The sequence below is a fragment of the Fundulus heteroclitus genome, chromosome 1 (assembly GCF_011125445.2).
Source record: "Fundulus heteroclitus isolate FHET01 chromosome 1, MU-UCD_Fhet_4.1, whole genome shotgun sequence".
Classification (NCBI taxonomy): domain Eukaryota; kingdom Metazoa; phylum Chordata; class Actinopteri; order Cyprinodontiformes; family Fundulidae; genus Fundulus; species Fundulus heteroclitus.
Window position 1 is genome coordinate 36,640,469 of NC_046361.1, and position 60,948 is coordinate 36,701,416.

The 60,948-nt window shown below is 40.0% G+C and overlaps 1 protein-coding gene across 1 annotated transcript; it reads left to right on the plus strand.

The window, feature by feature from the left end:
* The first annotated feature begins 6,781 nt into the window (after positions 1-6,781).
* Positions 6,782-59,252, plus strand: cables2b (Cdk5 and Abl enzyme substrate 2b). The gene is made up of 10 exons (XM_036142089.1): positions 6,782-7,407; positions 30,899-30,994; positions 36,425-36,502; positions 38,724-38,832; positions 38,937-39,105; positions 44,382-44,479; positions 52,478-52,584; positions 52,677-52,796; positions 54,365-54,449; positions 58,358-59,252. The coding sequence occupies exons 1-10, from the start codon at positions 6,815-6,817 to the stop codon at positions 58,502-58,504; spliced, it is 1,602 nt and encodes a 533-aa protein (XP_035997982.1). The 5' UTR covers positions 6,782-6,814; the 3' UTR covers positions 58,505-59,252.
* Positions 59,253-60,948: the final 1,696 nt, after the last annotated feature.

A 60,948-nucleotide genomic window follows, 5' to 3' on the forward strand; every position in this document is an offset into this window, starting at 1 on the left:
AAGATGTTTTCTGTTGGTCATGAGGTTTGCACAGTTTTAAGAAGGGATTTGGTCCACTCAGCTGCTTGGACAAAGCTTTGGCTCACTCCACACTTTCTGGATTGAGGTCTGAAGACCAAATTAGCCACTCTGTGACCTTTAGCCAGTCCTTTGTTGCCTTGGTGGTGCGTTTTTATGTTATTTTCATGCTGGAGGACCAACCTCTGCCCATAATCCAGAGTTCTGGATGAGAGAACGTGGTTCTCCTGATAGACTTTAAAGTTTTATGGCTGCGTCTGTTGGCACCTCTGTGTGGTGAGTACATACCGTATCCTGAGCACTAGAACGGCCCCAAATCATGAAGCTTCCATCTCTGTGTCTGACTCTGGGGATGATGATCTTTGCTTCAGAATGAACATTTTTCCTCCTGAAAAAGAAGAAACATCAAAGAGTCTTGTTTGAGTGTATCACATTCATCATTATTCCATGAGGCAAGACCTTGATTGAAGCTCCACCCTGATGCTAACTTATGTTAACTTAGTTTCAAGATAAAATTGCACCTCATTATCTAATGAAAGAAAAGTACGAGGAGCTGGTAGAGTTGCTGGGATGGAGAGTTTAGGACTCATTATGGGCCATTAGAGGCAGGGTGTAGATGTTGTGCAGGACGCTCAAAGCCCTCAATCATCTGGACCAAAACAGGAGTGGCTAAGAAGAGGGTCATCTGATCCGTATGTGAAGCTGCAGAGAAGGCCACAAGGTGGCTGTATATAAGGAGGTTGCTGATGGGAGGTTGCTTCTGGGCTCTGGTCATCCTCACTGCACAACCTTCAGAGGAAGTCTGGACCGCATGGCTGTGGTTTAGGCTTCCCTGGTGATGGAAAAGGGGCTTAAAGGGAAGAAATAAATTGCGAAATTCACAAGCTGACATCAAGAGTATGTTTAATCACTTGACTAACTAATATTCCATTATTGTTTAGCTGAATATTTGTATGCTCCACCGGGCAAAACCAGTCAGTGGGATCCAGAATCCTGAACCTTTTGTGGGAGGAATAAAGACTTATTTCACTCATAAATCAGTTTAAACCTTTAATATAATATGTTTATGGACATATGAAAAATATTCTCTCTTTATATACTAAAAGGAAACTGCAACAAAACAGAGGAGATACTGTTGATTTTGTTGTTACAAAATTGCTAAGTTGCCTAATTTGGTCCACCACTGTATGTAAATGATAAATTCATTATCACACCATTGTCAGTTATATTATATGATAACTAACTAACTAACTAAAAGTGTTTTGGGGTATTTTTCTACCAGTTTTGCGCTACTGGAGACTAAACTTCTTTGCCTGTTCTTTTCTAAATAGCTTCGACTCTGTCAGATTGGACAGAAAACGTCTGTGAAAATCTATTTTTACGTCTTGCCACAGAGTTTTGATGTCTGGGTTTGACTGAGCCAGTCTAACACGTAAACAGGTGCTTATCTCAACCATCCCATTTATACTCCAGTTCAGTTTCAAGTCTTCTGTAGCTCCTAACATGCTTGCCCTGTATTTAGCTTTATCCATCTTTTCTCCAGCTTGCATGTCCTTGTTGAAGAGAGGCATTCCCACGACATGATGCTGCTAGTATCATATTTTATCCTGGTGATGTTTGTTACCACCCAGAACTTAATCTTGATTTTATCTGACCCGAGGACCTTCTCCCATATATATGTGGTGTTCTCTAAATGGCTCGTGGAAAATTGCAAATGGAACTTCTGGTTTTCTTTCCACTGAAGTTTTCTGGTTGCCCCTTTCTCAAAAAGGTCAGATTTGTGGACTGCATGACTAATAGTTGTCTAGTCAACACACTCCCCCGCCTAAACTGTGGTTCTTGTGTTAAGTGATGCTGGTACTTTGCACAGGTAATTTTCGTTAATGTATTTTATCTCTAATAAAGGTATGAAAGGGTTTTTGCTTTTTTTTTTTTTTTTAAATCTGAGCAGATTATCCAGGGCATCACAGAGCAGCTGGATTTGTACTGATATTAAATTACATCAAGGATTAACTGATAAATTGAGTTGTGAAAGCATTATGTTACATGGATATTTATTCAGGAGTATAAGAATAAAAAGGTGGTTCAAAGCAAATGCACGACATTCCTTTCATAAAATTTGCATAAAGATTTCAAACTATGTGTTATTTTCCTTCTGTTCCCCAGGAATGCAGTATTTTGTGACGTTTCAGTCAGATGTAGCTGTTACTTGACAAAATGTAAAGAAACAAAAGTACTTTTGCATTGCACTATAAATAAATAAATAAATAGACAAACCATGATTGACTTGAATGAGCCTGTGACACAAATTTGAATTAGGTGCCATCCGTCCGTCCGTCCGTTGTCTTCCGTTTATCCGGGGTAGCAGTCGCGGGGGCAGCAGCTTCAGTAGGGAGGCCCAGACGTCCCTCTCCCCGGCCACTTGGGCCAGCTCCTCAGGAGGAATCCCAAGGCGTTCCCAGGCCAGCAGAGAGACATAGTCCCTCCAGCGTGTCCTGGGTCTCCCTCTGGGTCTCCTCCCGGTGGGACGTGCCCGGAACACCTCTCCAGGGAGGCGTCCAGGAGGCATCCTGACCAGATGCCCGAGCCACCTCAACTGGCTCCTCTCGACGTGGAGGAGCAGAGGCTCTACTCTGAGTCCTCCCCGGATGACTGAGCTCCTCACCCTATCTCTAAGGGAGAGCCCAGACACACTACGGAGAAAACTCATTTCAGCCGCTTGTATCCGGGATCTCGCTCTTTCGGTCACGACCCAAAGTTTGTGACCATAGATGAGGGTAGGAACGTAGATCGACCGGTAAATCGAGAGCTTCGCCTTTTGGCTCAGCTCTCTCTTCACCACAACGGACCGGTACAGCGCCCGCTTCACAGCAGACGCTGCACCAATCCGCCTGTCGATCTCCCGCTCCATCTTCCCCTCATTCGTGAACAAGACCCCAAGATACTTGAACTCCTCCACTAGGGGCAGGACATCCTCCCCAACCCGGAGAAGGCACTCTACCCTTTTCCGGTTCAAGACCATAGTCTCGGATTTGGAGGCACTGATTTTCATCCCGGTCGCTTCGCACTCGGCTGCGAACTGCTCTAGTGAGAGCTGTAGATCACGCCCTGATGAAGCCAATAGGACTTCATCAGGACTGTGACACAAATTTGAATTAGGTGGCTTTCTATATTTACTTTCAGTATCCATTTTCTCATGTTTCATCTTTTTTCTACATTTTATTCCAACTTGCTTTCATTCTGTTTTTATTTTCCTATATTTTAATCATCACTTTGCATTGTCTTTGTACTAAAATGTGCTATACAAATAAATTTGCCTTGCCTTGCCTTTCTACCCTTCAGTTGCTTCAGCTTAACTGGGAGGTACAGTAAGTGTGGAGTCGCTGACACAGAAGTAGGGGATCAATGGGTGACCACACACACACACACACACACACACACACACACACACACACACACGCACACACACACACACACACACACACACACACAGTCCAAGTCTGCAGAGCGTACAGCGTGCAGTATCCCGCCTAACATATTGAGTAGTAGTCTACTAGTAAATTATAGCTAGACTGTGTGTCTATCCTACCTCACCAGTCAGAGTCACCCAGGTCAGCGCTGTGTCACTGCAGGGGATCAACACAGAGAAAATCCACTTTGGTTTCTCAACAAAGGGGCAATGACCAGCCAATCAGAGCTGCTCTCATGCAGAACTGCACCAACCGCTGTGGGAAAGCCTCTGCAGTGCTGAAACTTCAGCCAGGAGCCCTGGGAACGCACAAACACTCCAAGAATGTGCAACGTTGCCCGAGTGTTTCTGGTCATTTTGGTATTAATAGGGGGGAAAAAAGAACAAAAATATGATTCATGATTCATGTTGAATTAAGCTTTCTGGACCCCAACGTCAGAACCAGTGTTAGCTGAAACACAGCCGGTCCAAGGTGCAAGCGAATTATGCTGATTCTTAGGGCTCCAGACTAGCAGAGGGCCCCAGAGAGCAGCTGACTTCTCACACACAGAATATGGATCTGAGGTTTGTAGTAATGTTTATCAAAATGAATTGCCATAGCTACAACTTTTTTGTCAAAACCTTTTATAAATAAAAGGATACATCCACAGAATGCCTAGAGTTGTACAGAAAATATATAGATAGATAGATAGATATTTATATATATATATATATATATATATATATATATATATATATATATATATATATATATATATATATATATATATATAACTAATTGTTTTATCACTTTTGATGAGTCCAAAATATATTAACTATTTACTTTTGGTTTTGATGCCAACTTCGACACAAAAGAATTCTGCACAAATAGGAATCGTAGGTTCAAGTCACATGAGACAGATTGTAGTAGCTTTGTGAAACGTCTTCCTCTCGGCGTCACATTTTTTTTTTTTAGAATCAAGAAACAAAACGAAGGTGAACATCAATCAAGCTTTTGAGCGTTGCTGCCAACGTCAGGAATCAAAGGAGCTCAGAAGCCACACAGAAGTTGCTGCTTTCCTTCTGGACACTAAAGTTTCTAATGATACATTCAATGCTTTACATATCTAAACGGTTTTAAGAGTCATTAGTTGTCAGAATATATTGCTGACCTCATTATGAAAATGCAGTAAAGTGTGGTTTTCATTGTATTTCCTGCAATCAATGTGATAAATTAACAAATTAATAAATTAACAACAGTTTCAGGACATATATCACAAAAGCCACAGTTGAGATAAATTTCTTTTTTACATACAGAAAACCTGAATAGGAAATGTATTTAATTTTTAATCAGATTTGCTAGAAGCCAGATGCTTTTCCATGATATTGCATCCACAAACATGTTCCAATGTGGAACAACCGGTCGTGTTGTGATGTTGCTCTGATAGGCGGCTCTAAAAAAAGTGTTTTTACTTACAAATTTTTCCCACAGGTGTGTCTGCTGGGGATGGGCAGGTAAGGTTGTGAGGATCCAGCCTCTGAGGAACCACAGTGTCTCCTCCTCCCCTATCACCCTCATCACACTGGCTCCCTCCAGGGCCGTGTGCTGAGGCCCCTCCTGCTCACTTATGGCTGCTCAGCGAAACATCTCAGCTGTCTGATTCTAAAGCTTGCAGATGACACTGCAAGTCTGATTACGGGCAGCAGGTTAGTGCAGAGAAAACCACCTTGGCATTAACGCGACAAAGACCAAGGAGATGATTGTGGACTTTAGGGGGCAGACGCCTCCCCCTCCCCTGCACATTGGAGGGACTGCAGTGGAAGTGGTCTGCAGGTACCTGTGCGTACACATCTCTAGTAACCTCAACTGGAGCAGCAACACTCTATCCACCACTATGGAAATTTGTACCTCCAGATGCAGGAAATGGGCCTCCTGCATCGTGAAGGACCCCACTCACCCAGCGCACTTGTCCCCCTCCACTCAGGCGGAAGGCTGCGTACCACAAAGGGCAGGAAGCTGTGAGGCTGTTGTGAAAGCTGGAGGACCCGTGTAGCCCCAGCTGCTACCCCCGCCTTGCCCCCTGGCCCCCTTATCTGACAACCACAACTTTTGCAGAATGCAGCTGTTTTGCTCAACTCAGAACATTGCACAATCGCACAATGCGTCACTTTAAGCTTTCCACTTGCTCACTACCTCTAATCGTAGAGGTTGTTTGCTGTTGTCGTATCATTGCAGTAATCTTCCTCTGGAGCTACATTCAATTTCAGTTTTTCAATTTTATTTATACAACGCCAATTCATGATACATGTCATCTCAAGGCACCTTCCAAAGTCAAATTCAATCAGATTATACAGATTAGATCAACTCATACTGGTTGGTCTAAAAGTTTCCTCTCTAAGGAAACCCAGCAGGTTGCATCAAGTCTCTCCAAGCAGCATTCACTCCTCCTGAAAGAGCGTAGAGCCACAGTGGACAGTCGTCTGCATTGTTGATGGCTTTGCAGCAATCCCTCATACTGAGCATGCATGAAGCGACAGTGGAGAGGAAAACTCCCCTTTAACAGGGAGGAAAACCTCCAGCAGAACCAGAACCAGGCTCAGTGTGAACAGTCATCTGCTTGGACCCACTGGGGGTTATAGAAGACAGAGCAGAGACACAGAAAGCACAGAAGCACACACTGATCCAGGAATCAGGAAACATTCCTACTGTTAGTCATTCTATATTTAGCCTATTTCTGGCATTTATGTTATTTGTACTCATTCTTAGACAGCTATTCTTATTCTATTTTACACATTGTTTACTTGATTCTGTCATTGCATTTTGTATCTGGACCAGAGCAACACATTTCACTCTAGCTAATTTGTGAAATATAAAAACTCCTTTAATCCTTGACTCCATATGGCCCTTAAAAAAGCATAGATACACCAAAAACCCTTAGAACAGTCTATAGATGTTGTATATGTAAGAAATGCTTCATAAATTAGTAGACAACATCCACTATTATGATAAACCAATAACTGCTCCACCCGTTTATGCTGTTTTAAAACAAGTATTCCAGAAAAAATATATATTTTTATTGAATAAAATTTCATCCCAAACTGGATGTCATAATTTACAAATGAGAAAATGATCGATGGGACAAAGCGATCAGAGGAACAGCATTCCCAGTCATTTCTGCAATGTTTACAGCGTGCTCCTTGTTCCGTGCGTCATTACGTAACTCCTCCTTGGCCAATCAGCGCGCGGGACGGCACAAAGCAGCCCGGCGCCGGGTAAAAGGGATTTGACAGTTGCGACTTGAGCAGCCGAGCGCCGCGCTTCGCTTCCTCGGTGGTGCCGGAGGAGCCATGGCGGCTGCTGCCTTCGGACTGCACGGCGCCGTGACGGTGGCCGCGGTCGGCGGCAAGAAGACGCTCACCTACCGGGAGTACAACAAGAGGAACCGGGAGAACTCCCGCCGGAGACAAGCCGCTCTTTTGTTCCTGACCAACATCTCCCTCGACGGTCGGCCGGTCCGGAGCATCTCGGCGGAGGATGGAAGGAGCCACGACAAAGACGCCGAGTTTGATGGAGCAAGCTCCGGCTCCGCAGCAGCGGCGGCGGCGGACCTCGGTGCGGACGCCGCTCACACAAACAGCCGCGGGACGTTTCCCAGCCTGTCGGCGAGCTGCGGGGTCGTTGGTCCCGGTGCGAAGGCGGGGTTCCCCGTGCCCCCGATCCTGGTCCTTCCGTCCGACACCGGGTTCAACGACGTGGGGAGCGCCGAGGTGCTGCTGGGATGCCGCCGGGGCTCGTCTCCGGTTTCAACGGGGGACGGCAACCTGCTCTCCCCGTCCCTCTCCAACGCCAGCCTGCTGCCGTCTCCGCTGGGACCGCGGAAGTCCTCCACGCTGCTGTCCGTGCAGAGCTGCAACTCGGTGTCTTCCGAGCCTCGGCACAGGTGAGAGGAGCGGTGTTAAATGGTCGGTGCCGATTTATAAAACCGACCCGTAAAGCTGATGGTTCTGTTGGGTTCTGCAAGCCAGACCCCCCCCGCATGAAGCTGCAGGACCTCCACAGAAAGCAAAGATCCAGTGTTTGGGAATGTCTCCTGTTGTAACCTGCCTCTAATCCCCCTCCTCCTCCTCAGTCTCTCCGGGAAATGCAGGAAAAAAAATGTGCAGACATTTATCACTACTCATCTGTAGTAAACGCTTTGTCAGCAAATAATTGGGCCTTTAAACGATTTTATAGTTTTAAAATAATAAAAAGAACCCAAAATCAAGCAGCTAATCCGCTTATTGATTCATCCCCTGGTGTTTTTAATGTTTTTTTTTTAAATTAATATTCTAACATTCGTTCATATCAGCCTTATCTAAAACAAACACCATGCACATTTATTCGTACCCTTTGACATGATAAATTTGCTTTGCTCAGATCCTTTCTTTTTTTTTTTTACGCATATCTCTTGTACAGCCCAGGTCCATATTTTGTTTTTAAACAAATCATCTGAGAATGATTTATTCATCCCTTGGTGGTTTTAGATTTGTTTGTTTTTTATCACTTAGGGAAAGCAATTAAGATGAAATTAAATGACTGCATGAATCAGAGGTAAACACTTTCATAAAGGATATTAGCTCATATGCTGTTATCTTTTCCACTGTATTGCCAAACAAAAAAGTGACATATATATGATATATGTCTCTAAACGAGGGCTGAATTGGCCCTTCCTTACCCTAATTACCCTAATTAGGAAAGTCAAAAGTTTTGTCTAATCGTAATTGATCAAATTTTTTGCTCTTAACCAGAAATAGCCGTCAAAAAATGTTAAAGTATTTTTCTTTGTATTGGTGTCTAGTTTGACATTTTCAAATAATGACTACTCCACCATCTATTGTGATGTCTCATGCGTTTTCCTCTCTGGACGCAGATATATGTCAATATGTCAATTCATGATACACGTCATCTAAAGACTCTTTCCAAAGTCAGCTTAGTCAGAAAGTTTCCTCTCTAAGGAAACCCAGCAGGTTGCATAAAGTCTCTCCAAGCAGCATTCACTCCTCCTGAAAGAGCGTAGAGCCACAGTGGACAGTCGTCTGCATTGCTGATGGCTTTGCAGCAATCCCTCATACTGAGCATGCATGAAGCGACAGTGGAGAGGAAAACTCCCCTTTAACAGGGAGGAGAACCTCCAGCAGAACCAGAACCAGGCTCAGTGTGTCATCTGCCTCGACCCACTGGGGCTTAGAGAAGACAGAGCAGAGACACAGAAAGCACAGAAGCTCACATTGACCCAGGAGTACTTTCTATGTTAGATGGTAATAGAGGATGATCTACCTCCCCTGATGATGTCACAACTAACAGTACACCAGACCAGGTGTACCTTCTATGAAGAGGGGGAAGAAAAGACACAGAGAACAAAAAGTTAAAAGTTGAAATGACAACAAACAAGGCAGAATTTAGAGCAGTAGAATAATCTCTATATGGGGCCACTTTGGCCCCAACCATTGCACATAGATGATACTTTTCATTTCCGTTCACAAATGTTTAAAAAATCCACGGTAACATTAAAGTCGCACCGTTAGGTGCAGTTTATACAGTTTATCTCCAAAAATAAAGTTGATATTGGGGTGAGCTACACTTTAAACTCTCATCATTCTGCATCAATTTTACCCTTTTTGGACATTTCTGGGTTGTTTTAATGCAGGAGTCACCAACATGGGGCCGGGGGGCACCGGGTAGCCTCAAAGGACCATATGTAGGGCCCTCAGGCTTGTTAAAAAATAGCACAACCCTCCAGGGAGCTGCATCTAAAAAGTTATTTTATTTAGTTGCTCTTGCTTCTTAATCAAACTTGTATTTACATAGATTTAAAATAATAAATGCATTAAAAACATGTTTATATTACATAAAGCTGAGGTGAGCTGTGACTCTTCTAGTTCCAGGTCAGTACAGGTCGCCCTTTATATAAAATGAATATACAATGAAGTAGTTCTCTACTTCTAAAAGGTCAATGACCCCTATTTTAATGTGTTGTGGGAAAACTGACCTCTAGAGGCAGGATGCTGTTACTACACAGTTAACAAAAATTCAACATTCGCTACAGGAGGCAAAGTTTTAACCACTTTATACACTTTAAAAAGGATATATGACTCTACTTTATTTCATGGTATGCCTTATTTGGCTCCTGATGGGCGGATAAATTGCCTTGACGGACCAGATTCGGCCCGCGGGCCTTGTGTTTGACACCTGTGCTTTAAAACATCTCACCGTGGATAAAGCTTTGTCCCCTCAGGCGTTACAACTCTCAGTGCCATCAGCAGACATTGATAACGATGTCTAGCACAGTAACTACCAACCTATCAGTGTTTTGTTCACATCCTTCCCTTTAACTGTCCTCTTACGTTTTTGTAAATGGTGGAACAGCCTGTGCAGGTAAACCTCCTGGAGGACGATAAAAGTATTAATCTAAAAAAGTACTACTTTCTAGATCGGCCTTCTACTGCGGTTCCAGCTGGAAGTCTTTCTTTTTTTGCCCAGGTGTGCTTTGCAAAGCAGCCCCGGTTCAGTCTTGCCACAGATTCCCAGGTGGATTCAGGTCCATTGGACCTCGGCCTCTTACGTTCAGAGCTTGTTTTCCTGAAAGGTGAAGGTCCGCCCCGGTTTCAAATGCTTTTCAGCCTCCTAAAGGTAGCCCTGTATTCAGCTACGTCCATCCTCCCAATAACCGACTGCTTTACCTGTCTCTGTGAAGAGTAGCATCCTCCTCCTCCTCCTCATCGTGTTCTTTCCATTTCTTTTATGAGACGCTGAAAGCCTGGGATGTCGTTTTTAGGACCTAACCCTGCTTTAAGCTTCTTCTGACCTGTCTGCATTGCTCCTTGGTCTTCATGATGTTGTTTGCTCTCTAATGGCCTCTATCGAGGCTCCGAAGCCAGATACGGGACAGCTGGATTTATTCTGAGGGTAAATTCCACCAAGCGTGCTCTCTTTGCTCATGAGGAGTGATCTGAAGGCAATTGGTCGGTCTAGGTTTTATTTAAGCGTAACAGCTGCGTAAATGATGATAGATTTAAAAAAACAAAAAAAAAAAAAAACATTGATTATTTTGATTCAACTTTGTGTTGGGCTAGCAGAGAAGATTCCTACATAGTAGATTAAAGTTCACGGTAAGCAGGGGCAGCTCTAGAAGCGCGCAGGTTGTTTGGTTTAGACAGGAAGCGTCCCCAGAAACGGTTAAAAGCCACAAACAGATGGCACCAAGTCGAGCCGCTTGTTGTGGTGAAAGACTTCACCGTTGGTGATGATCAGGTGTTTTTCTTGTAGTTCAGCTTTATGCACCCTGTGCCTCTGGGCAGGTTTGGGGTTTCCTGAAAACGGCGCCATGGAAATGTGCAAAACGAAAAGAAATGAATTTAATCAGAAGCTGAGAAGTAATTATTGACGTTGAAACTCTCCATATAATCGCACAGCGGCACTTCCTGCTGACGCCGCCGTGGAAAGTCTGGTCTTTTTTGCATGGACTTCTGACTTCATTGTTTTTTTTTTTTAAATATGTGATTTATTTCTTGAAAAAGTAGAGACAAAATAATTACTAAAAAATGTCTTGCAATTTAGTTGAAAATGAATGGGAGGGTCTAACCATTAACGTAATCTAAACAATTCCAAATTAATTACAAATTTTGGTTATAAACTAACCTAAATATATTCTAACTACCCAAAGAAGAAAACTAAATTGGTAGAAATTACAATCCACAAAATTGATTATAAATGGCCACAACAAAAGGACCAATAAAAAGTTCAATAGAAAAACAGTTTTCCTTCCTTTTGCATTCTAGCCTATCATGTAGATTAATATTACAGTCGTTACATCCTCCCAACCAATCACAACGCAGACCCAGGAAACGTGCCGTCACCAAGCTCCGTCCCCTTCAAAGAATTCAGAGAGTACACATTGATTTTTATAAATACTTGTAGTTTTGGTAAAAAGTTGGTTGAATAAAGGGTTGAGTTTGAATTCAGTGTTTGTGTCTGTATCTAAAAATAAGTTGCTAAACTACAGCATAAAATGGCCAGGGCTGCACTTAAAATATATGTTTTGAATTTGTTGATAATTATCGATTTAATATGATTTCTATTTTATCGTCCAGCCCTAGCTGGGAGCCACGTTTAAAAGCCCTTATCCCCTCCCCTGCATAATTTCCCCCACATGTTTCCCCGGATGCATCCAGAGTAAACGTTCGCCCTCAGATTGGAAGGATGCTGTTTTGCATCGGTCTGCACGGTGAAGCTGTGTGTGAAGGCCTGCCATCGACTCTTCCCAGCCGGCTCAGCGCTTTATTAGCCCGCTGACTGAACACACACTCCCAGACACGTGTAGCTGGTGAGCGCGCGCTCCTGCATGCGGCCAGCCTAAAGCTGGCGATGGTCGCTTTAGGCCGCGAGGCGCCGTTTGGATTCAGAGCTGGATAATCTGCATCTGCTGGTTTCTACTCGCATCATGGGTTAGCAGGTGGCTGACGTTAAAGTTCAGCTTACGGTTTGATTCACTAACACAAAGGTTAGAATTGAGATCGCATCATTTCCTGCTCGGTTTAGTGGATTACTGCAAGGCTTGTTAAAGTATTAGGCGTACATACTCGTCTATGTAAAGGGCATTTATTTGTATTTATCGTCTTTGTGCTGTGAGCGTATGAAACTAAGTCAAGTTCTTTGTTTGTTTGCACAAACCTGGCCAACACTGCAAAAATGGAACTAAAAATAAGAAAAATCTGCTTGAAATCAGTGTATTTGACCTTTTATTTTGAGCAGGTAAATAAGATTATCTCCCAATGGAATAAGATTTTTGCACTTAAAATAGGAACAATTCATCTCCATGATCTTATTTCAAGTGCAGTCTATCTAATTATCTTATTTTAAGGGTAAAAATACTAATTCCATTGGCAAATAGTCTTATTTACCAGCTCAAATCAAGGTCAAATACACTAATTTCAAGAAGATTTCACTTATTTTTAGTTCTGCTTGTGCAGTGAATAAAGCTGATTCTAATAACGGTTTAGTATATATCGAGTGTCTTGTTAAATCGGGAGATACATCAAACCAAGCCAAATAAATCTTTAGACATGAGTTTGAGGCAAATGCTGAATGTAAAGATGCACCGATCACGGTTTTAGGGCCGATCCCTAAAAAAAGGTATTTGTGAAAATGTTTTCCAATTATGATTTTTATTTTATTTTTTATTTTGTTGCTTTTCTGGCTGCATTTACTCAGCGGAGCGTTGCGTTGTGCAGCTTGAAGGCGGCTGTTCGCCAAGCTAATAACAGCTAGCGTTAGCTTATGTGGCGCGGGAGGTTTATAACGTCGCTGAGACGTTATATCGAGAGCTTCACTGACCTTTCAGCGTAATTTTGACAATTTTCTTTTTTTTTTAAATTCGCTGGGGAGAACCCAGCGATGCATCAAATCTCACCTCTCATTGCAGTACCATTGTGTACTAAATTGCATTAAAAAACACTTGAGTGAGTGCAATATTTGTTTGGCTAATCTGTTGCAAGTGCTTTGCAGTAATCTTCTGCATGCAAGCAAAATATGAATGGTGGCCAAACCTGATCATGTGTCTTACTGACTGGGATGATAAGAGGAGGGATGGAGACATTATCCTGAGGGAAAACAAAGGGAATACTGAAGGAAATATGCCTTTTTAACCAATATCTTTAGCGCAGTAATAGTAATATCACAATTGCACGTCTTCCTAATTTAAGCATTAATTTAGCATTAAGTTCTCTTCAAAACAGGGTTTAGAAATTAAACTGGAGATGAGACCATCACAAATGAGATCGCATTTCTGCAGACGTCTCTGTAAACGTCATTTATCACAAATCCTGATTTAGCTGCACTGCTGTTTGACATTCAGGCGCCGATGGTTCCAAAATCTGTATAACAGATAAAATTCACGGGAAGATGAGGTGAGGATCAAAGATTCCTGCCAGTTTGATCTTTAGCTCTCTCTCGAAACCTCAGGGGTTTTGCTGTAATTGGCTCCCTTTGAAAAGTCTGTCCTCCAGCGTTGTAAAGTTTTTCCTCCCTTCTGATTCAGAGGCCTTTCCAGATAAGACTCTGCTTAGGATGTCCGGTCATGTTCTCAATAACAACACAGCGCGCTTTTCTCTTTTGCAGCATTATTCCAACTCGCGGTCTGCAGCGTTTAGCTGCAACGTGAACATCGACTCCGTGTTCCCATCATGCACTGTTGCTTTTTTCTTTCCCTGTGAACCGTTTGCATATTATCTGAACTGACTTTAAAATCAGTTATTACATAATCTTGCAGCTGAATCATGCCCTGCGGGACAGGCTGTGTGCCTTCTGTAGCTGCATGTAGGCAAATGTCATAGAATACATGGAGACATCAGGCGCAGAGTTTTAAAGGTTATAGTTACGTCCTTTAGAACTGAAACATTTAATATCAAATAGACAAATACAGTACATCCCGTCAACTCACTGAACAAAAAGTGACAATCCTAGCAGGTGCATTGCAAAAAATGTATATAGCATAAAACGTTAAATACTATTTCTCACTCATTTCAGAGAATAAAACTTGTTTATTATATAAATTCATTACACGTTGAGGGGTATATTTTAAGCCTTTATTTCTTGTAATTTTGATGATTATTAGTTAGAAATAATAAAATGAACCTAAAATGTAGTGTCTTAGAAAATACATTATTTCATAACATCCATCAAAGAAGAAATTTTAAATAGAACTGTCAGGCTTCTTAAAACTGTTCATTTCTATGCACTGATTGGTTGCAAAATATTTTATTATATGTAATAAATCTATGTAATATATGAGTTTCACTTATATATTACACTTTCCAAGTGAGGAAAACATCCGAGCCCACATCCACAAAGAATCCTAAGACCAAAAGTAGCTCTTAGTGACGTTGTTTCAGGAAAAATCTTAGAATCTATACCTTGGTAAGATAAAAGTTGTTCACAAAGCATCTTAGGCTTTTAGAAAGCTCCTAAAGTGAAAAAATGTTAGGAGTAGAGAGGAGGACTTATAGTGAGCCTAAAAGCGTCTTAAGCAGAGAAGATGGAGCAAACGGAGAGAGCTGATTGGCTAATCCACCCCCAAAACAGTGGAGGAAATGAGCACATCAACTTTTATAACAATCGTGCAATTATTAATATGTATATAAGATAAACTTTATCATCCCCAAAGGTGGAAATTAATTATTAGGTTAAAGGTGCAACTCTAATAATGTAATTTTATTGGGAGTGGGGGAGTGGTTGTGGGGGTGGTTGACGTGCAGCAAACTTTGTTAAATGTGTTTAAACTAAATACTGTGCTTTATGTTAACTTTTGTTCAGAAAATGTTCGGTAAAAAGTTCAACAGAATAACAGTTTCCCAGCCTTCTGAAACGCCATTCCTATGGATCGGTCCCAGATGGATGAGTGGAGCTAGGTGGAGTGAAATACATTTGGCTAGGGTCAGGTTATTATTTTTATGCCTGAATTTGTGAATTTAGTAAAGAAAAATTTTTGTTAAAAAAAAAAGAGGAAAATCACCCTGAGTAAGAAAATAAAGCAACTAAAACCTGCTGAATGGTGATAACGAAATGAACAGATCATCACAAACTTGGCTTTTGAAGCAGAAGAAAAAGGTACCAAAGTCTCCACCTCAACTGTGAGTTCACAAGGTGAAGATTGGACTATTTAACCAGAGAGGAGGAGGGAATGAGGACTTGCGCTGCAGCCAAGGGATCTGAAAGCGCTCTGTGGAGAAGAGCTCTCCACCTGGTTCCCTTCTCTGTGGTAAATTTCTGCTTGTGAAGATGAAAAAGAAACCGAAAGTCTTACAGCATTTTAGTAGATGACATAGTTTCTGCTCAGAATTATTATTCTTATGAATTACCACACCATTTTATCAAAACTGTCACCTCAATACTTTTTAAATATAATTTATTTGCAGACTGTGCGGTGGTTGTGTAAAACAGTGACAGGAAATTACCAAAAGTCTCACCCTCCCACCTATAATCAGTCCATGTTTTACATCTGAGGGTTTTAACTACACCACAGCAAAGTGACAGTTCGTCACGCCCCACAAACCGTAGAAGTCCATCTATGGTTAGCTTCTCCTGAACATGTGGATTGACCCTAAAAAGTCACACCAGGTTAACGCTTGGCAGATTGGGTTTTGAAGGGAAGTCATAAACCGGTGAACAGTCTGTCATTTATTTGGCTCTGACACTAGAGAGGAAAAAAAAATGACACCTTTTCAGCTCATTGAATCATCAGGCGAGCATTTTATGATGCAATATAACCCACTTCAACACAATGCAGTTTTTAACTGAGATAATTTTATGCTCGGAAACAACAACCGCAGTCACTTCATTGGTGTAGCTGCTGTTGTCACTGTTTCCTGAACTCTGCTGCGTCCTCATCTCTCAGCCTTGGGTTGTTCCTTCCCTTCAAGCCAAATTTCCAGTTGTTTCATAATCCTGGGCTGAGAAATGTTTTACAACATATGGACTGCTTTTGGTGGATGAGGAGAAATATGATTTCTCCACCTTTGTGCTTTCATCATGCCCGCCCAGTTTGGAGAAAGCTCACACTATCCTATTCGGTTTTGTCCACACATGCTCCTCATTCCTGTGAGAAAATTGTGAAGATGTAGTTGTTTATTTTTTTAAATCAAGAAAACAATATTTTTTTTTCTGTTTTCACCAGGCACTCATGGTCTGCTGTTCCAGACAGAACATTGTCAGATGCTCATTTTGTGCCAAAAAGGGACTTTCATTAATCTATAAGTTCAATGGATGAATTGCTGTTTATTTTGCGGGTCATACTTTTAAAAAAAAAAAAATCCCTTTAGGTTCTCTACCTCTCAAACATGATGGGAATTGGCCTTCAAATGACTTGTGAACTGGTTGCTGGGGACCAAAATAAAAAAGGCCGTGTGAAACTCAGATGATGAAATGTAGTGAGACCTGAATGGCTCAGTGACATCACTGAGTCTGTGCGGAAAACCTGATTCTGCACTGATGAAACGGACTAGTTCCTCCATGAAACCGATGATTTGGTGTTTCCTCTGATGACTTCACACTGTGAGGACTCTCTGACCCAATTTGGTCATATGTTGCGTTATGAGGAGGCTGTACTGTAGTAAATATAGAAGGAGAAATAAAAAGAGGAAGTACCGTGAGAGGTCAGAACAACGAAGTCCAACCACCTGAACCCGAGGCACAGCATTTCATTTCCTACGTCTCTGCGGGCTTAATTAGATCATTTTTAATCTGAAAAATACAAATAATCAGATGGTTTATTCTAATAGCTTTTGCGTCATGTGTATTATGACCATTAGTGGAAACAAATAGTGGGACTCGGATTTGTAATAACTTGGAAGCATTGAGTAATGGAGATGTTGTAATAAATATGAAATCAATTTTCCTAGCGCCGTCATCTCATTTTTATTTCTTTGGTAAATTGGTAATGTTGAGTTTTTGCTTAGGTTCACATTTTTAATGTTGAATTGAACATGGATTATCTGACGTGTAAGTAGATTTTTCAGATATCAAAGTATCCTAATTTAGGAACAACTTTTTGGTTACTCAAGAAAAAGTAAAAACTGTGACAAACGACCAATAAGAAAACAATATTATTGAGAAAAAATTGCCACTGGTAGTGATCGTAATGTTTGGTGTCAGTTTGTTGTAATATTATTTGTAGTTCATAATCTAGAGTGTTAATATATGAACTAAGTTTATACATCAACTGTAAAAAAAACTGTAGTTTTTTATTAAAACACAACAAATATGTATATTTTTTTTGTTTGAGAAATTTAGACTAAGCCACTACATAGACAGAGCCAATCGTATTTTATTCTTTGCAGAGATTAATTAAAATTTGCCTAAGGTTAGATACAGTGTTGAGCCATAACATCATCTCTAGGTCATCTCTAGGCACTTTATTAGGAGAGAGACAAGCGTAAAGACTGAAAGACACAGCCAAGCATCATCTATGTTGGTAGCAGTAACTAGGCTGATTGCATCCCCCCCCCCCCCCCCCCCCCCCCACACACACACACCTCCAGCACTGTCAGAGCTAAATAGCATGGCAGGTTAGATGTAACTACTATAATAAGAAAAAACAGAGAGAACATGAACCCAAAGTTGAAATAATACAAGGTAATGCACAACTGGAGAGTAGTAGGAGAAAGTAGCAGAGTGACAGAAATACACCCTGATGTCCTCCAGAAGCCTAAGCCTATAGCAGCATAACTATAGAGGTAGCTCAGGGTAACATGAGCCACTCTAACTAGAAGCTTTGTTAAAAAGGAAAGTTTTAAGCCTAGTCTTAGTAGACAGGGTGGCTGCCTCACGGACCAAAACTGGGAGTTGGTTCCACAGGAGAGGCAGATACCGGTATGGTATCGGTATCGGTATCGGCCTATACTGCACAGTCAGGTATCGGTATCGGGGCCAAAAAATGGCATCGGCGCAAGACTAATTATTTTAAACCTTGATTCTATTTATGAAAACTCAAACAAGTGGGAATTTTAACTATAGTTTGTGGATAAAGAATTACTTGAAATCTGCAGTCAAACCAGGATTGAGTTATTCTGCTGTCTTTACTGATTCTTTAAATTTATATTGGTGAAACATTTACTCATTTTTGTAAAATAAAATAAAAAATAAACACTGATTCTTAGATTTCTTAAAATACTATTCTAAAATCTTGTAAAGCTCATGAGCTGGAGGTGTAGTTATATTCCCACCTCTTACTTACTAATAGTTTTGCCAGTATTTTATCAAATATTTTGCCTTTTTTAAACTCGTTTCATTTATATTTAAATCCATAAAATATAAATTTTAATCAAATAGTCCCAAAATGAGTGTCTTCCTTGCTGAAGTATAGAGCATGGGTCTTCAACGTTTTCCAGGGCAAGGACCCCCAAACTGATGGCGAGATGGAGCGGGGACCCGCTAATTATATATATTGTATAAAATTGTGTTATATCAAACTGGACCTATAGTGCCATGTGTAAATATACCTTGTTATTGTGCATTCAATACTAAGATACTCAAATAATACACAGGTTCATATATTCATGTTTTTATTTTAAACATGTGCGAGGCACAGTGAGTAGGGTGGCCATGCCACTGCTATTTTTAAACATAACATAACACAATAAACTGCCAAGATCAACAATGTCTGTCAATTCCATGTAATCATGCATAAAAGCTATTTAAAAGGACATTTTTAAACATAAATGTGAAAAGGAAAATAAGTGTCTATCAACCAAAACTTTCGCGACCCCCATGCAGTACCTCCGCGGACCCCCTAGGGGTCGCGGACCCCCTTTTGAAGACCCCTGGTATAGAGCATTGCACAATCCCCTGAGGCAGGGGAATGAAATGTCTCTGTAAATGTTTTCCTGAATTCAGACAGTTTACTACTAATCATTCTCCCTGATTTGTTGTCTGAAAAACAGGAATATAAAGATGAGTTTTAAAGTGCTGACTGGTTACAAGCAAGATATTTTGTTTTCTAACATATCAGTTGCTGCATCCGTCATCGCGTACCCGAGATGACATACTGCCTGAGTGAAAGCTGTGAACCTATCAGGTTAAACTGCTCAGACACACCTTCACAGGAAACAAGACACATTTACTCTGTTAATACTATAAACGTAGATCATCTAGAAATGCACTGACGCCATCTGTTTGTCTTGGTATGTGTTTCTCTTTGAAAACTGACAGGCCTCTTTCCCCTTTACACACACATACACACAAGCACAGGCATGCTTTCTTTCTGCAAAATTCACTGGTTTCCCGCTCAGCCTTCACCCACTGATGACGGCAGTGAAGGTCCTGGTTACACCAGCACAAGGAAGGCACAAAAATGAAAATTTGGACCTATATCGATATTACTATTACTAATACGGCTGTTTATGATATTTACCGATAATGCATACACATTTCCCCACCCTGTTGACACCAGGAAGAACTATCACAACTGTAACATTACTTCCCTGCCTTAGTTAATCACTGTCATTGTTACATGGCCAACCCTCTTCCTCCTCCAGAAAAACGTACACAAACAGCTACAAACATTGGTTGTTAATGTCAGGCCAGTTTTATTTAATGAACTATCACTGACGGTAACGCTGACATGTCGTACATCACTAAGCTATATTCTGTCAGTAAATTGTCAATACTGCTTTCTTTTTCTTGGAAACTGCTTATGTAAAAAGTAAGCATCACAAGGCAAGGCAAATTTATTTATATAGCACAATTCAGTACAAAGACAATGCAAAGTGCTTTACATGATTAAAATATAGCAAAACTAAAAAAATAAAAGCAAGTAGGAATAAAATGTAAATAGAAAATAGAACATAAAAAAACACTAGTGGTGTTTCAGTTAGAACAGACGAAGGCAATCCTAAACAAATGTGTTTTTAATCTTGATTTAAAGGAACTCAGGCTTTCAGCACTTTTACAGTTTTCTGGGAGTTTGTTCCAGATCAGTGGAGCATAGGAACTAAATGCTGCTTCTCCATGTCTGGTTCTGGTTCTGCAGAGCAGGCTGGAGCCAGAAGACCTGAGTGGTCTGGAGGGTTGATGCACTGATAACAAGTCTGTGATGTATTTAGATGCTAAGCCATTCAGAGATTTATAGACTAACAGAAGGATTTTAAAGTCTATTCTCTGAGATACAGGGAGCCAGTGGAAGGACTTTAGAACTGGGGTTATGTGCTCTACTTTCTTAGTCTTAGTGAGGACGCGGGCAGCAGCGTTCTGGATCAGCTGCAGCTGTCTGATCCACTTTTTAGGCAGACCTGTGAAAACACCGTTGCAGTGATCTATTTGACTAAAAATAAAGGCATGGATTAGTTTTTCCAGATCCTGCAGAGACATTAGTCCTTTAATCCTAGAAATGTTCTTCAGGTGATAGACTAGACAAGACTGCTTGGCTTGCATAAAGATTCATTGTGACTGTTTATCATCACTGACTGGCACACGTCCTTCTATACTTGTCGTTATCATGCTGGGTTCCAGACTTGTTTCCAGTTAATATTAAAATATTCTTACGTTTTGATTGTCAAATAGCTCCATGTGGCTGTTGGAGACTGTGGAGATTGAGCCAAAAACTCAAAGTGTGGGTGGAAAAGTTCTCTCTCTGCAAGGTTGATTTTCTGCGATGACGCAATCCCATTTAGAGGTGATGGGAGACCATAGCTATGTTTCCCTCCAATTGTCATGTGAATGTTTAGCAAAGTTTTAAAATGTCACCAAAAAGAAAAAGAGAAACAAAAACGCGAATAAGGCGTGTTTCCATCCACTGGTTTTGGAGCAAATTAACCCGGCTACTGAAAGCATAACTTTAACTGAGGACTCTGAGGAAAATGGAGAGAGGGCTTCAGGAATGTGTTGCTGTCGGGCAAGTTGTAATTGTTCTGTCATGTCAACTGGTATTGCCGATGTTACTTGCAGTCCAGAGACAAAAAGAATTGCAATTCTGTGCACATTATGGGAATATCTGGGAAGACAGCATAAACAGTTTATCAGTCATGTGATGGAAATGCTCGCTACATTAGAACTTATTCCGCAAATGTGTTTTGCGCACAAACTCTTGTTGGATGACGTCGTCTTCTAAATTGCATATTTGTTCATACATTTGTGATCCAGGCTGTATGAGAGCTTTTGCTGAGACAAAAAGTTAGTAAGTAGTGATTAAGTGGAACTAAATATTACCTTTACAAAAAGATTTATGAATTTTAATACATTGCCTGAATCCACACTACGTAAACAAACCCAAAAAGACAGACGGCAGAGGCACACAAAGTGAATGAGCTGAATGAGTGATTGAAGCTGTGTATGAATCAAATTCAGGGAATTATTTTAGTGCAACATCTTCAGGGACAAAAAGACTACTATAAAAAAACATTTGCGTCACAAGGCAGCAGCTGTATTGTGCCTGTGAGACAGCGCTGAGGGAAGCAGGACACTCATAGCAGCTCTCGCTGCTGCCTCAATACAGTCACTCCAGACTGACTGGTGCTGTTGGTAAAGTCGCATTAAAACAAATAAAGTTGCTAAAAGTTGCTTGTTGCTACTTGCTTTAGGAAAGAAAATTTCTATAGGGGTCTGAAAAGTCGCTAAATATAACAACAACGACACTAAATGGGCAACAATCGTCTCTAGTTTTCCTTCCTTCCTGAAAGCAGTGCAGCAGCCAGACTGGACGGAGCAGGCGGTGTTGGGTTTTCAAAATAAAGTAAATTTTAACATTTCGTGATATTTGAATTCAAACTCGGATTAGGGGTTAGTACAAGTGCGCAAATATGGACTATACATAATATGCCGTCAATATATCTCATAAACTCAACATTGTTTTAACATTAAAGATTCTGAAAGTGTGGCGGCTTTTACTTTGCAGTGGCGGTGCTCTACGATCAATTACAGGTAGCTGAAACCCTGACATGGAAATTTATTTATTCTTTCTGGTGCAGCCTGGTAGCAAATTGGAACCACTGCTCTAACAGTTTTAAATCAAAGTAACTTCTGTCATGATGACGTGCAAGACCCAGACATAAAAATCCCAGACTGAGTTAAGATACGCTTTAATCATGCAGTCCAGGTGATTTTCCCTTTTTAGATGATTTTGCCAACAGAACTTAACACCAAGTCAAACATGGTTACGGTGAAAACAGCTCATTAACCAGCAGTCTGTGTTGTTGTGTTGATTGTGCTTAGATGTAAATTAGCTCTGGGAATACTAACTCTAGTGGGGGAAAAACTGATCTTCTGTAGGTCACACACCAGACTTTAGGGAAAATTGAGGCCCATGGCACTTGGAAATGGAAAGTGACCAGTTTGTCCAGAATGTGCGGTTGCAAGTGTAACTCAGCTTGCAGCTGACAGACACAGAAGCGAAATATGACGGCACATTTAGGCACATTAGTGTAGCTTTGCTGGAGAAAACCTGATTTTTATGCACCCCATTTGAAACCAACATGTTAAGAAGGTAATATAGCTCCAAGCCTTAGACGGGCTTTAACATAATGGCTAATCTGTGCTGGCAGAGACAGATTAAGATACCCATGTCTGTGCGTGCGTGTGTTGATTTAAGACAGTGTGCAGGATTGGTTGTGGCTCTCAGTGGATTCTGTTCAGTATGCACTGCAAAAATGGAACTAAAATTAAGTAAATTATTCTTGAAATGAGTGCATTTTATCTTGATTTGAGCAGCTAAATAAGATTATTTGCCAGTGGAATAAGATTTTTGCACTTAAAGTAGGAACAATTCATCTCCATCATCTTATTTCAAGTGCAGAATATGAAAATAGACTAATTTCTAGAAAATCTTACTTACTTTTAGTTCACTGTTTGCAGTGTGTGAGTAAGGAATGGCTACCAGCTCATCAGGACACAGCAATACACTGCAAAAACAGAACTGAACTGGTAAATAATATTTTCTGCCAACGGAAAGAGTAATTTTAACCCTAAAATAAGATATTTAGATATAATGCACTTGAAATAAGTTGATAGAGATGAGTTGTTCCCATTTTAAGTGCAAAAATCTTATTCCATTGGCAGATTATCTTATTTACCTACTCAAATAAAGTACCAATACACTAATTTCAAGAAAATGTTAACTTCTTTTAGTTCTGTTTTTGCAGTGTAGTTGTAATTTTTTCATCCTCGTGAAAACAAGTTTGGGCAAAGTTGGAGTGATCAGCAGAAGATTGTATTTGAGGGATTTGTCTCTATCTGGAGAGGGTTTGGATGAGTGTGGCATCATCTTTGGGGCTCAGTTTTCATTTGGACTTTATTTCTTATCTCTACTCAATGATGGCTCTGTGTTCTTGTTGCCAGCGAAGAATGTCCGTTTCATGCCGTTTTTAGATGGCAGCTATAAAAACTTGAGCTCTATAAATAGCTTAGGGCTGTCACAATTGAGAAGTATAATTGCGGCATCAAAGCAGATATTTTTTACAATAAAAACAAAAAGGAGACAAAGGTAACGGAAAGCATTGAAGGAGCTGGAAATGATTTAGCCTCTGATAAGACATCTACAAGTTTTTTTTACAGGCTTCCTGGATGATTCAATGTTTCCTTTCTGGTGCAGTGACAGACAGTTTAATGCTCACAATACATACAATACATCTGCATTCAAGTACTTTGGTTGGAAATAAAGCTATAATTAAAGTTCTTGCAACAATTTTAGTAAAGAGACGTCATAATTTTCCTCCAAACTGTTGCCTTTAATACGGATAATATGAGAAAACGCAAATATGTTGTTCTTGTGCTGATGCAAACTGGATAAAAATATCCAAAATATTTTTACATCACTTCAAAGAACCCCTTTCTTCACACAGTCGAAGAAGCTGCTTAATTTAGAGTTATAAAAAAAACAAACAGCTGTTATTAATGACTGTGGCTCAGACCAATTCATTATCGCAGACCCAAAAACATGACCCCACCATGTTATCATAGGGTTTATACTTAGCTAAACCCATAATTATTCATAACCCTGGCAGATTCAGATTAGCATGATTAAAATGAAAATGTCTTGTTTAAAAACTGCCAGGGGAAGGAATTATTTTGGTCAAAAATAACTATTTAGTGTCCTTTTTTTTTATTTTTTTTATTAAGGTAATGAAATGTTAAATGAAAAACAACCAAAAAATAAAAGTATGTAAAATATTAAATGTTTTAGGTTGTTCAAACAGTTGACCCCCCTCTCCTATTGTATGTTTCAGGGTTTCCACTACATGTAATTGATTTTGGCACACTGCCATGGCAAACTGTTTTTTTTTATGTTAAAACAATGTAAAGCATATGAGATATTTATATATATCCTATATGATATATAGCTTATGATTGCTTTTAAAGTCATAAATCACCTTGCTCCAGCATATTTGAACTTTGAGCTGTTCGCCACAACGTCAGGGCTCTGCGCTCATCGGAGCTTGTAACACTGCATGTTCCCAGGACTAGGTGTAGAAGATGGGATGATCAATCTACTTCTGATTTTGCTCCTAAGTGGTGGAACTCTTTACCACCAGAGCTACTATCCATCACTGATCTAAAAGTCTTTTAAATCACAGCTAAAAACACATCTGTTCAGACAGGCCTTTCACTCCTAGCTGTTAAAAACAGAAACAGAATAATAAAGAGCTCACCTCCATGTCATAGTGCAGCAAATGTAGAGACCCCCATTTGCGCTTTAACCAACACCTTTTTGTAATGTTTTTTCTTTATTAAAATTAGTCCACAAACTATCGCCATTGTTCTTCCTCGTCGTCCATGTTTATTTATGTAAACACACGTTTGATCTTAAGAGGTTTCACAAGATTTCCCGTCTGAGACCCGAATGTTCCTGAGTAATCTGTTCATGTGTGGTTCTTGCCCTCTTACCACACACCATTCACTGTATTTAATTTTTTAACTGTATTTTATTTTTTAACCTTTTTTGGATCACACACTGTATGAGCAAACCCACTACATCTACGATTTTTTTATCTTCACGTGTGGTGTCTCTCAGGCTTTGACAATCAGCCGACTGTTTTAAAGTCTTGCCGTGTCAAGCAGCCTTAACCTGGCCAGCCAGATTAATAATGTGTATCACTCCCCATTTTGCACATTATCAGTCTGGGTCTGCTCCAATCGAATCCAATCAGGGAAAGGCGGGACATTCGGCTCAACTCTCTGAGCTGATTGGGCGAAGCGACACCTAGTGCCCGCCTAACAAAGGTTGGTTTTAGCCAATCACGGTATCAGATTAAAATTTATAACAGCCGCCATTAGAAACCACAACAAGTTACGCTTTTTGATGTTCTTCTTTCAAGGAAGAAATCATAGATTCTGAAAACACAGAATTGATTGCAGCAGCTCCTCCTGCGCTGCCATGTTTATTTTGGTTCGGCTGTGGATTCGGCAGCTCGTGATTGTCCGAACTGTTTCTGGCTTCCACTGGAGCGTGTGTTTGTGAACGCACAAATACCACGAGAATTCAGCTTGCAAAAAAGGTTATGTTTTTCCAGAAAAGAAATCCATTTAGATTATTAATCTGTTTTACAAGGATGTCCTGGCTAAGATGAGAAAAAGACAATAAGCCGTTTTTACTTATTTAGAAAGCAACTGATATTGATTTGAATTCATGTTTTCTACAGTTCTCAGTTTGTTTCAGTTTTATTTCTTATTGTTCATCATGAACATCTATTCATTATATATCAATATATATTGATATTTATATTTTACCATATGGCATGTTTAGTTTTGTTTCTGATGCTACAAGAAACAAAAATTCCCTGGCTTGCCTCCTTGCTTGCTTGCACTGAGATGAAGTCAACCGGGTGTGGGTTGATCCTAGAGAAACATGTTTAGACCTCTTCATAAATATTTTATTTTGCTTCAGATGTCTTAAATTTTGTGGTATCTAGTCTGTTCCACACAGGGCTGCCTGACTGAATGAGAGCTCAGCCTCCTAGATTCTTGTTTTACACAACTAAGCAAAATATAGCGGACCTGAATTTGGACTATTTTTATAAATACTAGTTGTTTTTTTTTCAGTGACATTATTTTTGTGATCTTTTTGAAAGATAAAACACAAATTTGATTAAATGCTCATCCCTTATTTTAGAAATATGCTAATAGTTTGTCTCTAAACGTTCAATCATCAAGTACGTTTTCAGCTCCTAGCAATAGAAGATGCAGAGATTATGCTCCTATTTGTACAGTAGAGGTCACTTCCTGTGCCGACGTCGGTCAACATAGAGTCCCAAAGTCCTTCATGTGAACCACCGTCACCATTATTATCATGTTGAGCATCAGGGGACTTATCCGCTGGATTTTTCCATTCCCACAGAGGGGGAAGTTTCCACAGCGTCCCAGAGACGCGAAGCCGGCTGGTTCTCATGAAGGCGCGGCGCTGCTCAGACTGTTGTGATAATGAGCCCGGAGAACCACGGCTCCGATCCTGGGACCGGTTCAGAGGGACCGGGAGAGCCCTGGTGTCTGTGATCTCACTGTCTGCAGACTTTTCTGATGTTGGAGAACACTTGCTGTGACGAACCCAACGCTCTAAGTGTTGCTCACTGATGATGACAGTTGTGTTTGCAGGGTGGTTTGTGCTTCATCCAAGCTGCCTCTTACCTCCTGATTGTTATTTGTGGCTGCAGGCAGCGAGCTGAACGCTGCCATTACTCTGGCTTTAAATAACACCGGACATTATTCAGCAATTTTGTGAAAGTGTTGGGTGTTTTCTTTTTTTTCTTTTTTATTTTGTTGGTGCAGGCTGAAATATGATGACTGGATAAACTGGTTTAAGGTAAAATGAACGCAGACTTGGACTGCCTGTGAGATGATTACTGTGATAACGAGCATGATTATGATGATGATCAGAATCAGCGATTTGGAGCAGAGGCCAGACATCTCCTAACGTTCCCACACAACGGAGACATCCAGCGACCTTCCAGGGTTTCTGCTTCCTGATGGTTCCCATGGACGAGGAAAGCTGAGAATAATCCACCACTTGAATGTGGTCACAGCGCTAAAGTTAGAAGTTCTTCAAATGGGCTGTTCTTGGTCGAATAATGCTAAAAATATGCATATTTTTTACTTGGGATGTTTCTATTTATACCCGCATGGAGACCTCTTTATCTACATTTCAGTCTGATCCATAGAAATGTTATTAATTTTCTGCCTGCTTCACTGTAGCCCTAAAAATGTTTATAGTCCATTTTTAGAACATAATTAGGATGGTTCTGCTGAATAGCAACAAATACTGTCTGTAAACACCGGGCGGTTCATAAAAATAATTCTGGTCTTGTTTAAGGCTCTGTAAGCAAAAACACAACCAGACATGATAAATTGGAGGCTGAGGGTGCTGCACAGCTCAATGGGTAGCGGTCCCGGGTTTGATTCCCTTCTGGAGCCATTTACTGGACATCTTCCCTTTTAGTAAGACCCATTTAATGCACATTCCTTAAATGATAAAGTTTAACGCGGTGGTATGTTAAATGTTCGGGTACATTGTGTGAGAGAAGCATTGTGATGAGGTAATATCTATTCTGCTGCCAGCGCTGTTTGATAAGGCCGCTGAAAATCTGTTTCTGTTCCATCGACCTTGGATCCAGTCTGCGTTCAGCCTGGCTGTGGCGGCCAGACCCGCGTCGCCTGATTCCTTTTCCTGTTCCTTTTTTATTAAATCCTCCAGATTAACAGCTGTTTCTGCCCCGTTTAATGAGGATCTGCCTTCATACTCTCTGTTGTTTCTTTGGGAAATAAAAACCACCATTGCAACAAAACCTGCAAACTAAGTTTTGATGAAAATACTTTCATCCATCCATCCGTCCGTCCATCCATCCATCCATCCATCCATCCATCCATCCATCCATCCATCCATCCATCCATCCATCCATCCATCCATCCATCAAACCAACACATCTGTCCGTACATCCATCCATCTGTCTGTACATCCATCCATCCATCCATCCATCCATCCATCAAACCAACACATCCATCCATCCGTCCATCCATCCATCCATCCATCCATCTATCCATCCATCCATCCATCAAACCAACACATCCATCCGTCCATCCATCCATGCATCCATCAAACCAACACATCCATCTGTCTGTACATCCATCCATCCATCCATCCATCAAAACCAACACATCTGTCCGTACATCCATCCATCTGTCTGTACATCCATCTATCCATCCATCCATCCATCCATCAAACCAACACATCTGTCCGTACATCCATCCATCTGTCTGTACATCCATCCATCCATCCATCAAACCAACACATCCATCCGTCCGTCCATCCATCCATCCATCCATCCATCAAACCAACACATCCATCCGTCCATCCATCCATCCATCCATCCATCAAACCATCAAACCAACACATCCATCTGTCTGTACATCCATCCATCCATCTGTCTGTACATCCATCCATCCATCCATCCATCAAACCAACACATCCGTCCGTCCATCCATCCATCCATCCATCCATCCATCCATCAAACCAACAAATCCATCCGTACATCCATCCATCCATCCATACATCCATCCACCCATCCACCCACCACAGTCATAGGGTCAGAGGCGAACAGGTCGCCTGTAAATCGCAGGGTAACACAACCAAAACTCAAAAATACTCATATGTTCAGTGTTTAATAATAATAATAATAATAATAATAATAATAATAATAATAATAATAATAATAATAATAATAATAATAATAATAATAATAATAATAATATTTGGTTGCTGCCTGGCCTGGTCTAGAAAAATCAACATCAGCCATAGAAAGAAACAGAGCAAACAAGCTGTAAAATGAAGACTTGACGTCGGTTTGTTGTAAAATATGTTTGTAAAATATGATGTTGCCATAAATTTAAAACTATTAGCTGTTTGCTCCACAGACTGTATTTCTCCCTGAGCAAGATAACGTTTGCTTTAGTAACATCTCTGGGAGGTAGAACGGCCAGCAGAGGGTTAAAGTCTTCAATCCGCCGTGTCTTATGAGAAACATCTTAGTGCCCAGATGTTCTGGCTGAATAACAGACACGCTTCCAGAAAACACGAATTAGTGAGCAGCAGTGATAACAGTGATTTAATGCCCATGTGCTGTGGAATCAGCAGGTCAGCCCCAGAAAAACAGCAACAGATGCTCCGTCTGCGTGTGCCTGTGTGTTTACGTGTGTGTGCATATTCAGTTGTGTAACCATTGTGCTTCACTCCAGGGGCTTGTTGTTTAGATCCGTTGTAGCCATGTGTGTTTGAGTCTTTTTCTGTTTTTTTTGTCCTTCACACAAAATGTGAGTGACATAATGCAATAAATATCATGAGTGCTGTCAGGGTTTGGTCATAAAGGAATCTTTATGTGTCTGGATAACGAGCAGGACTGGTTACACGTGTGACATTTTCTGTTTAGATAAAAGCTGATTTGAAAAGGAGCCCTTCCTGCCTCCTGGGCTCCATTAATTATTTGTGGCATAAATTCAACAAGGTGTTGAAAACCTTCCTCAGAAATCGGGGTCCATGTTGACCTGACGGCATCAGTCAGTGTCTGCAGATTTGTTGGCTGCTCAGCCATGATGGTTGGATTAAGATCTGGTGACTGAGGAGGCCGGTGAAGTACAGAGAACCCATCTTTATGTTTTAGTGCATTATTCTGTTAGAAGTAGCCATTTCCTTCAAAAGTAACGCTGCATTTAGCCAAGATGCTCCTATTGCATTGCTTTTTGGAGAGTTGTCAAGTTTTCTAGTAATTCCTCCAAAATAATTTTCTTTTGTTGTTGTTTTAAAATGTCTTTTGACTCCTACAGAAAATTAGAAACTCTTGTTTGCTAACGTTTCATGCACTCAGTTAATAGAGATGCGCAATAAATCACCAATTAATGGTATCAGTCGATGGGAGTCATTTATTACCGTGTCGTATCAGTCCGATAAATAGAACCAGGCCAATATTAATACCTGATGTTTATCTTCATATTTTTTCTGTTTGTGTTTATTTAATTTTTTTTGGAGCGGTGGGGGGTGGCCAGGTGGTATTTGATCGGTCATGTGACAGTGATGCAGTGGGTTGTTTACTGCAGCAGGGGAGCAATATTAGTGGTGCGTTAATTTGTCAAAGGGATGTGTCAAAGGGATATATATATATATATATATATATATATATATATATATATATATATATATATATATATATATATATATATATATATATATATATATATATATATATATATATATAATCAGTAATTGGCCATAACAGCAATATTAAAATCAGACATCAATATCGGCCCAAATGTTCATATCGGTGCATCTTTATAATTTATTGATGAGAACTGCTGTTTAAAATGGAGGTTATTTTATAATTAGACGTGCATTATTTACCTGGGCAGGTGATTAACTCAAATATTACTGAGAAATTCCTGAAACGACGATAACTCATTATGTTTAAAATATGGTGAAAAGATCTTTTTAAGTAGATTCACGTGAGTTTTGTTCCCATCTGTGGGATCTTGACCCGATAAAAGGGAAATGCTCCACGTGTTTGTCGGAAATGTTGCATGCTTGCAGCACACAAGTGCAGGTGTCATGCGGGCGAGACGTGCTAATGCTGATGTCAGTGTTATGTAAGAGCTGGGATGTCATTGCGTTGAGCTCCTTGGCCTGCTTTCATGGTGTGGTGTGTGTGGTTTTTAAATCCATAAGGTCGACGCAGCAACACAAACTGACCTTCAGCACACACGTGCATGCACACACCACAGTATCTTAAACATGAATATTAACTGCTTTATAACTGTATAATTAGGCAGAATGTTTTAATGCTAATAATACTGTGCGGGTTGCATTTAAGGATGATTTCTTCCCCCCTGAGATGAAATCTCTTCATTAATTTTTGTTTTTGTGCTTTTGTCTGCAGAACTCGCAACCTCTCTGGTGGTTCTCCCAGACCTCGACAAACCAAGAAGATCCACTTCATTAAAAACATGAAACAGTACGACACCAGAGGCAGCAGGTGGGACACAAAAACCAGAAACATGAGTCTGGCCCCGTCTTCCTGTGCACTACAGCGCCTACTCCTCTTTCCTTTAAGCTATGTGTGTGTTTGGCTGCATCTTTGTCCTCCTGCAAGATAAAGTTAGAAGCTAAACGTTTAATTATAGCCCACATTGTTCCACTGCTGCAGCCAAGTCTGCGTCCAGGTGTAGCAGCATGCTGAGCCTTCCTGTTCACACCACTTAAAATGACTGAAGAACAACACCAATAGAAAGCGAGGTCAGGACAGCTGGCTGGTGCTCCAGCTCTGTATCCATGCAGCTTAACCAAAAGTGACAGAAAGGCCGCAACAAAGGGCATCAGGTAGAGTTTTAGGGATTTATCCAGTTACGTTTTTGTGCATGCGCCAGTGTTATTGTCAGATGTAATCGCTCAGTCCTACTGCGAAGAAAATTGCGTTGAAACTGCAGAAATCCAAGTCTGCTCTGGGACCTCTGGTGCTTTTTTTATAACCCTGCTGAGTAACGCATTCCTAGCAGTAAGTCACTGTTGTCCAGTGTCAGTGGACTGACACGGTCCTCAGTCAGGAGACAAGTAGAAAACTGGTGCAGCGTTAATCTACACATCTAGTTAGAAAAAAAACAGCACCCTCCCTACTTATTGGGACCCCCACGATACAGAAGCCGGTTTCTTTTAGCCACTCTTCAAAACGGGAAAGACAAGAAACCATGTGATCTAAATAAGGCAGATGTTTATTAATCTTAATAAAACAGCAAATGACCACAACAGAGAACCAATTAGTCTAAAATGACCCATCTTTATCATTCAATCAGAGCAATAATCTAAATCAAAAAGTTACACATAGCAATGAAGATGTGAAGGAAGTAAAAAGAAAATCTCCAAAGCTGACAGTTTGGTGTCTGTAAATCTACATATTTAATACGGTCTACTTGTAGGGATGATCGGTACGATAAAAACATCAGATGGACCACAATGCAGGAGAAATACCTTCCTGAGGGAGAAGGTAGTCTGCCCTCACAAGGCCTGTTACTGCTGTGCTATAGTAGAAGATTCTAATGATCACGATTTTATTCCGGTTTTTGGTCCTGATTGCTTTAAAAATACATCTGCTAAGGACGAATAAAGTTAAAAGTAAAGTAAACTTTAAATCAGTTAGTGCAACTTTACCAAGTTGTGTCAAGTACGCAACACATCCTTCAGGATCTATCAAATCAAAGTTTATTCGCCACATAGAACAACACAAAGAGAACAAAATAAACAATTAAAAACATTTCATATATATATATATATATATATATATATATATATATTCTTGTCCTTCCTGAAGGGAGCACAAATTAAACCTGAGGATCAAGGGACTCGAAGACAGTTTATTAGTGCGAGAGGTCATTGTTGTAAAAAAAACAGGTCCAGCTGAGAGCACGGAGCGGTGTTTGTAGTTCAGCCAAGTTGGTATGCAAGTACTTTGTGATCCAACATGCAAGGAGACACTGTATCATAGATTTTACCATGAAATATTACTCATTTGTTCTCAACTGAAGATATAAATGGATAACCTGTACCACATGCCACAAACATGTAATATGACTAACAATCAACAGAATGGTTTAGTTGTTACAACAAAATGGTGTACCTCTGGGCTGCACCTCCTTTTGGTTTGTGGAGGAGTGATCTTGTCTGGTCCACACTGCAAAAAGGGAACTAAAAGTAAGTAAAATGTTCTTGAAATGAGTGTAGTTGTCCTTTATTTGAGCAGGTAAATAAGATTATCGGGCAGTGGAATAACGTTTTTGCACTTAAAATGGGAACATTTCATCTCCATCATCTCATTTCAAGTGCAACATGTCTAATTATCTCATTTTAGGGCTAAAAATACTCCATTGGCAGATCATCTTGTTTACCTGCTCAAAGGACAAATACCCTTTGTTCAAGAAACGTTTTAATTACTTTTATTTCCCCTTTTGCAGCGCACGCTTGTTCTTAGACGTATCTGTCTGATGCATGCAAAACAAACTTAGTGCTTTATTGTGCTAATGTGAGTAATGATTACAGAATGTTTAATCAGATGAGGACTCCCTGTCCTCTTCAGTATTTATCTCTAGTTCTCATCCAAATGGAGGCCAAGCTCTGCAGAACGTTTTGTTGTAACGAGAAGTCCGCTTTTTCCCTGGTTTTCCTGATTTGATTTTAGTGTCAGACAAAAAAAATAAAAAAATAAATAAATCTAAATATTGCCTGCCATTTAGTTTTTTAATCACTTTCCTCAAACTTGACATGCTGCAAATACCTGACTTTGTGCTGTTACTGTAGCTCAATGTCAGCTTGTTTAAGAGATGACTAGATATCATAAAGTGACATTTATTTGTCTAATTGATTGTTCTGGATGATTAATTTTCTTCTTATTAGTTTTCATAATCATCCAGACCAGTTAAGCATAATAATTAGGAATGTATTTTAGGAGTGTTTTTCCCAGAGACTCACGTGTCTTTCTTTTAGCCTTTTAAATCAGCAGATCTAACCTATAGGGACTGTATTGTTGGGTCTGAAGGGGATTATGGAGTAAAGCCCCTGACTGTTATGAAATGTGTCCTAATAACTCGACGAACAGGGGGTCTGACTTCTGTTTCCAGCAGCTGTGTTGTGATGGGTCTGCTGCTTCCTCTCAGCTCCCTGGTGACTTCCTGTTCTTGACGTTCCCACCGATCATCAGGAACAAGCAGGGTGTCCGAGGCCTGCTTTGAAAATAGGAAAAAACAATATTTACAAAGAAAGGCGTCTTAAATTGTTGTTGTTTTTTTTTGTATTTAACCTCTCATCCATAAAGCTAATGCCATTAATAATCCCATAATGCCATACATGTCCTATTAGCCAAGGTTTCTTTTAAATCTCCCATTAATTTGTGAATATTGTTAAATCCAGTTTATGTAACCACTTCAGCAGATTTGCTGCGCTCTCCGCCAGCTTTCTGATTAACTTCAGAGCTGATTTGACTGAGTTTTAGATTAGCATCTGCTTCGCGTTTTAAACCTGGCTGGTTGTCGTTTTGTGGACATCCTCCGTGTTTAGGGCCTTGCCTCGCCGCTGCGTTCCAACACTGGCCTCTATTTCAGGCAAACACAAGGTCAGTAATGATGAAGTTTGCATAAAAAAAAGCTTCATATTGACATAAGATTAGTGTGTGTGTGTGTTTTCATGCACTTGTCTTAATTGGGAGCCTGATTGTTGCAGTGTAAACATGTTTCTCCAGAGCTGCGCTCCTCAGGGGTTTGACCTGGAGCTGCTTAAAAACACACACCCACGCTCTTTTCCAGACAATGTTAAGATCCCACATTTAAAAATATAAGAAAAGTAGCTTCTCTCTATAAAAAAAAGCCAAGATGAATGAATTTTAAGGGTTTTACTTACATTTTCTAATGTAATTGATTTCATTTTTTCACAACATTTTGGTGCTGTAGCTTTGTATGTGGAGGTCTGCTGTTGTTGTTGAGTTATCTCTGAGCATCTTTAGTTTAATCTAGGGCTGGACGATTATTCAATAACAATATATATTGATTGATGGGCGTATATGGATGATAGAAAAAAAGGGTCAACAAAAAGTTCAATAGAATAACAGTTTTCCTTCCTTTTGCATTCTAGCCTATCGTGTAGGTTAATATTACAGTCATCACATCCTCGCAACCAATCACAACGCAGACCCAGGAACGCTCCGTCACCAAGCTCCGCCCCCTTCAAAAAGTTCAGAGAACACGCGTTTTTGTTTTTTTTTCTTTTTTAAAAACTCGCAGTTTTGGTAAAAAGTTGGTTGAATAAAGGGTTGAGTTTGAATTCAGTGTGTCTTTATCTCCAAACAGATCGCTAAGCAACAACATAAAATGGCCAGGGCTGCACTTAAAATATATGTTTTGAATTTCATGATAACTATTGATATCGATCAATATGATTTAAATTTTTAGCGATGAAGTTCTTTTTCTATATCGTCCAGCCCTAGTTAAATCTAACCTAGATTGCGGTCATGTTAAAGTGACAGTGATGCGTCACAGCCAGGATTGTGGGTTTTTTAAATGAAACCGAGATAAAAAGCAGATAACTTTATTGTCATTTTGTATGTACAGAGTGCATACAAATAACCCACATTCAAGAATTCAGTTAGAATAGTTTGTAAAATGTAACCATAACAGAGATGTGTTCTGATCTGATATTTACAGATGAGTGCACACGCACATCTGTAAATATCAGTTATCGGACATAACGGCAATATTAATATTGAAAATCGATATTGGCCCGAATTGTCATATCTGTGCATCCCTAGCAGATATTTCACATTTATTCAGAAACTCAGCAGATTTTGAGGAAACATGGTGGTGCAGATGTGATACTGTGGCTTTAACAGTGAGCTAGCCTTCAAAATGAAATTAGTTTTTTCAAATTTTCTTTGATTTAACAATGTTATAGTGGTTTTATAGCTATAATAATCCACCGTGAAGAGGATCCATAGAGCTATTAGGTTAGAAGTGTGAGTACATACTAAATGTAATTAAAAAAAAAAAAGCAACCAAAAAAGGGACTTACTGTATTAGTGGTGTGGAGGGAAAAAGAAAAATCACACACTAATGAAGCAAGTATAACACAATTTGACCTAAAGGAGTCCCCATTTCCACACCAACAAGATCTTTGAGGTCAAATAATCAGAATTTACTAGATGTTCCTCGATCCAAACTCAAGAGTAAAGGTGTTTGTGACTTTTCTGTTGTGGCTCCTATGAAATAATTAGCCTTCAATGCTCAAGGCTTGGATAACTTTAAGGGGCTTCTTAAGACCCATTTTTATTCCTTGGCTTTTAAGTCCTCAACGTGGTATTCAGATGAAACTTCAGGTTATCAAAGTTCTTCAACATCCTCTTATTCAACCAAAAAAAAAACAGGTAAAGTTTAACAATAATAGCGTTTTAATTGATAATTAGTGGTAAGCACTATAAGGAACTATGTTGCACTTGAGTTGTCCCAGATCACATTTAGTCACTGACCCACAGAGAAGCGTGTTGTAGAGTCACATTTGTGACCGGTTGCCATGTTTTTCTCTTGGTAATGACAATAAAATAGTGTATAGTGAATTTCATTCTGAGTTAGGTTCATCCGAGTGGTTCTGAAGTCAACGGAGCTGTCAGAATGTACCAGGCCAATATGTCCAGACAGTGAAATATGAAGTGAATAATAATTGTGTTTACTGAGAGCTTCTTATCCCAGCTGTCCTGACTCACCGCTCTGCTTCAGGGTTGATTGTCTGTGTGTGTTTGTGTGAGATAACGACGGCCGCTGCTCCCCTGGGATTCTGCCGCCGTGGCCCGGCTGAGCCCCGCCGCAGCTCTGCAGCGGAGCGGACCGAAGTTCGGGCCGCCGCCGTCGCTGACGTGCCTTTGTTTGTGTTTCAGGATCGTGCTCATCTGTGCGAAGAGGTCCCTGTGTGCTGCCTTCTCTGTCCTGCCGTACGGCGAGAGCTTCTACCTCAGGTAATCCACACACACGTCTAGCATCAGAAACTGGATGGGGGGTTGGGTTGAGAAGAGAAGGAAAGCCGGCCACAGGAGGAGATAAACTTGAAGATGTTGTTTCCTGCTTCAAGACAAAGGAAAATGAGAGAGGAAACAGTTTGGAGGATTTTTTTTTTCCCATGAGCCTTCTGAGTTAACCTCGGATCTCTCTATCGACGGACGCAAACACGCCAACGTAATCACACATAAACATCCCCTGAGATACCGCTTAGTTTTTACACAGATGCACATGGGCTGAGATTAAAACACAGAGGAACTTCCCATAATCTGTGTTTTCCTTCTTTGTTTCTGGTGGATATCTTCTTCCACGCACGCCACCAGGCATCCCTGCCTATGCGTTCATTGGTGGGAAGCTTCAGAGCAACAGGGGTGGAGGAAAAAACAACAGATAATTATCACAACCTCATCACTGCACACTCACACATATGCATACATGGAAATGGTGTGAGCACAAATCCAGTAGTTAAGGCAGAAGCAACGCTTTTCTTTTTTCTTTTTTTTTCACCCACAGAGGAAATGAGCTCAGACCTCACGTTTTTATCAAGTAGCTGCGGCTGTGATCTGAAGCTTAAGGGATTAAGCAGTGTGGTTACTGTGACCTTTCAGGCACAGATGTGTCCCAATAATGGTTTTAGATGCACTTATGCATATATTTATAAAATAGAGAACATTAAAAACATTAAACTATGATGAAATGCATTCACACACTGCAAAAAGGGAACTAAAAGTAAGTAAAATCTTCTTGAAATTAGTGGATTTGTCCTTTTATTTGAGCAGGTAAATTTAAATGATCTGCCAATGGAGTAAGATTTCTGCACTTAAAATAGGAACAACTCATATCCATCTTATTTCAAGTGCAGTATATCTAATTATTTTATTTTAGGGGTAAAAATACTCATTCCATTGGCAGATAATCTTATTTACCTGCTCAAATCAAGAACAAATTTGCTAACTTCAAGTAAAATTTACTTACTTTTACTTCCCTTTTTGCAGTGCAAGTTCTCAGCTTGTTCCCTTAAATCTGAAATCTTACAGCCAGACTTTAACAGCATTTTTAAAGTGGCCAGCCAAAGTATTAATATTCTTTGAACTGTTTCACTTTGGTTAAGGACAAACTTCAGTATTTCACTGAAAATGTATGTGGAAGAGTGACACAAAGATGCATAGTTGTGAGGTGCAATAAAGATTTTAAAACCTTTTACAGATAAAAATCTGAAAAGTTATATTTTTGTGTTTACCCACCAGAGTCAATACTTTGTAGAACAACATTTCACTGCAATTAGGAGTTATAGCTCTTTTCAGATATGTCTCCACCACCTTTGCGTGTCTAGAAAATATTCTCCTATTAAGCCTGGTTCACACAGCAAAATTTTTTGTAATTGTCGGCCGATTTTCAAAGCCTGAGAGACACGACACGTAACGATAAAAAAACATAGATGTAACAAGTTTGCTCATACTAGAGGTCGAACAATGCATCGTCCGGCCGATATCTGCGTCTTTTCCTTTTATCGGCTTCAGCCGTTACTTGCATGCGCTTGCCGATCCATTTTTTCACTGGAACTTTCTTCATTGTTTAACTGAGGGATGCTAATAGCCGTTAGCCGTCTCCTTGTTTTAACCCCTGCTGCGCATGCACAGTATTGTACTTCCGTTAATATTGTAAATAAACACGAAAGGCTTTATTCACTGACAAACTGAGCAAAAATAAAGCATAAAATACCAAAATAAGAACTAATATGCCAGCAGGTTGTGAATATCTTTCATAAAAACTTTGTATGCAACAAGAGTGAGTAGGTATAAGATAAAAAAAGTCAAATAACTTTGAGTCGCCCCAATAGTCAGTGCCTGTTGGAAGGAGAAGATCAGGGAAATTATACTGCAGTGTGAACCAGCCTTACGTTTGCAGAACGGCTCAGGCTCAGTCAGATTGGGTGAGTAGCGTCTGAGATCAGCAATTTTATTGTGTTGGAGTGAAAAGTCCAGATGAACTAAAAAGATTTAACCTGGATCAAAGATTATTCCACCTACAGTAGATCAATTTGGTTCATTCAAAGAACATTTTTGTCAACTTGCAGTTTGTCAACGAAATCTTGAAGTTTGAGTTTTGAAGGGTTTGGGTATTTTATTGTTATGCTGTCAGCTGCGTTTGTTTCAGTGAGCGTCTTGTTTCTGTGTTCAGTGACCCCACGTTAAACCACCCCAGTCGGAGGCACTCCTCTGGGAACATTTCCACCACCCTGGAGATGCTGCCGGGCCTTGAGGGCTTCCAGCTGGACTCGTATGGGAGGGTAGGTGTCCCCAGTCACAGACACACACACAGAGCATTACCTTTTTAATGCCCTGAAGTCGTCTGTGTTCAGATCCATTTATCTCTCTTTCTTTTTCCTCTCAGTCGGTGTCGTACGCCCAGTTCCTGTATCCCACCAACGCTCTCGTGAGGCACAAACCATCATCAGCCAGCAATCTGACACTGCAGATCCCCATGTCCAGGAGCACGCACAGCATCCCTGGCAGGAGTTACCCCCCCAGCCGTCTGAGCAGCACCTTGGGACTGGACCTGGGTAATGAACCATCTATGCAAACATAATTTATCAGGAGCAAATACTGACATGTCTTGTGTGGTTTATGGGTTCTGAGCAGTATTTGAGTTTGATATGAGCTAGATGGACTCGTTTTTATCAGCAGAGAGAATGGAACACTATAACTAAACCCCTTAAAGACCTCGAACAGAAATAAAAGTGCAAATAAACTCATACAAAACTATTATTCTAATATTAGCTTTGACTTTCAGAAATATGTGGCGAAATAGATCTGTTTTTTTCATATCCTGTTTTGACTTTTTTCACATGCCATCAGCGGTGTGAGACTTCATAACAGGGCCGGCGTTTCCACACTGCAAAAACGGATCTAAAAATAAGTAAAATGTTCTCAAAGTTAGTGCATTTGTCCTGATTTGAGCAGGTAAATAAGATTATGTGCCAATGGAATGAGTATTTTGACCCCTAAAATAAGATAATTAGACAACCTGCACTTGAAATAAGATTATGGAGATGAATTGTTACTATTTTAAGTGCAAAAATCGAATTCAAATGGCAAATCATCTTATTTACCTGCTCAAATCAAGGACAAATACACTAATTTTAAGAACATTTTACTTATTTTTAGTTCCCTTTATGCAGTGCAGGTGTTATTTTTGTACCATTGTCTAAATACGTGATTTAATTTTTTCAGTTTCAATGTTCTGACATGCAGGTTAGGTGGTGGTAGCTGCTTCTGCTTCAGCTCTTCCTCATGAATGTCTGCAGAATGTGGCGTGATAAAAGGCCCGGCCGTCCCTGTGAAGTATTTGCAGCTTTGTGTGGCTCTTAAATCTTTGTTTCTGCTTAGCCAAAGGTACCGGTGCAACACCAGAGGCTGAGCCCAGGGAATTTAGTGCGAAGGCCGTTTTTTAATCTTCGCTCCATCGGGGGGAAAACAAAATCGGTATTTGTGATCCGTCTGGCCACAGTGCATGTTTTCAGCTCAGATGTTCCTAAACGTCATAGGAAATCAATGCTCCTTATCGTCTAGATTACTACAAGCTTTACTTTTTGCAGAACAGTTGAAGTGACATTGAGTTTTTTCCCCCTAATGAATCATTTACCTATCTGGCTGAAAAGCTGATAAAGGATGTTTTTGAGCCAGTGGGTCCAGTTAAGATTAGGTGTTTTTGCCTTGTAGGGAAATTTCTAACATGATAACATATTTTATCAAGTTGTTGATTATCTGGTATTCCAAAAAAAGTAAAAAAACAAAGCAACTGGACTTGTTTTTCGTAGTTGAAGACGTTTCGCTTCCTCTCCAAGAAGCTTTCTCAATTCAAAAAGTCTGGTGTAATGTGGAGTAACAAGCTTTATACTACTGCCCAAACAAAGGCCTGTAATGGCTTAGATAACATGCAAATTCAACAGAAACAGGTCCACCTCCTTAGTAATGGGCGGTCGTTAAAGTCATTAAGACAGCAGATTGAACCGAAACTGGTCCACTCCTCTGTAACGAGGAGTCGTTAGGGTTGTTATTGGCCTGGTTTAAAGGAACAATGTTTTGATCACCCGAATGAGGGTGAGAATTGAGGTGATGGTTGGCTGGAATTAATCCTATAGCTGTGTTGTAAGTTTTTGAGAGTTGGAACCTAAGGCCTCCTCTTCTGTTTAAGGTTGGTTTATCTCTCTTAATGTAGATGGCTTCCTTCACACCCCTTTCAAACCATTCTTTGTCCAAAATGTGAACATTATGGTCCTTAAAAGAGTGTCCTTTGTCCTTTAGGTGTAGGTGGAAAGCAGAGTCTTGTCCTGAGGAGGTAGCTCTCCTGTGTTGAGCCATGCGTCTGTGGAGAGGTTGTTTGGTTTCTCCAATATAAAGATCAGAACATTCCTCACTGCACTGAACTGCATACACCACTCCGCTCATCTTAGGTTTGGGGGTTTTGTCCTTGGGATGCACCAGCCTCTGTCTGAGGGTCCTGTTTGGTTTGAAATGTACTGGGATTTTGTGTTTGGAGAAAATCCTCTTGAGTTTTTCGGAGACTCCAGCAACATATGGGATGACGATGTTTTTGCGTTTATTCTTCTCACCATTATGTTCTGCAGCGGGTCCAAAAGTGTATTTGGGATCACTGTCCAGTAGGGCTGAACAATTAATCGCATTTTCAATATAATCACGATTTGGAAACGCAATTTCCAAATCGCAGAGTCTGCAATTTTTGGCTATGTAACAATTAGGAAATTAGACGCGTCCATTAGGTGTTGGTAAAATGTTTAACGTGGGTTTGCTTCAACATGGAAGGGAAGACAGTTGCAGCAGTGAGATAATCTAATTTTATTGCTTGTTTTAGAGTTTATATAATCATACATAGCATTAAGTACAGGTCAATCAGTTTAATACATAGACTTGCTTGTTGGTTGCACTTTATGTTCAACAAGGATTGATGTCCAAATCTACTAAAAGCTGTTCTCTTGAACAATATTCTGATTAATAGAAACATTAAAAGTTCTTGTTTTAATTAGTCCTTGTTTAAAAACTTCTTTATTTAGACGCCATTTTGTTGCTTGTGGTTAACGCAGAGAAAAGTCAAAATTGCAATTTTGGTTTAAACATATTGTAGGCAGAACGCAATCATTTCTGCTCTGAGTTTAGATGCTGTGGGTCTTTTAGCGACTAATCTGCACAGCGAGGAAACAAAATAATTTGTTGGAAAAAGAAAACTGGAAAAAGAAAATCGCATTACATCGCAATATTAAGAAAAAAAAATCACAATTAGATTATTTTCCAAAATCGTTCAGCCCTACCGTCCAGCTGTGTTCTGGTGCTGGTATTACTGGCAGGACACAGGCCCTCAGCATGATGCTAACACCACCATGCTTGGCTGTTTGTAAACATAATTCTTGTCATCGTGGTCAAATAGATCAGTTTTCCTGTTCCATGCGTGTCACTGAATATTTCAGTCCTGCCTGAAGATTTAATTTTTTTTTAATTTTAGTTGTAAAATCTGAAAACTTCTTCGTTAACATGGATCAGGACATCTATTAATTTCACAACTTTAAATTCACATCTAAATTATTTGGTTTCCTTGAAAGGAGATATAAAAAAGTGAATACAGGAAGTAAAAGCAGAGGAACAGGAAGGTATAAAATACAGATGAGGAAGACGGATGAAGGACGCAACTGGAGGAAGTGACAACAAACGCAGGATGGAGGGAGGGTCACCAAGCAGCTGATGTTTGGGTCAGAATAAACTTCAAACACGTGTACATGTTTGTGTCACGACCTTTGTCTGCAAACATCCACAGAGACGGAGGATTGTGTTTTAAAATAACACAGCTGTCTGTGGGGGGGGGGGGGGGGGTGAATGTGAGGCAGCTCACGTGTGTCTTATTGTGACGCTGATATTTTTAGTCTTCTTGTGATGTAATCTGTCGGCCGCTCTGGCTTTCATGTAGGGATTTTGGTCGAAACGATGAAAAAACAGCCAAAGTTTTCTGTTTTTCTTTTTTTTTTTGCAGCGATAACTGCACTCTGTAGAGGGTTGGCAAGCAGATGCATCAGGTAGCTTCCCTGCAGGTTAAACGGCATCTATTACAGCAATTTGTTAATCATTACAACCTTTATGGTGTTTTTAGTGCCTTTTTATTATTACGACACCCTCTGGAAAGATGTTTAAAATCCCTTAAAACAAGTAATTCTATTGTTACACAACCATAATCTTACTCTGAAAAAAAATCCTTTAATTTGAGTGCATTTATTATGTTGAGGGAAATGATAAGAAATGTTTTTTTTATAAATTAACTGTTGCCAAAATTACTGTCACATTTGCTGCTACCAACCAACATCTGGCAGTAGGGCGCCTCTTATCCCTCTATAACATTTTACTGAGTTGCAGACAACAGAGGGAGCGATCTGTCCTCTCTTCTCTCTCCAGCTCAGCCCAGAGGCTTCCTGTAGGATTTAGGTCGAGGGCTGCAGAGGAATAGTGAATTTATGAACCTTTTCCTGGGCTGATGTGACAATAAGTTTTGGATCGTCATCTCCTTGAAAAGCCCAAACACCATGAACTAATATTAGAATGTTTGAACAACTTTGCTCCACCATATTTATGTGAGCCGATCCAGCCTTACTGCCAACCCCGACCCCTTAGATCAGCTGCTGCTGACGGTCCCTAAAACGAGGCTGAAGCTCAGAGGTGTTTATTCCATAAATTACTATTGAGTATAAAACAAGCCTCCTTTTAAATCTATTTTTAAAAGGCACTTTTATTTCCTGGCTTTTAAAACACTGTGATCTTGTCATTTATGGCATTTTAAAATACTGCTGTGAACCTGATATTTGATGTGATGTGTGTTTTGTATGTTTTTAACTTGTTTTTTAACCTTTTCCTATTTTAATGTACAGCACTTTGGTCACCCATGTGGTTTTTAAAATGTGCTTTAGAAATAAAGCTGATTGGTTGATTGATTGATTGATTCCAGCAGAGGCCATTTAAGTTTTAAATGAAAATATTCAGCGGCTAGAGCTGGGCAAAATATCCAGATTTTAAAAAATAGTTTTTTTTTTTAAAGAGATATAATATGAGACTATCGTTTATATCTAGACGGTCTGTGTTGCGTTAGAATAATATGTTTTCCAGCAGGTTATTTTTCAGCTGTTTCTCATATTTATCTACAGCTCTCTGTTAAAACGTCCCTGTGAGACTTTTGTGATAAAGCTTTGATTCATAGGCATCTTTACCTATATATCTATATATTTATAAGTATAAATAAATAGCTTATTTTTATATTTTTATTTTTATAATTTGTATAAATAAAACAGCATTCAGCCTAAAAATAGAGATATTATTTTTGGTTCATATCGCCCAGCCCTAACAGAGCAGTCAACAATGAACCTAGGTATTGAAATAGAAACGGTCCCACAGCATCATAGAGCCTCCATCGTACTTAACAATGGTCTATATCTTCATTCATAGCTTCACATTAAAACCAGCCGGGAGTTTTTTTTTTGTTTTTATAAAGTCTAATCTGAGTCTAATCTGTCCAAAGCATATAGTCTAGTTTAAAAAAACAACTCATGGCTGTTATGGAGACTTGGCAAACCCAAGATGCCCCTTATTGCTGCAGATCAAACCACCAGATCAACCTGGGTTCTGTCCAGCCTTGTCTGCCACAGTTCCAGTTGTTTAAAGCTTTTAATTGTTCAGGACTTTAGGTATTTTCCTGTCAACGGGGCAGGTTTTCCAGTCTTTCCTATTTTAGATCATAATTTTCCATCATGTCTGACTCTGCTGCTGTCTGCGATCTCTGCTTCAGGTGTGGAAGATGTGACGGAATACGACCCCAACCTCCTCAGTGACCCCCAGTGGCCTTGTGGGAAACATAAACGGGTGCTGATCTTCGCCTCCTACATGGTAGGGATTCACATGCCGGCTGCCGTACGGAGCTGCCCGTGTTATTTAAAAGGCAGCTTCATATTTTTAGATTTTGGTTTCAGGAGCAGCCGTGGGTCTCATCACCCCACGTCCACAGCTCTGCGGGCTGTTTGACACCTTTGCTGAACCCTGCGTCGCATGTTGGATGCTAGCAGTGCTCTGATACTTTGAAAAAGGCAAAGAAAAAAAGAACACGGTGTAGATCTTATTTTACTCAGTTTAAAGTTAGGCACGTCAGAGCAGTCTAAATTTGTATAAACTAATGATGTGAGAATAGTCTAGATAATCCAGGCTTTGCTGCAGGACAGCTGTAGTCCCGCTTTATGAGCTCCAGCTTCTGAGACGACCGCAAACCAACATGCTCAGAGTTCTCTGACGCCGACACAGCTCCGACCGGCCTGTCGGCTCCAAGACATCAGCCGCAGATCCTTTAAGCCCTTTAGGTTGAGATTGTGCAGCCTCTGCGAATCAGATTTGTTCCAGCTCATCACGGAACACCTGATTGGCTGCTCCTGGTTTATCCCCCGCCACCATCGCCGTCAGGGCGCATTTACCGCTGGAGACCAGGAGCAGCCCACCAGCAGCCAGTGTTATCTTCTTAAATTCAAGTTGAGATGGTTAGGCTACGTTTTATCTTTGCTTATTTAATTCACGAGTGCTCATAATGTACCTGTATTATAAATTCAGTTCAGTCCAGTTTAGTTCTATAGCAACATTTCCAACAGCTATTACCTCAAGGCAAAGAGGTCCAATTTATACCCAGTTCTATGAATTTATCCAATTTATTTGATTACAGTCACCTGATCAAAATCAGATTAGATAAATACTGTTTAGTATGATCCTGATTATCATACAGTAGCAAAGGTTTTCTGTCTAAGCCCAGTGTAAGTCCAGCCGACCGTTAACGGGTTGACTTTGTAGCAAGCATGTGGCGACAGTGGAAAGGAACTGTTGTCTTTCCTATGATACATCATGACTGGTGTTCCTCCTCAACAAGAACTAGTTCTTTACTCAGTTCATTCAGGTTAAACTGAGTTGATCCATGTTCATAGTTCACCACCTTAATGTTTTTTTAAATAAGTTCACAGCTTCAACTTGAGCTGCTGTAGTTTTCATCCGTTTATCATAATTTATCTGAAATAAAGTAAAAAATATATGTCATGACATTGTTCACAAATGAGCATAATTTGAATTATAAGGGCTGCACACGAGCTTGTTATGAGCACCTTGATGCATGCATGGGTAGAGCTGCACAATTAATTGCATTTGCAATATAATCGCAATTTTAAAAAATGTTATTTCCTGCAGTTTTTGTCTACATAACAATTAATGGATCAGACGCGTCCTTTAGGTGTTGGTAAAATGTTTAAAGTGGGTTTGCTCCACATGAAAAGAGTCACAGCAGGGAGATAATCTCATTTTATTACTTGTTTTAAAGGTGATATAATCATTCTGTTTTACCCAGAAACATTCATGAATCTCATCATTGCATTAAGTGGTGGTCAGACTGTTTAATACATAGACTCCTTGGTTGGTCGCACTTTGTGTTCAATAGGGATTGATGTCCAGCTCAACAAGCTGTTCTGTTGAATAATAATATCCTGATTAATAAAAACAGTGAAATTTCTTGTTTTAAATAGTCCTTGTTTACAAACATCTTTATCTACAGGCCATTGTTGTTGCTTGTGGTTAATGCAGAGAAAAGTCTACTTTAAATCGCAATTATGGTTGAAATAAATTACAATTTTGATTTTTGGCAAAATCTTACACCCCTATCTATGCATGTGACTGCTGCTTTCTTATATCATCGTTCATCTTTGTCTAATCAAATAAACTAAATAAATTAGCATATTGATGATGTATTTTCCTGTGATTCTGTTTTATTTAATATTGTCTAATAAATAAACCGTATGTTATACTGGGAGTGGTGAGTTTAGTGGTTAGGGAGCCGGGCTTTTGTTTCTTGGAAAGGCTGTAAAGGTCACGGGTTTGAAACAAAAATAATTACAAACAAAAAGGAATAAGACTGCACCGTAAGGGCAAATATAAAACATTAATTATTTTAGAAAATACTGGAAACTTATTAAAATTGCACACTCAGATTTGAAGAAATGTGTAACAGAGTGGTTATTTGGTTGTACATTTGTGCATAAAGGCAGCAACAGACTATTTACAAGAATGTGGACAAACTGTGGAAATAAAAACAGGGATCTAAACAGCTAAATGTTGCATCTTTTCTACTTTTATCCCTAAACAACAGTCGTTCACCCTCAAACGACGTGCAATTAAATGACGTCCAGATATACTTTGCTACCATGAAATTATTGTGGTCTAAAACCAGGTGTTTCAGTTTCATTGCCCAACCCCTGTGCGTTTCAATTCAATAAAATTTTATTTATATAGCGTCAATTCACAACACGTCATCTCAGGGCAAATCAAATTCCATCAGATCCTCCAGGTTGGTGAGAAAGTTTCCTCTCTAAGGAAACCCAGCAGGTTGCATCAAGTCTCTCCAAGCAGCATTCACTCCTCCTGAAAGAGCGTAGAGCCACAGTGGACAGTCGTCTGCATTGTTGATGGCTTTGCAGCAATCCCTCATACTGAGCATGCATGAGGCGACAGTGGAGAGGAAAACTCCCCTTTAACAGGGAGGAAAACCTCCAGCAGAACCAGAACCAGGCTCAGTGTGAACGCTCATCTGCCTCCACCCACTGGGGCTTAGAGAAGACAGAGCAGAGACACAGAAAGCACAGAAGCTCACATTGACCCAGGAGTACTTTCTATGTTAGATGGTAATAGTGGATGATCTGCCGCTCCCCTCTTTAAAAAAAAACAATGTTGTTCATGTCAAAGTTCCCAGAAATGTGCGCTTATTCCTAATAAAAACGTTTGTGTTTTTTTTGGACAACAGCTTGTATGAGCTGTGAAAAGCCTGCAAACTGGTGCTCCAGAACAAACCCTAACCCATCTCCAGAAATATTAGAGTTGCCCAAAGTTAATGTCAGTTTGTACCCGTCCTGCTCATCACTACACTGACTACATTCACTGCTGCATTTCTGTTTTTCTTTCTGCACTGCGCCGGTCTGATATTAATTAGAAACAATCAAACAGCTCCTCGTAACAGCGCTGCATCATAAATCGTTTTGTAAAAGCCGCAGCACGGTGGAATATGTGGCAGAGTTAATTACGGCGCAGCTGGATTCCTCGCTTTTCTAATTCTAAAAAACACAGGAGTAGATTAGCAGGATGGCTGGACACCTGAAGAGAAGATGAAAGTTCATCAATCATCATCACCGGTAGCAATCGCCTCCTTTACGTCAGCATAATTATGCTGGAGGCTGCAGCTTAGTGTGATCCCTCTCTTCAGATTAATTAAATGCTTGGAAACACACACAGGCTGAGTGTCTTGCTACCTAATTCCTCTGAGGAGATTACTGCCAGGTGGGGTTGAGTTATCGTGACATTATGAAGGCCAGTTGGGATCCCACCACCTGTAAACTATACCTGAGCCTACACACAGGTATAGTTTACAGCTTATGTCAGGCTGGACGATATAGAAAAAAACATATTAATGGAATAGAAATCGTATTGATCAATATCGATAATTCAATCAACAAATTCAAAACCCAGATTTTAAGTTCAGCCCTGACCATTTTATGCTGTTGCTTAGTAGGGCTGCACAATTAATCACATTTGCAATATATTCAGTTTTAAAAAATGCAATTTCCAAATCGCAGATGTCTGTAATTTTTAGCTTTGTAACAATTAATGGATCAGACGCGTCCTTTAGGTGTCGGTGAAATGTTTAAAGTGGGTTTGCTCCACATGGAAGGGAAGAGAGCTGCAGCAGTGAGATAATCTATTATTATTTGTTTTAGAGTTTATATAATCAATACTTTCGGGAATCTCACCACAGCATTAAGCAGCGGTCAGACTTGTTTGTTGGTTGCACTTTGTGTTCAACAAGGATTGGTATCCAACTCACAAAGCTGTTCTCTTGAATAATAATATTCTGATCAATAAATGACAGTTAAATTTCTTGTTTTAAATAGTCTAAGTTAAATCGCAATTATGGTTGAAATGAATAGCAACTATTTACCAAAACTGCAACTTTTTAGAAAAGAAAAAGAGCTTGTGCTCTCTGAACCTTGAAGGGGGCGGAGCTCGGTTCCTGGGTCCATGTTTGTGATTGGTTGGGAAGATGTAATGATTAATGATAATATTAATCACTGATATTCTATTAAACTTTTTATCTATCGATATACGTCTATCGATTGAGATTATTATTTTATATATATATATATATATATATATATATATATATATATATATATATATATATATATATATATATATATATATATATAAAAATTATTATTATTATTATTATTATTATTATTATTATGACCTTTTAAATATGCAAAAGATAATTAGGGAACCTTTCCTTCATGCACTGATTATCTGTGACAGGTGAGGATGTGTAGGACTGAAGTTCTGACATGGCGGACATGGAAGCTTTTGGGAGAGTTTAGGAGAAAACCAAAACGTATTTAAAATCTATATCATACGTTTATTCAGAAAATCACTGAGATTACAAATGTTTTTCAACATTTCTCGTTTAAAGGAGAAGTCCGGTCAAAATCAGAATTCAAACTGCTGAAAGTACTTTAAATATAAAACTAATACATACTGTGCAAAAAAATTATACGTTTTTTTAATTATGAATAATTTTTATTTAATCATGTTTATGTGTAGGAATCCATCTTGGTCAAGAATAGTACTGTCACCTCCCATTTTTTGACGTCACTCGGCGGACCTGCAGTTGAGCAAGTTTCAACGCTCTGTTTGTCACGGCGCACTACTTTCCAACATGGTGACGACTGGTGCTCTGTACGAAGCAGAGAGTGATGAAGTACTTAGTGACAGTGATGGGAGCTCCGTGGAGCTATCATCATCTGATAGCGATATGGATTTTTTTAGAAGAGTTTCTTGACAGAAACCGGACTTTTGACGGAATCCAGCGTACCTATTTCCAGTGCAAACTCAGTCGGGTCCTACAGTATATATGTATACACGTGTGTGTGTGTGTGCGCGCTCCACCGCAGCACAGCTTTGCCGGCGCTGCAGCGGAGCGCGCACACACACACACACAGCGGAGGAGAGATCGCGCTGAAGTGACTTAAGTTATATATTTGCCCTCTAGTAAAAAGGGCAGGTGGTCATTATTGTATAAATATTAAAATATAAGAGTGTTCCAGCACATGCTGGGGCGGAGGGATACCACATGTGATGTGGTATCCCTCCGCCCCTCTGCTCGGTGACCATCCCCGCAAATTCTAAATAAAAAATTCTAAAATAAAAAATAACTTACCGAAAATCCTCGCTCTCATGTCATGTTCAAAACATTCTTCTTCAAAATGGTTGCTGCATATGACGTGTTTTCTCTCTGGCCAGAAGTTAGATGGCAAATCCGCTCTGTTCAAGTTGGCAATCCAGCACCGAGCCCGGTGGCTCATGAATCAGAAAGTTGAAATAAGCAATGTTTTTTCCACTTTTACCAGTTGTGTTGGAGCATCCGATGGCCATGCATGTGGGCATTGTTGCTTCAGCAAAAGCTCTTGGGAATGTCAGTGGTGAAGTCCTCTGGAAATCCGAAAAAAATATTGATGATCGCAGCTATGTAGAACGACTCCTATTGACTTTGCATGGAAAGTGGAGAGAAATGCTGTCGCCGCTTCCGCTTTTCCACGCCCCAGGATGTGATGTCAAACGCCCCTTACTGCCCAAATATGGGCAGTAATGTCAGCCCCCATACACAGTGATTCAGACGACAATTTATGTTTTTATTTTCTTATTGATTAAAGATAAGTTCATTAAATAACCACAAACGTATTAGTTTTAGTTATAGCTGATGATACCCTGATTTTTCCTTGTTGACCGGACTTCCCCTTTAAAAAGATGCGCTGCTCATTCAGTTCCTGCTCTTTGCATCAGTAGGCTCATTTTGCTGAAGAAAAATATCCCATACATTCAATTTAGAGGACTTATAAATGACACAATGCTTCAGAGTCAGCCTGATATTAACAACCTTGATTTATTTATTTTTTCCCATCGTAAACCAGATCCCTCACATTCAGCTGGTTTTCCAGCTGTTTCAAAGCTTCAAGAGAAAACATATTTTAATGCCTTTTCTGTTCCAGCGTCAAGAAAATCTCTAGAGGCACATTTGACACAAGGCCTATGACCTCTCATGTTTTTCTGTGTGTGACGCGTCGCAGCGCTAACAGGAAAGCATTGCTGAGAACAGCGAATCTTTGTAGTAATTGTAACAAACTTAATTAAATAAATTGAATAAAATGCAACATATTTTTACATTTTACCTGAGAATCTGTATGACAAACTTCTAACTAAAACCAGTTTGGCAGCAACTGTGGTGATCTCTCCTTCTACTGCTATATTCATGGGTTATCCACAGCATTACAGCTGCATCCTATTAAGTTCATGAACTGCATTTATTTCTGTACAGCAGAAACATAATAAAACTAATTCACTGAACATGTTTTAAACGTGTGCAGCCACCTTTTTCATAAATCCCTCACTACGAAGGACCTGAAGGTTTCTCTGTCGGGTGGATAAACATCTGTCTGCGTTGGTGCACTTTATCCTCGTTTAAATCAGGTGGTCCTCATGCGTTTAGAGGAAAAGACGTAAATATTTAGGTATATGTAGGTAAATGACCGAAAGACCCATATAACATCCAATTCTGAAACGCTCATGCAATTTGTGACATGCACTTAGTGCCAAATATTCTTCATCACGTTAAGCAGATAGAAACTACATGCTGAGACTTAGAGGAAGAACTGGGAAATAAAACGTTCTGCTTCATTGTTGCTTTTACAAATGAAGGTAAGAGTGATAGTGGGAAGAAAATCAGAAATAACGTTTGAGTGTAGAACACTTTTTGGTGTCACAGCCGCTTAATTTTACCGATATTTTAGATTTTGAATCATAGTTTGCTCGTCTTTTATGGGGACGATCAGATCAGAGATGTACAGCATAAGCTAAGCTAACTAGCATGAAATGGTAAAATAGGCCGTCATCAGATGTTTAAACGATTATTAAATTTAGAAAAGCTTTGGATTGCAAGTGGACGGGTATTTCATTACTAACAACTGCAATATCATTTAAGAAAGGTAAAAATTAACAAAATCAGACAAAGGTTTCTGTGAAATGTGCAAACGGGTTTGTTTTGTCTCATTTTTGCTCCTTAGCTTCGCAACTGTGGCAGATTTCATTTTGAGATTTCACGTAGAAGTCCCAAAGATGACAAACACACACCGCTCCGTGTTTAATATCCATTTAAGTGCAGGAAGTGGAATTCCATGTTCCTTTGCATTATTTACCGTATACAAGGATCCAGCAGTTTCTTGTGTTGGATGCACCAAGTGACAAGCTTTTCAAAAGACTAAATAAAAGTGAGGATTCAGTTGCCATGGAATTAACTAAGTTACTAATTACGTGATTCTTATTTCTCATTTCGGTCGTGCAAAAGATGGAACATAATGTGCATCACTGAAGCAAAGTAAAATAAAAATAAAAACGTGCAATTTTTTTTTTAAAAATATTAGTAAATTCAACCTGTGAACAAACGGCATCATGGAGCAGATTTCTGTGAGGTTCCAGAGTTGAGGAGATTCCTGCGTCTTCCTAAATGTTTTTGTGAACAATCCAGTGCCTGATCAGACGAGATCAGGCTGTTTGCTCGAGTTCCTGCTTTTCCCTCAAAGGAATTACTTTGATCCTGGCTTAATGAAAGAAACATTTACTCCCTGGTTGTTTACATTCTCATGCAGCGCTCTGACCGTTGTTTGACTGTTTCAATACCTCTGCTTACACTCCAGCAGGACTCCACAAATCGTCTCTCCTCCGTTTATGCTTTTTCTCCCCCTCATTATGTTCTTTTCCTTTCTCCCTCAGACAACGGTCATCGAGTACGTGAAACCGTCTGATCTGAAGAAAGACATGAACGAGACTTTTAAGGAGAAGTTTCCCCACATCAAGCTCACCCTCAGTAAAATCCGCAGGTAACGGCGTCACAGTTCATCCCCGTAAATATGCCTCTTTTATCGGGTAAACAGTCTTTGACCGTCCAGGATGTTCTGTCTGTGTTGATCAGCCTGAAGCGAGAGATGAGGATAGTCGGGGAGGACTGTGGCCTGCAGCCCGTCACCATTGCCATGGCGTTCGTCTACTTTGAGAAGCTGGTGCTGCAGGGACGCCTCAACAAACAGAACAGGTAGATTAAAAGCTGTTTTTTTCCTGTCAGCCTGTGGTGCTGCTGCCCTCTGCAGGTCGACTGAAGATTTATGGCCCTGCTGTAACAGTGGCTCCCTCCTGTGTTTATTTATCGTTGTTAAAAGTTACTGATGATATTTCTGAAAACCATCCATGTTTCATTGGTCATGTCTCCACAGAGATAAACTTTAGCCCCTCTTTCAGCCTCACTAACCTCTAAAGCAGGGCTGTCAAACTCATTTTTATATTGGGCTACTTTTGCATCATGAAGTCATTAAAAGGGCCGGTTACACCTGTATGGATGACACTTTTGATTTCATAATTTCAGTCCAGTTCACATAGAAATATAAAAGCAATGCACAGTAACATAAAATTAGCACCCTTAGACCCATTTGAACAATTTATCTGCAAAAAAAAGTTGATATTGGGGTGAGTTACACTTTAAACTCATCATTCTGCACACTGAGCTATATTATACACTGGAGTGCTGATTTTGGCAAAAAACTGAAGTCACTGGCCGCCATCTTGCTACTCCCTACTCTCACAGAATCCCATAGGATTTGGCTGCAATTACAAACAGTTTTCTGGCTGTGTGAAAACATTTCACAGGTAATTTTACAGTCAGTGGACGTACTAACACTATCAACTACTAGGAAATTAGGTGCTGAAATATTTTACATGTTATTCATATAAAAAAAAAAAAAAAAAAATATATATAGATATATATATATATATATATATTATAATATATATACTATATATATATATAGTATAGATATATAGATCTATATATATAATGTATATATGGAGGTATATGTATATATATATGTGTATATATATATATGTTATATCTATCTATATATCTATATGTATCTATATATCTATATATATGTATATATATGTATATATGTTATGTATGTGTGTTTTGTATATTGTTATTAATAATATTTAATATGTTATATTATATTTGAATTAATAAAATGCTAAATATTTCAGCACATGACTTTCTCAGTACTTGATAGTTTTATAACATAACATAAAAGTATATGGCATTTGACATTTTAAAAGTTTTAAGCTCCCCCTGAACATGAAAAAATCCTTGTTATTCGATGCTGTAGCGCACGTATTCCCTAGTTACTGGGGGGAAATGGGGAGTACCAATATGGCGGCTGGTGGCTTCAACACGACTCGTTCTAACAGCGGGTGATAAGCACTCCAGTGTATAATATAGCTCAGTGGTTCTGCATCACTTTTTCTCTTTTTGGACATTTCCGGGTGTTGTGGTAACGCTGATATGTAGTGGCAGGATGCTTATACTACCACAATTAAAAATAGTTTCAGCCACTTTATACACTTTATAAAGCTGTATATGCCTCTATTTTATGACATGATATGCCTTGTTTGGCTCTTGAGGGCCAGGTAAAAGTCCGTATTCGGCCTGCGGGCCCTGAGTTTGATACGTGTGCTCTAAAGGATTTATGTTTGTCCTGGAAATCCTTTAGTGACCGAAACGAAAATGGCTGCAAATGAAAGTGCTGATAAGCCACCTGACATGTTGTTACTTTACAGGAAGTTGGTGTCAGCTGCCTGCATCCTCTTAGCTGCTAAGATCAGCAGCGACCTGAAGAAACAGGAGGTCAAACACCTCATAGATGTGAGTTTGACACACACACAGACACACAGCTACACACAATAACACACACCCTGGATGTCAGGGCAGTGACTGCCATCTCCCAGTCAGATTTAGTTGCTCATGCATTTATGTTTGTTCCACAAGAACAAGCAGGGGGGGAGGGGGGAGGGGGGGGTGGAAGCGTGTGCATCGCTGAGCTGCAGAATCTGATTACTGACATCTACTCATGCGTTCATTTGCTGCTTGTTTCTCCCAGAAAACCGGTCGTTTAGATTCTGTTTTCATGAAGGGAAAAATGAAAGAAGCTTGTGCGGCTTCTTGCTCTCAGTAAGCAGTGGCGATGCCGTAAAATGAACAACATCGCGAAGATTTCCCCCAAATAAAACCAACTGGGGAAGCACCGCTTATCAGCATTAACAGATCTGTCTTATAAACGAGAACTTGCAAGGCCAGTTTATTTATAAAGCACGTTTCCGTAACTAGACGATTCAAAGCGCTTGTGACCAGTATCAATAAAGGTTTAAAAATAATTGCTTTGAGTCAATATGTCATTTTTTTCTTAACATTTCAGTATCGGTCTCATAAGTAAAACTGGGTCAAAATTAACCACCAATGTTTATTTCCATCTTGCTGCCATTTGTGTTTCATGAGGGGAGGGTTTACCCATGTGGCATCTTTTTGGTCGTGTGACAGTGATGCAGCGCAAGAATATGGGATGTTTCACTGAAAGAGAAGCAATGTCAGCCATGTTGTCGTGTTTTACACCGAATCAAAAGCGTTGGGAAATGTATATTAAATATATAATATCACTAGATAGTGGTTATCGGCCATAACAGCAGTATTAATATTGGATATTTAAAAATGCCCCAAAATGTTTATATCGGTGCATCTCTAAAAACAATGACATGGTTTCGGTAGTTGAAATAAACCCTTTGTAATTTAAAAAATAATAATATTAATGTTGAATCGTCATGCCACATGTGCACAACATAACTCCATGCATACCCTGTAGCTCATTAAAAACAAACATTAAATGCAATATAAAAATAAAATACAAGAAAGTCCAAAAAGGTTTAAAAAAAAACACATGACGTGCAACATTAAAGAGCAGCGTGCCATCTTAGGTATGCATCAATGCAGGTCTATTACTGTTGGTTTATACGTTTTAATACAATAAAATTGTATTTATATAGCACCAATTAATGATACATGTCATCTCAAGGCTCTTTCCAAAGTCAGACTCAATCAGATCCTCCAGGTTGGTGAGAAAGTTTCCTCTCTAAGGAAACCCAGCAGGTTGCATCAAGTCTCTCCAAGCAGCATTCACTCCTCCTGAAAGAGCGTAGAGCCACAGTGGACAGTCGTCTGCATTGTTGATGGCTTTGCAGCAATCCCTCATACTGAGCATGCATGAAGCGACAGTGGAGAGGAAAACTCCCCTTTAACAGGGAGGAGAACCTCCAGCAGAACCAGAACCAGGCTCAGTGTGAACGCTCATCTTCCTCGACCCACTGGGGCTTAGAGAAGACAGAGCAGAGACACAGAAAGCACAGAAGCTCACATTGATCCAGGGGTACTTTCTGTGTTAGATGGTGATAGAGGATGATCTGCCTCCCCTGGATGATGTCACAGCTAACAGAACGCCAGACCAGGTGTACCTACTATGAAGAGAAAAAAGACAGAAAACAAAAAGTTAAAAGTTGAAATAACAACAAACAATGCAAATTGGAGAGCAGTAGGAGAAATCAGCAGAGTGAGAAAAATAGACCCTGATGTCCTCCAGCAGCCTAAGCCTATACCAGCATAACTATAGAGGTAGCTCAGGGTAACATGAGCCACTGTAACTATAAGCTTTGTCAAAAAGGAAAGTTTTAAGTCTAGTCTTAAAAGTAGACGGGGTGACTGCCTCACGGACCAAAACTGGGAGTTGGTTCCACAGGAGAGGAGCCTGATAGCTAAAGGATCTGCCTCCCATTCTACTTTTAGAGACTCTAGGAACCACCAGCAGACCTGCAGTCTGAGAGCGAAGTGCTCTGTTAGGAACATACGGGTAATCAGAGCTCTGATATATGATGGAGCTTGATTATTAAGGGCTTTATACGTTAGAAGGAGAATTTTAAATTCTATTCTTGATTTAACAGGAAGGCAATGAAGGGAAGCTAAAATAGGAGAAATTTTAATGACAGTTGGATGAAAGCTTTCTAAAAATCTGGAGGTCTGGTTGGATCTATAACGCCTTCCTGATGGCAGCTGCTGAAAAGGTTCATGTCCAGGATGAGAACGGTCCTGTTTTCAGTAGCTTTAAACCAATAATAATTTAAACCATCTACTGCTACTTTTCACACATCCCCTGAGAGATAAATCATGATTCTGCTCTTGCAGCAAGCTGCTGTGAGAAACGTTGGTCTCTGAGGACTGGTGATGCAAATTTCACTAAAACTTATCTTATTTTCGGTTCCCGACAAAGAAGTCTGTTCTTGTTTTAAACATTTTGTCAGAAACGTCTCCTTAACCGGCACGATGACCTAGCTACAAAGCCACAATAGAGAAGGAAATGACACCAGTCTGTTAGTTTCACTGTATCGTGGTATTAGCACGGAAATTTGAAACTTAAGTCTAAAACATGATGTCATTTCTTCTTATTTGCTACTGATGCTGAAATCTGATAAGATACTGATTAGGTTCACTTCCACCATGCATGCCGTTCAGCTTCCACTTCAAGTCTTTATTTCTACATTTTAGGCAAATCATAGGTACTCACGTGATCTCTGGCACATTTATTCATTCATTCCTGCCTCATCTGTTTCCTTTCTTGCAGTCTTTGGGGTTTAGTCGCTCTTGCAGTTTATTCACTTAAAGACTGACCTCTGTGGAACTTATCAGAGGGTCAATTAAATGGAAATTTTCTAAAAAAAAAAAAAGAAATTAACAAGAACTCAGGAAACGTCTAGCTTGAGGAGGTTTGGCACTCCGCTCCTTGTCAGAAGTGCTGCTTGTTGCTTTCCAACTGCAGATTTAAAACTGTGTTACCTTAATGAGAAGAATGCATGCCGCTTCTTTAGTTTCTACTCTGAGACTGTCTGGGTTTTGCGGGACTGGAAATATTTCCAAGCACCCAAATTTCCCTTTACAGTAAAATAGGCAAATATGACCAAGAGTGTGCAGCAGGTGGGGGAGGTGCAGCATTCTGTAACTAGGCCCCACTCAATCAGTCTAAACTAAACTTTAAGCTGTACAAATAGCATAATAGAAAATCTTAGCAGTTCTGAATCAGTATTTTATATTTATTTTTTTAATAATCTTGGCATTCATTGATAACCTGGTGAGTGGAGTGTGCCTGATGCTGACTTCCGCTTATTCATGTTCTATTATTTATCATACTGAGTCTTAGTTTGAATCCCTGCCTCACAAATTAATCCCCGGTTAGAACAGGCGCAACAGCAAACAGCCGGACTTTCACACAGTTCCATGTCAAAACGTGTCGAAACGTTTTAAGAAAGTACTGAAAGTCCGGTTTCCTCCGATTTTTGCTGTTGCGACGACCCGGATAACTGAGAATCTGTACAGGTAACAGGCACAATAGTGCTTACATTCCCCCACTGTGGTGGGGGCACAGAGACCAAAAGAGATGGGATGAGATCATGAGAGGAAATTCTCTTATTACCGCATAGAGACAGGCAATATAAGTAGAAACCAAGACATTGTGATGAGAAATGACAGAAAGTATTTAGTTCCTCTTTTGATGTGAAGATAATAGAAACCAGCGACGCCGTTTGCTGTCAGGAGCTGCTGTTGTAAAGTCTAATGGCTGACTGGGCGAAGGCCATAAACCTTCAACTGAAACTTTAAAAAATATGTACAAAAGAGCAGAAAAACCGCAGCGCTTTAAAGGAAAAACAACTGAGTTGAGATTTTCTGTGTGTCTGCAGAAGCTGGAGGAGCGCTTCAGGATCAGCAGGCGGGAGCTGATATCCTTTGAGTTCATCATCCTGGTTGCCCTGGAGATGGCGCTCTACCTCCCCGAGAGCAAAGTGTTGCCTCATTACAGGCGGCTGATGCAGCAGCAGCAGGTATAGCGGCGCCTGGCTCAGCGGCACAGCGGCAGCCGCTGCTCCTTCTTCCACCCAGGCACTCTCGGCACCTTCCACCAGCAACACTGTGATCCTCATGATGCCTTGCTCAAAGGCTGCTGGGAGACCGCCCCCTTCGGTTCAGCCTCGCTGTGGCGGCAAGGCATCGCTGCCTGGCTCAAAGGTAGAGCGGGACCACCAGGGTGATGACGCATGGTGACCATCAGCGTAGGAATCAGCGGGAGTCCTGCTTTCCCAGAGTGGGCTTTTCTATCCCGCTGTCTGAGTTAGAAAAAGAAAGTTCACATTACGATGGTGAAATCCCCGTGGAGACGATGCAGGAAATGAAAACGCGTTCCCAAGAAACAACATGACATCCTGATCCAATATTAGCATCGCCGGTACAGAGCCGTCATTTAAGATCCAGGTCCTGGCAGTACAGAGTCCCAATTTGATCCTTGTACTTTTATTAAGCAAGACGATTTAAAATAATAATAAAAACCCTGACTAGTGTCTCCTTCAAGCGTTAGCAGCGCTTCAATGGGGAGAATTATCTTTAGTAACTTTAAATAAGCTCACATTTGTTCTATTTTTCAAATACCAGCACAACAAAAAACACATTAAGAGTATAAAAAAACGCTACATTGTAAAAAATCATAATGTAAGCATAATAAAACGCAGAGGGCAGAAATAATAAAGAAATATTAGTCAAATAAAACCTCAAAACCATATATATATATATATATATATATATATATATATATATATATATATATATATATATATATATATATATATATATATATATATATATATATATATATATAAAAAATGTAGTGTGTGTCTATTTCTAAGCATTATTGAACACATTTTTTTTATAGCAAACCCATTTTGAGAAGCACAAAAAAGAAACAGTAAAACTGTTGAGTTCAAGGTGATAAAATTAAGATTAAGTGTATAAATACCAAAAGAAAAGAAGAGCAAAGGTGGTTGTGGGTTGAAATCTCAAAATAACAGCAACTTTTTACCAGCAGTGAATGCTGGCACCAAAAAGGGCACCATCCCTGAATAAAGTTGGACTTTCATCACTAAACTTCACATAGAGACTGAATTTAATAGTATTTGCAAATTTATTCATATCAATTAAAGCTCTTATGAAACTGTTAGTAAAGAAAAAAACAATACTGTCAACTTGACAGTTTTCAGACATAATTTATTGAAATGTAAAGTTTCTATCATAAATCATATTTCTCATAATGTTTCAGGATAATAAATGATACAATAAATGCCCATCCCTAATGTAAATTACCAGTAGCAGGATATAATGTAGCGTCTGTCTTTTAGCACTAGCATTAAAACGTGTCTGTTTTTTAATAAACCATTTACTAAATTATCTGACATTAAACCTCTCTGTGCTGACATGAGACGCCTGGATCTGGGCCTCATGTTTTCTGTAATGCTGAAGCAGAGATAGCGCTGCCAGGAGCGGGACATCCCTCAAAAAAAAAAAAAGAAACAACAATTCGGATTTAAGTGACTTTTGTTGGATTAAGTGTGTTTGGAAGCCTGAGAAAAACTGTTGAAATCCTCAACGGGAGACTTTAAATGTGTTACGAGAGCATTTGACAATCATTTTATTGCACTCAAAATCATCTGATACACAGTTTATGTTCCTCCAATGGAGAGCAGCTGCTGCCAGCAGTTTTGCATTTCTGTTCTAAATGGAAAAAAGTTTGAAAGAGGCTAATTATGAAGCTTTCTTAGAAGGTTTCAGGACCACAGCCTCTTCCTCCTCCTCCTCCTCCTTCATCATCTGCTGTGATCATGTGTTTATTCACTAATGGAAGGTGTTCCTGCTCCCAGCATGCACCTTTCTGTTCACGCTGAGCTGCAGCCAGAAGCTCCAGTGCCGGAGTTTGGATATTTAAGTGCCTTTGTGCGGTGGTCCATGCACAGCAGAGCTGGTTCAGCAGTCTTCCTGTCCTGTAATGTATCAATGAGGATGCGGTCATCTTCAGAGGAGACATAACCAAGATCCTGGAAAAGCTCTTCTTCTCCATCTGGTCTCCCTCCGTGGACCAAACATGCTGCAGCCTGTCCAGAAACACTGTGCGCGGTGCAGAGACCTCTGCAGTGTTTGTGGCGTTGCTAACGGTTGCATCAATCCCACCGACTGAAATATTACCAGCACCGACGTCTATTTTCACACCTAGAAACGGAAGCAGACACTGTGTTTAACGTCCTGTTTAAGGGAAGGAAGCGCCCGCGGCTGCAGAGATCCTCATTCGGTCTGCGCTGTGAAGCAACATCACGGCTTCCTGAAACCTGCGCGTAACTGAGCTGCAGCAGAAAAGCAATAATGAACTCGCTCTTTATTTATTTTGTTTTTACTGTGTCATAAAGGGATGAATCAGTAACCAGGCCGAGGCTCCTGGCAGGACGGACACGGC

Bases quoted from the DNA above. Each gene is read 5' to 3' on its own strand.
- cables2b (XM_036142089.1), top strand. From the start codon at position 6,815: ATGGCGGCTGCTGCCTTCGGACTGCACGGCGCCGTGACGGTGGCCGCG. The intron at 36,503-38,723 runs GTAATCCACACA...TTCTGTGTTCAG, and splicing joins GGCGAGAGCTTCTACCTCAG to TGACCCCACGTTAAACCACC. The intron at 54,450-58,357 runs GTGAGTTTGACA...GTGTGTCTGCAG, and splicing joins AGGTCAAACACCTCATAGAT to AAGCTGGAGGAGCGCTTCAG.